The sequence below is a fragment of the Rhipicephalus microplus genome, chromosome 6 (assembly GCF_043290135.1).
Source record: "Rhipicephalus microplus isolate Deutch F79 chromosome 6, USDA_Rmic, whole genome shotgun sequence".
Classification (NCBI taxonomy): Eukaryota; Metazoa; Arthropoda; class Arachnida; order Ixodida; family Ixodidae; genus Rhipicephalus; species Rhipicephalus microplus.
In genome coordinates, this window is record NC_134705.1 from 18867127 (window position 1) to 18939215 (window position 72089).

The 72089-nt window shown below is 41.8% G+C and overlaps 4 non-coding genes across 4 annotated transcripts; all 4 read left to right on the plus strand.

The window, feature by feature from the left end:
• Positions 1 to 11121: 11121 nt before the first annotated feature.
• Positions 11122 to 11194, plus strand: TRNAT-UGU (transfer RNA threonine (anticodon UGU)). Its single transcript has one exon. It is a non-coding gene; the product is annotated as a tRNA-Thr (tRNA).
• A 2188-nt stretch (positions 11195 to 13382) lies between these two features.
• On the plus strand, positions 13383 to 13458 carry TRNAT-UGU (transfer RNA threonine (anticodon UGU)). Its single transcript has one exon. It is a non-coding gene; the product is annotated as a tRNA-Thr (tRNA).
• A 39802-nt stretch (positions 13459 to 53260) lies between these two features.
• Positions 53261 to 53333, plus strand: TRNAT-UGU (transfer RNA threonine (anticodon UGU)). Its single transcript has one exon. It is a non-coding gene; the product is annotated as a tRNA-Thr (tRNA).
• A 3996-nt stretch (positions 53334 to 57329) lies between these two features.
• On the plus strand, positions 57330 to 57402 carry TRNAT-UGU (transfer RNA threonine (anticodon UGU)). The gene has a single exon. It is a non-coding gene; the product is annotated as a tRNA-Thr (tRNA).
• Positions 57403 to 72089: the final 14687 nt, after the last annotated feature.

The window sequence follows — 72089 nt, forward strand, 5'->3', positions numbered from 1 at the left end:
TATAGATGGCGCTGACCGACACTCCTACTTCTAAATTTACATGTAAACCCTAAAAAGTGGGGTGATGGAAGGCCGGTATGTTAGCTCAGTGGATAGAGCATCGAACGCGTTATTCGAAGGTCGTAGGTTTGATTCCTGCTCACGGCTAGTTATTCTTTCACACACTTTTCTTTCTCTTTATACATTACATTTGTTTAAAAGCTTCACCTATACAATCTTTGGCATTACTGTGTGCCGATTCTCAATATTAGTGTTTCAAAACACGAAACAACGAGTCCTTAGGTGTGCACTTCTTTCCCTTATTCATTAACGAGGGTCTCGTACTGGCAGACTTAGTGTCATTAGGTTGTATACGAGGGACTAGTAGTCAGCCGCCCGCTCGTACTGAGTACACGTGCTACGTGACGCCACACATGCGCATGAAAGCGTGTTCCACACTCGCTGCTTGGTTTATAAATGGCGCTGACCGACACTCACATTTCTAAATTCACATATAAACGCAAAAACGGTGAGTGTGAGAAGGCCGCTGTGATGTCTCAGTGGTTAGAGCATCGAACGCGTTATTCGGAATTCGTAGGTTCGATTCCTGCTCACGGCTGGTTATTTTTTCACCCACTTTCTCCTTATTGACAATTCATTTGTTCTAATAACTTCCCCTATACATTCCTTGGCATTACTCTCGGTTAGATTACATTAATATTGTTGACATGAAAAAACGAGCTCTTAGGTATACACTTCTTTCCCTTATTCATTAACGAGGGTCTCGTACTGGCGTACTTGGTGTCATTAGCTTATATACGAGGGACTATTAGTCAGCTGCCTGCTCGTAATAAGTTCACGTGCTACGTGACGCCACAAATGCGCATAAAAGAGTGTTTCACACTTTCTGTTTGGCTTATAGATGGCGCTGACTGACACTCCTATTTCTAAATTTACATATAAACCCCCAAAAGTGGGGTGAGGGAAGGCCGCTGCAATACTTCAGTGGTTAGAGCATCGAACGCGGTAGTGAAGGTCGTAGGTTCGATTCCTGCACACGGTTGGTTATTTTTTCACCCACTTCTTTCTTCTTATTGACATTCCATTTGTTTTAATAACTTCACCTATACATTCCTTTACATTACTGTCTGTTAGATCTCATTATTATTGTGTCAAAAAACCAAAAAAACGAGATCTTGGGTATACACCTCTTTCCCTTATTCATTAACGAGGGTCTCGTACTGTCAGACTTGGTGTCATTAGGTTGCATTCGAAGAGCTATTAGTCAGCTGCCCGCTCATATTAAGTTCACGTGCTACGTTACGCAACACATGCGCGAGAAAAGGTGTTTCACACTCGCTGCTTTGCTTATATATGGCGCTTACCGACACTCCTACTTTTAAATTTACATATAAACCCCAAAAAAAGGGGTGAGGGAAGGCTGCTGTAATACCTCAGTGGTTAGAGCATCGAACGCGGTAGTCGAAGGTCGTAGGTTCGATTTCTGCACACGGCTGGTTATTTTTTCGCACACTTCTTTTTTCTCATCGACATTCCCTTTGTTCTAATACCTTCCCTTTTACATTCCTTGGTATTACTGTCTGCTTGATCTCTGTATTATTGTGTCAAAACACGAAAAAACGAGCCCTTAGGTATACACTTTTTTCCATTATTCATTTACAAGGGTCTCGTACTGGCAGACTTAGTGTCATTAGGTTGTATACGAGGGACTATTAGTCAGCTGCCCGCTCGTAATAAGTTCACGTGCTACGTGACGCCACACTTGCGCATAAAAGAGTGTTTCACACTCGCTGCTTGGCTTATAGATGGCGCTGACCAACACTCCTACTTCTAAATTCACATATAAACCCAAAAAAGTGGGGTGAGGGAAGGCCGGTGTGTTAGCTCGGAGGTTAGAGCAGCGAATGCATTTCTGGATGGTTGTAGGTTCGACTTCTGCTCATGGCTGGTTATTTTTTCACCCACGTTTTTTTCTTTTTATTGACATTCCATTTGTTCTAATAACATCCCTTATACAATCCTTGGCATTACTGTCTGTTAGATGTCAATAATAGTTTGTCAAAACACGAAAAAACAAGCCCTTCGGTATACACTTCTTTCCCTTATTCATTAACGAGTGTCTCGTACTGGCAAACGTGGTATCATTAGTTGTATACGAGGGACTATTAGTCAACTGCCCGCTCGTAATAAGTTCACTGCTACGTGACGCCACACATGCGCATAATAGAGTGCGTTACCCTCGCTGCTTGGCTTATAAAAGGCGCTGACCGACACTCCTACTTCTAAATTTACATATAAACTCAAAAAAGGTGGAGTGAGGGAAGGCCGCTGTGATCGCTCAGTGAATAGAGCATCGAGCGCGTTATTCAAAGGTCGTAGGTTCGATTTCTGCTCACGGCTGGTTATTTTTTTCACACACTTTTCTTTCTTTTAATACATAACATTTGTTCTAAAAGCTTCACCTATACATTCTTTGGCATTACTGTGTGTTAATTCTCAATTTTATTGTGTCAAAACACGAAAAAACGAGTTCTTAGATGTACACTTCTTTCCCTTATTCATTAACGAGGGTCTCGTACTGGCAGACTGGGTGTCATTAGGTTGTATACGAGGGACTATTAGTCAGCTGCCCCCTCGTAGTAAGTTCACGTGCCACTTGACGCCAAACATGCGCATAAACGAGTGTTTCACACTCGCTGCTTGGCTCATAGGTGAAGCTGACCGACACTCCGAATTCTAAATTTACATATAAACACAAAAAGTGGGGTGAAGAAAGGCCGCTGTGATAGCTCAGTGGTTAAACCATCGCAGGCGTTATTCGAAGGTCGTAGGTTTGATTCCTGCTCACGGCTGGTTATTTTTTCACCCACTTTTCTTTCTTCTTAATGACATACCATTTGTTCTAATAACTCACCCTATACAATCCTTGGCATTACTGTCTGTTAGATCTCAATAGTATTTTCTCAAAACACGAAAAACAAGCCCTTGGGTATACACTTCTTTTCCTTATTCATTAACGAGTGTCTCCTACTGGCAAACATGGTATCATTAGTTGTATACGAGGGACTATTAGTCAGCGGCCCGCTCGTAATAAGTTCACTGCTACGTGACGCCAAACATGCGCATAAAAGAGTGTGTTACCCTCGCTGCTTGGCTTATAAATGGCGCTGACCGACACTCCTACTTCTAAATTTACATATAAACTCAAAAAAAGGTGGGGTGTGGGAAGGCCGCTGTGATCGCCCAGTGAATAGAGCATCCAACGCGTTATTCGAAGGTCGTAGGTTCGATTCATGCTCACGGCTGGTTCTTTTTTCACACACTTTTCTTTCTCTTGGTACATTACAATTGTTCTAAAAGTTTCACCTATACATTCTTTGGCATTACTGTGTGTTAATTCTCAATATTGTTGTGTCAAAATACAGAAAAAACGAGTCCTTAGGTGTACACTTCTTTCCCTTATTCATTAACCAGGGTCTCGTACTGGCAGACTTGGTGTCATTAGGTTGTATACGAGGGACTATTATTCAGCTGCCCGCTCGTAATAGGTTCACGTGCTACGTGACGCCACACTTGCGCATGAAAGAGTGTTTCACACTCGCTGCTTGGCTTTTAGATGGCGCTGACCGACACTCCTATTTCTAGATATACATATAAACCCAAAAAAGTGGGGTGAGGGAAGGCCGCTGTGATAGCTCAGTGGTTAGAGCATCGAATGCATTACTGGAAGGTTGTGTGTTCGACTTCTGCTCATGGCTGGTTATTTTTTCACACACGTTTCTTTCTTTTTATTGACATTCGATTTGTTCTAATAACTTCCCCTATACAATCCTTGGCATTACTGTCTGTTAGATCTCAAAAATATTTTGTCAAAACACAAAAAAACAAGCTCTTCGCTATACACTTCTTTCCCTTATTCATTAACGAGTGTCTCCTACTGGCAAACATGGTATCATTAGTTGTATACGAGGGACTATTAGTCAGCTGCCCGCTCGTAATAAGTTCACTGCTACGTGACGCCAAACATGCGCATAAAAGAGTGTGTTACCCTCGCTGCTTGGCTTATAAATGGCGCTGACCGACACTCCTACTTCTAAATTTACATATAAACTCAAAAAAAGGTGGGATGTGGGAAGGCCGCTGTGATCGCCCAGTGAATAGAGCATCCAACGCGTTATTCGAAGGTCGTAGGTTTGATTCATGCTCACGGCTGGTTCTTTTTTCACACACTTTTCTTTCTCTTGGTACATTACAATTGTTCTAAAAGTTTGACTTATACATTCTTTGGCATTACTGTGTGTTAATTCTCAATATTGTTGTGTCAAAATACAGAAAAAACGAGTCCTAAGGTGTACACTTCTTTCCCTTATTCATTAACGAGGGTCTCGTACTGGCAGACTTGGTGTCATTAGGTTGTATACGAGGGACTATTATTCAGCCGCCCGCTCGTAATAAGTTGACGTGCTACGTGACGCCACACATGCGCATGAAAGAGTGTTTCACACTCGCTGCTTGGCTTTTAGATGGCGCTGACCGACACTCCTATTTCTAGATATACATATAAACCCAAAAAAGTGGGGTGAGGAAAGGCTGCTGTGATAGCTCAGTGGTTAAACCATCGCAGGCGTTATTCGAAGGTCGTAGGTTTGATTCCTGCTCACGGCTGGTTATTTTTCACCCACTTTTCTTTCTTCCTAATGACATACTGTTTGTTCTAATAACTCACCCTATACATTCCTTGGCATTACTCTCGGTTAGATCTCATGAATATTGTAGAAACAAAAAAACGAGCCCTCATGTATACACTTGTTTCTCTTATTCATTACCGAGGGTCTCGTACTGGCAGACCTGATGTCTTTAGGTATTATACGAGGGACTATTAGTCAGCTTCCCGCTCTTATTAAGTTCACGTGCTACGTGACGCCACACATGCGCATAAAAGAGTGTTTCACACTCGCTGCTTGGCTTATAGATGGCGCTGACCAACACTCCTACTTCTAAATTTACATATAAACCCACAAAAGTGGGGTGAGGAAAGGCTGCTGTGATAGCTCAGTGGTTAAAGCATCGCACGCGTTATTCTAAGGTCGTTGGTTTTATTTCTGCCCATGTCTGGTTATTTTTTACGCACTTTTCTTTCTTTTATACATTACATTTGTTTTAATAACTTCCCCTATACATTCCTTGACATTACTGTTTGTTAGATCTCGTTATTATTGTGTCAACCCACCAAAAAACGAGATCTTAAGTATACACCTCTTTCTCTTATTCATTAACGAGAGTCTCGTACTGGCAGAATTGGTGTCATTAGGTTGCATTCGAGGAACCATTAGTCAGTGCCCGCTCGTAATAAGTTCACGTGCTGCGTGACGCCACACATGCACATAAAAGAAGGTTCCACACTCGCTGCTTGGTTTATAAATGGCGCTGACCGACACTCCTATTTCAAAATTTACATATAAACGCAAAAACGTTGGGTGTGGGAAGGCCCCTGTGATATCTCAGTGGTTAGAGCATCGAACGCGTTATTCGGAATTCGTAGGTTCGATTTCTGCCCACGGCTGGTTATTTTTACGCACTTTTCTTTCTTCTTATTGACCTTCCATTTGTTTTATATTTCCCCCTATACATTCCTTGGCATCACTGTCTGTTTGATCTCACTATTATTGTGTCAAAACACGAAAAAACGAGCCTTTAGGTGTACACTTCTTTCCCTTATTCATAAATGAGGGTCTCGTACTGGCAGACTTGGTGGCATTGGGTTGTATACGAGGGACTATTAGTCAGCTGCCCACTCGTAGTAAGTTCACGTGCTACGTGACGCAATACATGCGCATGAAAGAGTGTTTCACGCTCGCTGCTTGGCTTATAGATGGCGCTGACCGACACTCCTACTTCTAAATTTACATATAAACCCCAAATAGTGGGGTGAGGGAAGGCCGCTGTAATACCTCAGTAGTTAGAGCATTGAACGCGGTAGTCGAAGGTCGTAGGTTTGATTCCTGCACACGGTTGGTTATTTTTTCACCCACTTCTTTCTTCTTACTGACATTCCATTTGTTCTAATAACTTCCCCTATACATTCCTTGACATTACTGTTTGTTAGATCTTATTATTAATGTGTCAAAACACCAAAAAACGAGATCTTAGGTATACACCTCTTTCCCTTATTCATTAACGAGGGTCTCATACTGTCAGGCTTGGTGTCATTAGGTTGCATTCGAGGAACTATTAGTCAGCTGCCCGCTCATATTAAGTTCACGCGCTACGTGACGCAACACATGCGCATGAAAGAGTGTTTCACACTCGCTGCTTGGTTTATAGATGGCGCTGACCGACACTCCTACTTCTAAATTTACATATAAACCCAAAAAAGTGGGGTGACGGAATGCCGGTGTGTTAGCTCGGAGGTTAGAGCATCGATTGCATTACTGGGAGGTTGTAGGTTCGACTTCTGCTCACGGCTGGTTATTTTTTCACCCACGCTTCTTTCTTTTTATTGACATTCCATTTGTTCTAATAACATCCCTTATACAATCCTTGGTATTACTTTCTGTTATATCTCGCTATTTTAAAACGCTGCTGCCCAACTTCATAAAAACTGACCCGACTAAATTCTGGAACTACATTGGTGACAGAAAGAAACCTCTCACTGAAATGGCAATTGATAGCGTGATTGTAACCGATCAAAGAAAGATTGCTGATCATCTTAATGCGTATTTTCAAAGTGTGTTTTCCGGCTCTAGTGTTTATGTTCCAAACAATAGAGTGTTTGACCCATGCTAAGTCTCTTTCGTGTCTTATTCTGGTGTTTTTTCGATGGTTCTGAATCTTAATTCTAAAAAGTCCTGTACACCTGATAATCTCCGAAATGTGTTCCTAAGAAGGTATGCCGAACATTTCGTTAAATTCCTGCATGAAATCTTCCGTGTTTCATTGTTGTCATCAAAGCTACCATGCGACTGGAAAGCCGCACGCATAAGTCCTGTGTTTAAGAAAGGTGATCGCTTGTCGCCTCAAAATTACCGACCCATATCCTTGACCTCACCCTGCTGCAAATAATAGAACACATAATTTCTACACAAATTGGTAATTTTTTGACTCAACATTCAATCCTGACCAATTTTCAACACGGCTTTAGAAAGGGATATTCGACAGTGACGCAACTAGCTACAATAATCCACTCATTTGCACTTGACCTGGATAACAATAGGCAAACTGACATAATATTTTTGGATTTCAGTAAGGCATTCGACAGGGTTCCACTCGACAAATTGATCTTGAAACTTAAACGTATTGGCCTTCCCGAAATCCTTGTAAACTGGATTGCTGACTATCTAACTAACCGTGAACAGTTTGTTGCTATTAATGACCAGCGTTCGCAGTCTCTACAGCTCACATCAGGTGTACCCCAAGGAAGCGTCCTAGGGCCATTGCTTTTTCTTTTATACATAAATGATATTGTAAATGTCATCACCTCTTCTGTACAAACTAGATTATTTGCAGACGATTGTGTTTTGTTCCGAGATATTAACTCTTTAGATGATCAAAATGAACTTAACTCAAACCTTCATAATATTCATCTGTGGCTCAATAAGTGTGAAATGATCCTTAACGCAGAAAAGAGTGTCTGCATGCGTTTGACACGTAAGAAAGTTCCACTTAATAATACGTACATGCTTGGGTCTTCAACTCTTAGAGAGGTTAAAAGCTACAAATATTTGGGCCTAACTATAACTAGTAATTTGTCTTGGAACATGCATGTAGACAACATATGTTCAGCTGCCTTTCGGAAACTTGGTTTTCTAAGACATAAACTGCGTACCTGTCCTTCCAATGTAAAGCTTCTTCGTTATTATTCTTTTATACGACCTAAACTGGATTACGCCAGCATTGTATGGGACCCTTACACAAAGCTTAATATTAACAAACTTGAGTGGGTTCAAAGGAAAGCTGTTCAGTTTATATATTCAAAATACTTACCGTCGGATTCACCTTCCGCGCTGATGTCTGCAAATGACATTCAGACCCTTGAATCCCGCAGACGCGAACAACGGCTGGATTTCCTTCAATTATTACTTAATCAAAAACTCGCAATCGATTCATCGCCTTACTTATCTTTTCTGTCAACAAGGAACACACGACATCATCATCCCAATTTGCTAACCCCATTTTTTGCGAGAACCGATGCCTTTATGTATTCTTTTTTTCCGCGAACAGTGTCGGACTGGAACAAGTTATGCGAACCTCATTCATTGTAACGTATGTGTTACGAATTGGTAAAGTATGAGGTATGCCATGTATTGTCGTTGTTTGGCGCAGGTTACTACTTGTGTTGTGGAACATAGTGTAATGTAGTGTTGTAGAACCGGGTGTGTTGTTGCTTTGCAAATTGAAGTTTGTTGTAGTATATACAGCCAAGTGTGATGTTGTTCCATAGCGAAGTGTATTCTAGCGTGTAAAACAAAGTGTGTTTTCCGTATGAAGTACGTCATAACGCCTGTGGTATGCGTGACGTGCCCTTCCTGCTTGGACCACTTAGTGTCCGCAGTAGGTATTAATTAAATAAATAAATAAATAATTAAATAATATTCTGTCAAAACACAAAAAACAAGCCCTTCGGTATACACTTCTTTTCCTTGTTCATTAACGAGTGTCTCGTACTGGCAAACATGGTATCATTGGTTGTATACGAGGGACTACTAGTCAGCTGCCCGCTCGTAATGATTTCACGTGCTACGTGACGCCACACATGCGCATAAAAGAGTGTGTTACCCTCGCTGCTTGGCTTTTAAATGGCGCTGACCAACACTCCTACTTCTAAATTTACATATAAACTCAAAAAAAGGTGGGGTGAAGGAAGGCCGCTGTGATCGCTCAGTGGATAGAGCATCGAACGCGTTATTCGAAGGTCGTAGGTTCAATTCCTGCTCACGGCTGGTTATTTTTTCACACTCTTTTCTTTCTCTTTATACATTACATTTGTTCAAAAAGATTCACCTATACATTCTTCGGCATTACTGTGTGTTCATTCTCAATATTATTGTGTCAAAACACGAAAAAACGAGTCCTTAGGTGTACACGTCTTTCCCTTATTCATAAACGACGGTCTCGTACTGGCAGACTTGGTGTCATTAGGTTGTATGCGAAGGACTATTAGTCAGCTGCCCACTCATATCAAGTTCACGTGCTACGTGACGCCACACTTGCGCATAAAAGTGTGTTTGACACTTGCTGCTTGGTTTATAAATGGCGCTGACCGACATTCGTATTCTTAAATTTACATATAAACGCAAAAACGTTGGGTGTGGGAAGGCCGCTGTGATATCTCAGTGGTTAAAGCATCGAACGCGTTATTCGGAATTCGTAGGTTCGATTCCTGCTCACGGCTGGTTATTTTTTCACCCACTTTTCTTTCTTCTTATTGACAATCCATTTGTTTTAATAACTTCCCCTATACATTCCTTGTCATTACTCTCGGTTAGATCTCATTAATATTGTTGAGACGAAAAAACGAGCGTTTAGGTATACACTTATTTCCCTTATTCATTAATGAGGGTCTCGTACTGGCGAACTTGGTGTCATTAGCTTATATACGACGGACTATTAGTCAGCTGCCCGCTCATAATAACTTCACGTGCTACGTGACGCGACACATGCGCATAAAATAGTTTTTCACACTCGCTGCTTGGCTTATAGATAGCGCTGACTGACACTCCTACTTCTAAATTTACTTATAAACCCAAAAAAGTGGGGTGAGGGAAGGCCGCAGTGATATCTCAGTGGTTAGAGCATCGAACGTGTTATTCGAAGGTCGTAGGTTCAATTCCTGCTCATGGCTTGTTATTTTTCACCCACTTTTCTTTCTTCCTTATGACATTCCATTTGTTCTAATAACTTCCCCTATACATTCCTTGGCATTACTGTTCGTTAGATCTCAATATTATTGTGTCAAGACACGAAAAAACGAGCCCTTAGGTATACACTTCTTTCCCTTATTCATTACCGAGGGTCTCGTACTGGCGAACTTGGTGTCATTAGCTTATATACGACGAACTATTAGTCAGCTGCCCGCTCGTAATAAGTTCACGTGCTACGTGACACGACACATGCGCATAAAAGAGTTTTTCACACTCGCTGCTTGGCTTATAGATAGCGCTGACTGACACTCCTACTTCTAAATTTACATATGAACCCAAAAACGTGGGGTGAGGGAAGGCCGCAGTGATATCTCAGTGGTTAGAGCATCGAACGTATTATTCGAAGGTCGTAGGTTCAATTCCTGCTAGTGGCTTGTTATTTCTCACCCACTTTTCTTTGTTCCTTATGACATTCCATTTGTTCTAATAACTTCCCCTATATATTCCTTGGCATTGTTTGTTAGATCTCATTATTATTGTGTCAAAACACGAAAAAACGAGCCCTTAGGTATACACTTCTTTCCCTTATTCATGAACGAGTGTCTCGTACTGGCGAACTTGGTGTCATTAGCTTATATACGACGAACTATTAGTCAGCTGCCCGCTCGTAATAAGTTCACGTGCTACGTGACACGACACATGCGCATAAAAGAGTTTTTCACACTCGCTGCTTGGCTTATAGATAGCGCTGACTGACACTCCTACTTCTAAATTTACATATGAACCCAAAAAAGTGGGGTGAGGGAAGGCCGTAGTGATATCTCAGTGGTTAGAGCATCGAACGTATTATTCGAAGGTCGTAGGTTCAATTCCTGCTAGTGGCTTGTTATTTCTCACCCACTTTTCTTTGTTCCTTATGACATTCCATTTGTTCTAATAACTTCCCCTATAAATTCCTTGGCATTGTTTGTTAGATCTCATTATTATTGTGTCAAAACACGAAAAAACGAGCCCTTAGGTATACACTTCTTTCCCTTATTCATGAACGAGTGTCTCGTACTGGCGAACTTGGTGTCATTAGCCTATATACGACGGACTATTAGTCAGCTGCCCGCTCGTAATAAGTTCACGTGCTACGTGACGCCACACATGCGCATAAAAGAGAGTTTCACACTTTCTGCTTTGCTTATAGATGGCGCTGACTGACACTCCTATTTCTAAAATTACATATACACCCAAAAAAGTGGGGTGAGGAAAGGCTGCTGTGATAGCTCAGTGGTTAAAGCATTGAACGTGTTATTCAAAGGTCGTAGGTTCAATTCCTGCTCATGGCTTTTTATTTTTTCACCCACTTTTTTTTCTTCCTGATGACATTCCATTTGTTCTAATAACTTTCCCTATACATTCCTTGGCATTACTGTTTGTTAGATCTCATTACTATTGTGTCAAAACAGGAAAAAATGAGCCCTTGGGTATACACTTTTTTCCCTTATTCATTAACGAGACCCTCGAACTGGCAGACTTGGTGTCATTAGGTTGTATACAAGGGTTAATTGCCAGCCGCCCGCTCGTATTATGTTGACGTGCTACGTGACGCCACACATGCGCATGAAAGAGTGTTCCACACTCGCTGCTTGGTTTATAGATGGCGCTGACCGACACTCCTGATTCTAAATTTACATATAAACCCCCAAAAAGAAGTGAGGTAAGGCCGCTGTAATACCTCAGTGGTTAGAGCATCGAACGTGGTAGTCGAAGGTCGTAGGTTCGATTCCTGCACACGGCTGGTTATTTTTTCGCCCACTTCTTTTTTCTCATCGACATTCAATTTGTTCTAATCACTTCCCCTTTACAATCCTTGGTATTACTGTCAGTTAGATCTCATTATTATTGTGTCAAAACACGAAAAAACAAGCCGTTAGGTATACACTTTTTTCCATTATTCATTAAGAAGGGTCTCGTACTGGATCACTTAGTGTCATTAGGTTGTATACGAGGGACTATTAGTCAGCCGCCCGCTCGTACTAAGTACACGTGCTACGTGACGCCACACTTGCGCATAAAAGAGTGTTTCACACTCGCTGCTTGGCTTATAGAGGGCGCTGACCGACACTTCTACTTCTAAATTTACATATAAACCCAAAAAAGTGGGGTGAGGGAAGGCCGGTGTGTTAGCTCGGAGGTTAGAGCATCGAATGCATTACTTGAAGGTTGTAGGTTCGACTTCTGCTCATGGCTGGTTATTTTTTCCCCCACGTTTCTTTCTTTTTATTGACATTCCATTTGTTCTAATAACTTCCCCTGTACAATCCTTGGCATTACTGTCTGTTAGATCTCAATAGTATTTTGTCAAAACACGAAAAAACAAGCCCTTCGGTATACACTTCTTTCCATTATTCATTAACGAGTGTCTCCTACTGGCAAACATGGTATCATTAGTTTTATACGAGGGACTATTAGTCAGCTGCCCGTTCGTAATAAGTCCACTGCTACGTGACCCCACGCATGTGCATAAAAGAGTGTGTTACCCTCGCTGCTTGGCCTATAAATGGCGCTGACCGACACTCCTACTTCTAAATTTATATATGAACTCAAAATAGGTGGGGTGAGGGAAGGCCGCTGTGATCGCCCAGTGAATAGAGCATTGAACGCGTTATTCAAAGGTCGTAGGCTCGATTCCTGCTCACGGCTGGTTATTTTTTCACCCACATTTCTTTGTTCATATTGACATTCCATTTGTTTTAATAACTTTCCCTATACATTCTTGGGCATTACTGTCTGTTAGATCTCATTATTATTGTGTCAAAACACGAAAAAACAAGCCCGTAGTATACACATCTTTCCCCTAATTATTAACAAAGGTCTCGTACTGGCAGACTTAGTGTCATTAGGTTGTATAGAAGGAACTATTAGTCAGCCGCCCGGTCGTAATAAGTTGACGTGCTACGTGACGCCACACATGCGCATGAAAGGGTGTTCCACACTCGCTGCTTGATTTATAGATGGCGCTGACCGACACTCCTATTTCTAAGTTTACATATAAACCCAAAAAAGTGGGATGAGGGAAGGATGCTGTGATATCTCGGTGGTTAGAGCATCGAACGCGTTATTTGGAAATCGTAGGTTTGATTCCTGCTCAGGGCTGGCTATTTTTTCACCCACTTTTCTTTCTTCCTTATGACATTCCATTTGTTCTAATAACTTCCCCTATACATTCCGTGGCATTACTGTTTGTTGGATCTTATTATTATTGTGTGAAAACACGAAAAAACGAGCCCTTAGGTATACACTTCTTTCCCTTATTCAATAACGAGGGTCTCGTACTGGCGAACTTGGTGTCATTAGCTTATATGCGACGGACTATTATTCAGCTGCCCGCTCGTAATTAGTTCACGTGCTACGTGACGCGACACATGCGCATAAAAGAGTTTTTCACACTCGCTGCTTGGCTTATAGACAGCGCTGTCCGAAACTCCTACTTCTAAATTTACATATAAAACCAAAAAAGTGGGGTGAGGGAAGGCCGCAGTGATAGCTCAGTGGTTAGAGCATTGAACGTGTTATTCAAAGGTCGTAGGTTCAATTCCTGCTCATGGCTTGTTATTTTTTCACCCACTTTTTTTTCTTCCTGATGACATTCCATTTGTTCTAATAACTTTCCCTATACATTCCTTGGCATTACTGTTTGTTAGATCTCATTACTATTGTGTCAAAACAGGAAAAAATGAGCCCTTGGGTATACACTTTTTTCCCTTATTCATTAACGAGACCCTCGAACTGGCAGACTTGGTGTCATTAGGTTGTATACAAGGGACAATTGCCAGCCGCCCGCTCGTATTATTTTGACGTGCTACGTGACGCCACACATGCGCATGAAAGAGTGTTCCACACTCGCTGCTTGGTTTATAGATGGCGCTGATTCTAAATTTACATATAAACCCCCAAAAAGGGGTGAGGTAAGGCCGCTGTAATACCTCAGTGGTTAGAGCATCGAACGCGGTAGTCGAAGGTCGTAGGTTCGATTCCTGCACACGGCTGGTTATTTTTTCGCCCACTTCTTTTTTCTCATCGACATTCAATTTGTTCTAATCACTTCCCCTTTACAATCCTTGGTATTACTGTCAGTTAGATCTCATTATTATTGTGTCAAAACACGAAAAAACAAGCCGTTAGGTATACACTTTTTTCCATTATTCTTTAAGAAGGGTCTCGTACTGGATCACTTAGTGTCATTAGGTTGTATACGAGGGACTATTAGTCAGCCGCCCGCTCGTACTAAGTACACGTGCTACGTGAGGCCACACCCGCATAAAAGAGTGTTTCACACTTTCTGCTGGGCTTATAGATGGCGCTGACTGACACTCCTACTTTTAAAATTACACATACACCCAAAAAAGTGGGGTGAGGAAAGGCTGCTGTGATAGCTCAGTGGTTAAAGCATCGCATGCGTTATTCGAAAGTCGTAGGTTTGATTTCTGCCCACGGCTGGTTATCTTTTACGCTTTTTTTTCTTCTTATTGACCTTCCATTTGTTTTATAATTCCCCCTATACATTCCTTGGCATTACTGTCTGTTGGATCTCATTATTATTGTGTCAAAACACGAAAAAACTAGCCCTTAGGTGTACTGTTCTTTTCCTTATTCATTAATGAGGGTCTCTTACTGGCAGACTTGGTGTCATTAGGTTGTATAAAAAGACAATTAGTAAGCTGCCAGTTCATAATAGGATCACGTGCTACGTGACGCCACACATGCGCATGAAAGAGTGTTTCACACTCGCTGCTTGCCCCGGCGCGGTGGCTTAGTGGCTAAGGTACTCGGCTGCTGAACCGCAGGTCGTGATTTCGTATCCCGGCTGCGGTGGCTGCATTTCTGATGGAGGCAAAATTGTTGTACGCCCGTGTTCTCAGATTTGGGTGCACGTTAAAGAACCGCAGGTGGTCGAAATTCACGGAGCCCTCCACAACGGCGTCTCTCATAGTCATACGGTGGTTTTGGGTCGTTAAACCCCACAAATATTCATTACACTCGCTGCTTGGCTTATAGATGGCACTGACCGACACTTCTACTTCTAAATTTACATATACACCCAAAACAGTGGGGTGAGGGAAGGCCGCTGTTATAGCTCAATGGTTAGAGCATCGAACGCCTTATTCGAAGGTCGTTGGTTCGATTCCTGCTCAAAGCTGGTTATTTTTTCACCCACCTTTTTTTCTTCTTATTTACATTCCGTTTGTTCTAATAACTTCCCCCATACATTCCTTGGCATTACTGTCCGTTACATTTCATTATTATTGTGCCAAAACACGAAAAAACGAGCCCTTAGGTATACACCTCTTTTCCTTAATCATTAACGAGGGTCTAGTACTGGCAGACGTGGTGTCATTAGGTTGTATACGAGGGACTATTAGTCAGCTGCCCGCTCGTAATAAGTTCACGTGCTACGTGACGCCACACTTGCGCATAAAAGAGTGTTTTACACTCGCTGCTTGGCTTATAGAGGGCGCTGACCGACACTCCTACGTCTAAATTTACATATAAACCTAAGAAAGTGGGGTGAGGGAATGCCGGTGTGTTAGCTCGGAGGTTAGAGCATCGATTGTATTACTGGAAGGTCGTAGGTTCGACTTCTGCTCACGGCTGGTTATTTTTTCACCCACGTTTCTTTCTTTTTATTGACATTCCATTTGTTCTAATAACATCCCCTATACAATCCTTGGCATTACTTTCTGTTATTTCTCGCTATTTTAAGACGCTGCTGCCCAACTTCATAAAAAATGACCCGACTAAATACTGGAACTACATTGGTGACAGAAAGAAACCTCTCACCGAAATGGCAATTGATAGCGTGATTGTAACCGATCAAAGAAAGATTGCTGATCATCTTAATGCGTATTTTCAAAGTGTGTTTTCCGGCTCTAGTGTTTATGTTCCAAACGGTAGAGTGTTCGACCCATGCGAAGTCTCTTTCGTGTCTTATTCTGGTGTTTTTTCGATGCTTCCGAATCTTAATTCTAAAGAGTCCTGTGGACCCGATAATCTCCGAAGTGTGTTCCTAAGAACATATGCGGAACATGTCGTTAAATTCCTGCATGAAATCTTCCGTGTTTCATTGTTGTCATCAAAGCTACCATGTGACTGGAAAGCCGCACGCATATGTCCTGTGTTTAAGAAAGGTGATCGCTTGTCGCCTCAAAATTACCGAACCATATCCTTGACCTCACCCTGCTGCAAATTAATAGAACACATAATTGCTACACAAATTGGCAATTTTTTGACTCAACATTCAATCCTGACCAATTTTCAACACGGCTTTAGAAAGGGATATTCGACAGTGACGCAACTAGTTACAATAATCCACTCATTTGCACTTAGCCTGGATAACAATAGGCAAACTGACATAATATTTTTGGATTTCAGCAAGGCATTCGACAGGGTTCCACACGACGAATTGATCTTGAAACTTAAACGTATTGGCCTTCCCGAAATCCTGGTAAACTGGATTGCTGACTATCTAAATAATCGTGAACAGTTTGTTGCTATTATGACCAGCGTTCGCAGTCCCTACAGGTCACATCAGGTGTTCCCCAAGGAAGCGTCCTAGGGCCATTGCTTTTTCTTTTATACATAAATGATATTGTAAATGTCATCACCCCTTCTGTACAAATTAGATTATTTGCAGACGATTGTGTTTTGTTCCGGGATATTAACTCTTTAGGTGATCAAAATGAACTCAACTCAAACCTTCATAATATTCATCTGTGGTGCAATGAGTGGGGAATGATCCTTAATGCAGAAAAGAGTGTCTGCATGCATTTGACACTTAAGAAAGTTCCACTAAATAATACGTACCAGCTTGGGTCTTCAACTTTTAGAGAGGTTAAAAGCTACAAATATTTGGGCCTAACTATAACTAGTAATTTGTCTTGGAACATGCATGTAGATAACATATGTTCAGCTGCCTTTCGGAAACTTGGTTTTCTAAGACATAAACTGCGTACCTGTCCTTCCAATGTAAAGCTTCTTCGTTATTATTCTTTTATACGACCTAAACTGGATTACGCCAGCATTGTATGTGACCCTTACACAAAGCTTAATATTATCAAACTTGAGCGGGTTCAAAGGAAAGCTGTTCAGTTTATATATTCAAAATACTTACCGTCGGATTCACCTTCCGCGCTGATGTCTGCAAACGACATTCAGACCCTTGAATCCCGCAGACGCGAACAACGGCTGGATTTCCTTCAATTATTACTTAATCAAAAACTCGCAATCGATTCATCACCTTACTTATCTTTTCTGTCAACAAGGAACACACGACGTCATCATCCCAATTTGCTAACCCCATTTTTTGCGAGAACCGATGCCTTTATGTATTCTTTTTTTCCGCGAAGAGTGTCGGACTGGAACAAGTTATGCGAACCTCATTCATTGTAACGTATGTGTAACGAATTGGTAAAGTATGAGGTATGCAATGTATTGTCGTTGTTTGGCGCAGGTTACTACTTGTGTTGTGGAACATAGTGTAATGTAGTGTTTTAGAACCGGGTGTGTTGTTGCTTTGCATATTGAAGTTTGTTGTAGTATATAGAGCGAAGCGTGATGTTGTTCCATAGCGAAGTGTATTCTAGCGTGTAAAACAAAGTGTGTTTTCCGTATGATGTACGTCATTACGCCTGTGGTATGCGTGACGTGCCCTTCCTGCTTGGACCACTTAGTGTCCACAGTATGTATTAATTAAATAAATAAATAAATAAATAAATAATATTCTGTCAAAACACAAAAAACAAGCCCTTCGGTATACACTTCTTTTCCTTGTTCATTAACGAGTGTCTCGTACTGGCAAACATGGTATCATTGGTTGTATACGTGGGACGATTAGTCAGCTGCCCGCTCGTAATAAGTTCACGTGCTACGTGACGCCACACATGCCCATAAAATAGTGTGTTACACTTGCTGCTTGGTTTATAAATGGCGCTGACCGACATTCGTATTTTTAAATTTACATATAAACGCAAAAACGTTGGGTGTGGGAAGGCCGCTGTGATATCTCAGTGGTTAAAGCATCGAACGCGTTATTCGGAATTCGTAGGTTCGATTCCTGCTCACGGCTGGTTATTTTTTCACCCACTTTTCTTTCTTCTTATTGAAAATCCATTTGTTTTAATAACTTCCCCTATACATTCCTTGTCATTACTCTCGGTTAGATCTCATTATTATTGTTGAGACGAAAGACGAGCCTTTAGGTATACACGTATTTCCCTTATTCATAATTGAGGGTCTCGTACTGGCGAACTTGGTGTCATTAGCTTATATACGACGGACTATTAGTCAGCTGCCCGCTCATAATAACTTCACGTGCTACGTGACGCGACACATGCGCTTAAAATAGTTTTTCACACTCGTTGCTTCGCTTATAGATAGCGCTGACTGACACTCCTACTTCTAAATTTACATATAAACCCAAAAAAGTGGGGTGAGGGAAGGCCGTAGTGATATCTCAGTGGTTAGAGCATCGAACGTGTTATTCGAAGGTCGTAGGTTCAATTCCTGCTCATGGCTTGTTATTTTTCACCCACTTTTTTTTCTTCCTTATGACATTCCATTTGTTCTAATAACTTCCCATATACATTCCTTGGCATTACTGTTCGTTAGATCTCAATATTATTGTGTCAAAACACGAAAAAACGAGCCCTTAGGTATACACTTCTTTCCCTTATTCATTACCGAGGGTCTCGTACTGGCGAACTTGGTGTCATTAGCTTATATACGACGAACTATTAGTCAGCTGCCCGCTCGTAATAAGTTCACGTGCTACGTGACGCGACACATGCGCATAAAAGAGTTTTTCACACTCGCTGCTTGGCTTATAGATAGCGCTGACCGACACTCCTACTTCTAAATTTATATATGAACTCAAAAAAGGTGGGGTGAGGCAAGGCCGCTGTGAACGCCCAGTGAATAGAGCATCGAACGCGTTATTCAAAGGTCGTAGGCTCGATTCCTGCTCACGGCTGGTTATTTTTTCACCCACATTTCTTTGTCCATATTGACATTCCATTTGTCTTAATAACTTCCCCTTTACCATCTTGGGCATTACTGTCTGTTAGATCTCATTATTATTGTGTCAAAACACGAAAAAACGAGCCCGTAGTTTACACATCTTTCCCTTATTTATTAACAAAGGTCTCGTACAGGCAGACTTGGTGTCATTAGGTTGTATACAAGGGACTATTAGTCAGCCGCCCGCTCGTAATAAGTTGACGTGCTACGTGACGCCACACATGCGCATGAAAGAGTGTTCCACGCTCGCTGCTTGATTTATAGATGGCGCTGACCGACACTCCTAATTCTAAATTTACATATACACTCAAAAAAGTGGGGTGAGGGAAGGCTGCTGTGATATCTCGGTGGTTAGAGCATCGAACGCGTTATTTGGAAATCGTAGGTGTGATTCCTGCTCACGGCTGGCTATTTTTTCACCCACTTTTCTTTCTTCCTTATGACATTCCATTTGTTTTAATAACTTCCCCTATACATTCCGTGGCATTACTGTTTGTTAGATCTCATTACTATTGTGTGAAAACACCCAAAAAACGAGATCTTAGCTATACACCTCTTTCCCTTATTCATTAACGAGGGTCTCGTACGTCAGACTTGGTGCCATTAGGTTGCATTCGAGGAAATATTAGTCAGCTGCCCGCTCATATTAAGTTCACGTGCTACGTGACGCAACACATGGGCATCAAAGAGTGTTTCACACTCGCTTCTTGGATTATAGATGGCGCTGACCGACACTCCTACTTCTAAATTTACATATAAACCCCCAAAATTGGGGTGAGGGAAGGCCGCTGTAATACCTCAGTGGTTAGAGCATTCAACGCGGTAGTCGAAGGCCGTAGGTTCGATTCCTGCACACGGCTGGTTATTTTTTCACCCACTTCTTTTTTCTCATCGACATTCCATTTGTTTTAATACCTTCCCTTTTACATTGCTAGGTATTACTGTCTGTTAGATCTCAATTTTATTGTGTCAAAATACGAAAAAACGAGCTCTTAGGTATACACTTTTTTCCGTTATTCATTAATAAGGGTCTCGTACTGGCAGACTTAGTGTCATTAGGTTCTATACGAGGGACGATTAGTCAGCCGCCCGCTCGTACTAATTACACGTGCTACGTGAGGCCACACATGCACATAAAAGTGTGTTTCACACTTTCTGCTTCGCTTATAGATGGCGCTGACTGACACTCCTACTTCTAGATTTACATATAAACCCAAAAAAGTGGGGTGAGGGAAGGCCGCTGAGATATCTCATTGGTTAGAGCATCGAACGCGTTATTCGAAGGTCATAGGTCTGATTTCTGCCCACGGCTGGTTATTTTTTCACCCACGTTTCTTTCTTTCTATTGACATTCCAATTGTTCTAATAACTTCTCCTATACAATCCTTGGCATTACTGTCTGCTAGATCTCAATAATAATTTGTCAAAATACAATAAACAAGCCCTTCTGTATACACTTTTTCCCCTCATTCATTAACGAGTGTCTCGTACTGGCAAACATGGTATCTTTGGTTGTATACGAGGGACTATTAGTCAGCTGCCCGCTCATATTAAGTTCACGTGCTACGTGAGGCCACACATGCACGTAAAAGTGTGTTTCACACTTTCTGCTTGGTTTATAGATGGTGCTGACTGACACTCCTACATCTAAGTTTACATATAAACCCAAAAAAGTGGGGTGAGGGAAGGCTGGTGTGTTAGCTCGGAGGTTAGAGCATCGAATGCATTACTGGAAGGTCGTATGTTCGATTCCTGCTCACGGCTGGTTATTTTTTCACACACTTTTCTTTCTCTTTATACATTACATTTGTTGTAAAAGCTTCACCTATACATTCTTTGGCATTACTGTGTGTTAATTCTCAATATTATTGTGTCAAAACACGAAAAAACGAGTCCTTAGGTGTACACTTCTTTCCTTTATTCATTAACGAGGGTCTCGTACTGGCAGGCTTGGTGTCATTAGGTTGTATACGAGGGACAATTAATCAGCTGCCCCCTCGTAATAAGTTCACGTGCTACGTGACGCCACACATGCGTGTGAAAGAGTGTTCCACACTCGCTGCTTGGTTTATAAATGGCGCTGACCAACACTCCTATTTCTAAATATACATATAAACCCAAAAAAGTGGGGTGAGGGAAGGCCGCTGTGATAGCTCAGTTGTTAGAGCATCGAAGCGTTATTCGACAGTCGTAGGCTCGATTCCAGCTTTCGCTGGTTATTTTTTCACACACTTTTATTTCTCTTTAAACATTACATTTGTTCTAAAAGCTTCACCTATACATTCTTTGGCATTACTGTGTGTTAATTCTCAATATTATTCTGTCAAAACACGAAAAAACGAGTCCTTAGGTGTACATTTCTTTCCCTTATTCATTAACGAGGGTCTCGTACTGGCAGACTTCGTGTCAATAGGTTGCATTCGAGGAACTATTAGTCAGCTGCCCGCTCGTAGTAAGTTCACGTGCTACGTGACGCCACACATCCGCATCAAAGAGTGTTCCACACTCGCTGCTTGGTTTATAAATGGCACCGACCGACACTCCTATTTATAAATTTACATATAAACGCAAAAACATTGGGTGTGGGAAGGCCGCTGTGATATCTCGGAGGTTAGAGCATCGGACGCGTTGTTCGGAATTCGTAGGTTCAATTTCTGCCCAAGGCTGGTTATTTTTACGCACTTTTCTTTCTTCTTATTGACCTTCCATTTGTTTTAAAATTCCCCCTATACATTCCTTGGCATTACTGTCTGTTTGATCGCAATATTATTGTGTCCAAATACGAAAAAACGAGCCCTTTGGTATACACTTCATACCTTATTCATTAATGAGGGTCTCGTACTGGCAGACTTGGTGGCATTAGGTTGTATACGAGGGACTATTAGTCAGCTGCCCGCCCTAATAAGTTCACGTGCTACGTGACGCCACACTTGCGCATAAAAGAGTGTTTCACACTCGCTGCTTGGCTTATTGATGGCGCTGACCGACACTCCTACCTCTAAATTTACATATAAACCCAAAATAGTGGGGTGAGGAAAGGCTGTTGTGATAGCTCAGTGGTTAAAGCATCGCACGCGTTATTCGAAGGTCATAGGTCTGATTTCTGCCCACGGCTGGTTATTTTTTCACCCACGTTTCTTTCTTTCTATTGACATTCCAATTGTTCTAATAACTTCCCCTATACAATCCTTGGCATTACTGTCTGCTAGATCTCAATAATAATTTGTCAAAATACGATAAACAAGCCCTTCGGTATACACTTTTTCCCCTCATTCATTAACGAGTGTCTCGTACTGGCAAACATGGTATCATTGGTTGTATACGAGGGACTATTAGTCAGCTGCCCGCTCATATTAAGTTCACGTGCTACGTGAGGCCACACATGCACGTAAAAGTGTGTTTCACACTTTCTGCTTGGTTTATAGATGGTGCTGACTGACACTCCTACTTCTAAAATTACATATACATCCAAAAAAGTGGGGTGAGGAAAGGCCGCTGTGATCGCTCAGTTGATAGAGCATCGAACGCGTATTTGAAGGTCGTAGGTTCGATTCCTGCTCACGGCTGGTTATTTTTTCACCCACGTTTCTTTCTTATCATTGACATTCCATTTCTTCTAATAACTTCCCCTATATGTTCCTTGACATTACTGTTTGTTAGATCTCAATATTATTGTGTCAAAACACCAAAAAACGAGATCTTAGGTATACACCTCTTTCCCTTATTGATTAACGAGGGTCTCGTACTGGCAGACTTGGTGTCATTGGGTTGCATTCGAGGAACTATTAGTTAGCTGCCCGCTCATATTAAGTTCACGTGCTACGTGAGGCCACACATGCGCTTAAAAGAGTGTGTTACACTCGCTGCTTGGCCTATAAATGGCGCTGACCAACACTCCTACTTCTAAATTTACATATAAAAAAAAGGTGAGGCGAGGGAAGGCTGCTGTGATCGCTCAGTGGATAGAGCATCGAACGCGTTATTCGAAGGTCGTAGGTTCGATTCCTACTCACGGCTAGTTATTTTTTCACACACTTTTCTTTCTCTTTATACATTACATTTGTTCTAAAAGCTTCACCTATACAATCTTTGGCATTACTGTGTGTCGATTCTCAATATTAGTGTGTCAAAACACGAAAAAACGAGTCCTAGGTGTACACTTTTTTTCCTTATCCAATAACGAGGGTCTGATACTGGCAGACTTTGTGTCATTAGGTTGTATACGAGGGACTATTAGTCAGCTGCCTCCTCGTAATAAGTTCACGTGCTACTTGACGCCAAACATGCGCATGAAAGAGTGTTCCACACTCGCTGCTTGGTTTATAAATGGCGCTGACTGGCACTCCTATTTCTAGATATACATATAAACCCAAAAAAGTGGGGTGAGGGAAGGCCGCTGTGATAGCTCAGTGGTTAGAGCATCGAACGCGTTATTCGACAGTCGTAAGCTGGATTCCGGCTCACGGCTGGTTATTTTTTCACACACTTTTCTTTCTCTTTATACATTACATTTGTTCTAAAAGCTTCACCTATACATTCTTTGGTATTACTGTGTGTTAGATCTCAATAATATTTTGTCAAAACACGGAAAAACAAGCCCTTCGGTATAGATTTCTTTTCCTTATTCATTAACTAGTGTCTCGTACTGGCAAACATGGTATCATTGGTTGTATACGAGGGACGATTAGTCAGCTGCCCGCTCGTAATAAGTTCACGTGCTACGTGACGCCACACATGTGCATAAAAAAGTGTGTTACACTTGCTGCTTGGCCCATAGATGGCGCTGACTGACACTCCTACTTCTAAAATTACATATATACCCAAAAAAAGTGGGGTGAGGAAAGGCCGCTGTGATCACGCGTTATTTGAAGGTCGTAGGTTCAATTCCTGTTCACGGCTGGTTATTTTTTCACAGACTTTTCTTTCACTGTATACATTACATTTGTTCTAAAAGCTTCACCTATACAATCTTTGGCATTACTGTGTGGTAATTCTCAATATTATTGTGTCAAAACACGAAAAAACGAGTCCTTAGGTGTACACTTCTTTCCCTTATTCATAAACGAGGGTCTCGCACTGGCAGACTTGGTGTCATTAGGTTGTATACGAAGGACTATTAGTCATCTGCCCACTCATATTATGTTCACGTGCTACGTGACGCCACACTTGCGCATAAAAGTGTGTTTCACACTTGCTGCTTGGTTTATAAATGGCGCTGACCGACATTCGTATCTTTAAATTTACATATGAACGCAAAAACGTTGGGTGTGGGAAGGCCGCTGTGATATCTCAGAGGTTAGAGCATCGAAAGCGTTGTTCGGAAATCGTAGGTTCGATTTCTGCCCACGGCTGGTTATTTTTACGCACTCTTCTTTCTTCTTATTGACCTTCCATTTGTTTTAAAATTCCCCCTAAACATTCCTTGGCATTACTGTCTGTTTGATCTCATTATTATTGTGTCAAAACACGAAAAAACGAGCCCTTAGGTGTACACTTCTTTCCCTTATTCATTAATGAGGATCTCGTACTGGCAGACTTGGTGTCATTAGGTTGTATACGAAGGACTATTAGTCAGCTGCCCGCTCGTAATAAGTTCATGTGCTACGTGACGCCACAGTTGCGCATAAAAGAGTGTGTTACACTCGCTGCTTGGTCTATAAATGGCGCTGACCGACACGCTTACTTCCAAATTTACATATAAACACAAAAAAGGTGGAATGAGGGAAGGTCGCTGTGATCGCTCAGTGGATAGAGCATCAAAGGCGTTATTTGAAGGTCGTAGGTTCAACTCCTGCTCACGGCTGGTTAATTTTTCACACACTTTTCTTTCTTTTTATACATTACATTTGTTCTAAAAGCTTCACCTATACATTCTTTGGCATTACTGTCTGCCAATTCTCAATATTATTGTATCAAAACACGAAAAATTGAGTCCTTAGGTGTACACCTCTTTCCCTTATTCATTACTGAGGGTCTCGTACTGGCAGACTTGGTGGCATTAGGTTGTATACGAGGGACTATTAGTCAGCTGCCCGCTTTAATAAGTTCACGTGCTACGTGACGCCACACTTGCGCATAAACGAGTGTTTCACACTAGCTGCTTGGCTTATAGATGGCGCTGACCAACACTCCAACCTCTAAATTTAGATATAAACCCAAAATAGTTGTGTGAGGGAAGGCCGGTGTGTTACCTCGGAGGTTAGAGCATCTAATGCATTACTGGAAGGTCGTAGGTTCGAATTCTGCTCACGGCTGGTTATTTTTTCACCAACGTTTCTTTCTTTCTATTGACATTCCAATTGTTCTAATAACTTCCCCTATACAATCCTTGGCATTACTGTCTGTTAGATCTCAATAATATTTTGTCAAAACACGAAAAAACAAGCCCTTCGGTATATACTTTTTCCCCTCATTCATTAACGAGTGCCTCGTACTGGCAAATATGGTATCATTGGTTGTATACGTGGGACTATTAGTCAGCTGCCCGCTCATATTAAGTTCACGTGCTACGTGAGGCCACACATGCCCATAAAAGAGTGTGTTACACTCGCTGCTTGGCTTATAGATGACGCTGATTGACACTCCTACTTCTAAGTTTATATATAAACCCCAAAAAGTGGGATGAGGAAAGGCCGCTGAGGTAGCTCAGTGGTTAGAGCATCGAACGCATTATTCGAAGGTCGTAGGTTCAATTCCTGCTCATGGCTTGTTATTTTGTCACGCACTTTTCTTTGTTCTTATTGACATTCCATTTGTTCTAATAACTACCCCTATACATTCCTTGACATTACTGTTTGTTAGATCTCACTATTATTGTGTCAAAACACCAAAAAACGAGATCTTAGGTATACACACCTTTCCCTTATTCATTAACGAGGGTCTCGTACTGGCAGACTTGGTGTCATTAGGTTGTATACGAGGGACTATTAGTCAGCTGCCCACTCGTAATAAGTTAACGTGCTACATGACGCCACACGTGCGCATAAAAGAGTGTTTCACACTTGCTTCTTGGCTTATAGATGGCGCTGACCGACACTCCTACTTCTAAATTTACATGTAAACCCTAAAAAGTGGGGTGATGGAAGGCCGGTGTGTTAGCTCAGTGGATAGAGCATCGAACGCGTTATTCGAAGGTCGTAGGTTTGATTCTTGCTCACGGCTAGTTATTCTTTCACACACTTTTCTTTCTCTTTATACATTACATTTGTTTAAAAGCTTCACCTATACAATCTTTGGCATTACTGTGTGTAGATTCTCAATATTAGTGTGTCAAAACACGAAACAACGAGTCCTTAGGTGTACACTTCTTTCCCTTATTCATTAACGAGGGTCTCGTACTGGCAGACTTAGTGTCATTAGGTTGTATACGAGGGACTAGTAGTCAGCCGCCCGCTCGTACTGAGTAAACGTGCTACGTGACGCCACACATGCGCATGAAAGCGTGTTCCGCACTCGCTGCTTGGTTTATAAATGGCGCTGACCAACACTCACATTTCTAAATTTACTTATAAACGCAAAAACGTTGGGTGTGGGAAGGCCCCTGTGATATCTCAGTGGTTAGAGCATCGAACGCGTTATTCGGAATTCGTAGGTTCGATTTCTGCCCACGGCTGGTTATTTTTTACAAAAGCACTTTTCTTTGTTCTTATTGACCTTCCATTTGTTTTATATTTCCCCCTATACATTCCTTGGCATCACTGTCTGTTTGATCTCACTATTATTGTGTCAAAACACGAAAAAACGAGCCCTTAGGTGTACACTTCTTTCCCTTATTCATTAATGAGGGTCTCGTACTGGCAGACTTGGTGGCATTGGGTTGTATACGAGGGACTATTAGTCAGCTGCCCACTCGTAATACGTTCACGTGCTACGCGACGCAATGCATGCGCATGAAAGAGTGTTTCACACTCGCTGCTTGGCTTATAGATGGCGCTGACCGACACTCCTACTTCTAAATTTACATATAAACCCCAAAAAGTGGGGTGAGGGAAGGCCGCTGCAATACTTCAGTGGTTAGAGCATCGAACGCGGTAGTGAAGGTCGTAGGTTCGATTCCTGCACACGGTTGGTTATTTTTTCACCCACTTCTTTCTTCTTATTGACATTCCATTTGTTTTAATAACTTCACCTATACATTCCTTGACATTACTGTCTGTTAGATCTCATTATTATTGTGTCAAAAAACCAAAAAAACGAGATCTTGGGTATACACCTCTTTCCCTTATTGATTAACGAGGGTCTCGTACTGGCAGACTTGGTGTCATTAGGTTGCATTCGAGGAACTATTAGTTAGCTGCCCGCTCATATTAAGTTCACGTGCTACGTGAGGCCACACATGCGCTTAAAAGAGTGTGTTACACTCGCTGCTTGGCCTATAAATGGCGCTGACCAACACTCCTACTTCTAAATTTACATATAAAAAAAACGTGAGGCGAGGGAAGGCTGCTGTGATCGCTCAGTGGATAGAGCATCGAACGCGTTATTCTAAGGTCGTAGGTTCGATTCCTACTCACGGCTAGTTATTTTTTCACACACTTTTCTTTCTCTTTATACATTACATTTGTTCTAAAAGCTTCACCTATACAATCTTTGGCATTACTGTGTGTCGATTCTCAATATTAGTGTGTCAAAACACGAAAAAACGAGTCCTTAGGTGTACACTTTTTTTCCTTATCCAATAACGAGGGTCTGATACTGGCAGACTTTGTGTCATTAGGTTGTATACGAGGGACTATTAGTCAGCTGCCTCCTCGTAATAAGTTCACGTGCTTCTTGACGCCAAACATGCGCATGAAAGAGTGTTCCACACTCGCTGCTTGGTTTATAAATGGCGCTGACTGGCACTCCTATTTCTAGATATACATATAAACCCAAAAAAGTGGGGTGAGGGAAGGCCGCTGTGATAGCTCAGTGGTTAGAGCATCGAACGCGTTATTCGACAGTCGTAAGCTGGATTCCGGCTCACGGCTGGTTATTTTTTCACACACTTTTCTTTCTCTTTATACATTACATTTGTTCTAAAAGCTTCACCCATACATTCTTTGGTATTACTGTGTGTTAGATCTCAATAATATTTTGTCAAAACACGGAAAAACAAGCCCTTCGGTATAGATTTCTTTTCCTTATTCATTAACTAGTGTCTCGTACTGGCAAACATGGTATCATTGGTTGTACACGAGGGACGATTAGTCAGCTGCCCGCTCGTAATAAGTTCACGTGCTACGTGACGCCACACATGTGCATAAAAAAGTGTGTTACACTTGCTGCTTGGCCCATAGATGGCGCTGACTGACACTCCTACTTCTAAAATTACATATACACCCAAAAAAAGTGGGGTGAGGAAAGGCCGCTGTGATCACGCGTTATTTGAAGGTCGTAGGTTCAATTCCTGTTCACGGCTGGTTATTTTTTCACAGACTTTTCTTTCACTGTATACATTACATTTGTTCTAAAAGCTTCACCGATACATTCTTTGGCATTACTGTGTGGTAATTCTCAATATTATTGTGTCAAAACACGAAAAAACGAGTCCTTAGGTGTACACTTCTTTCCCTTATTCATAAACGAGGGTCTCGCACTGGCAGACTTGGTGTCATTAGGTTGTATACGAAGGACTATTAGTCATCTGCCCACTCAGATTATGTTCACGTGCTACGTGACGCCACACTTGCGCATAAAAGTGTGTTTCACACTTGCTGCTTGGTTTATAAATGGCGCTGACCGACATTCGTATTTTTAAATTTACATATGAACGCAAAAACGTTGGGTGTAGGAAGGCCGCTGTGATATCTCAGAGGTTAGAGCATCGAAAGCGTTGTTCAGAAATCGTAGGTTCGATTTCTGCCCACGGCTGGTTATTTTTACGCACTCTTCTTTCTTCTTATTGACCTTCCATTTGTTTTAAAATTCCCCCTAAACATTCCTTGGCATTACTGTCTGTTTGATCTCATTATTTTTGTGTCAAAACACGAAAAAACGAGCCCTTAGGTGTACACTTCTTTCCCTTATTCATTAATGAGGATCTCGTACTGGCAGACTTGAGGTCATTAGGTTGTATACGAAGGACTATTAGTCAGCTGCCCGCTTGTAATAAGTTCATGTGCTACGTGACGCCACAGTTGCGCATAAAAGAGTGTGTTACACTCGCTGCTTGGTCTATAAATGGCGCTGACCGACACTCTTACTTCCAAATTTACATATAAACACAAAAAAAGGTGGAATGAGGGAAGGTCGCTGTGATCGCTTAGTGGATAGAGCATCAAAGGCGTTATTTGAAGGTCGTAGGTTCAACTCCTGCTCACGGCTGGTTAATTTTTCACACACTTTTCTTTCTTTTTATACATTACATTTGTTCTAAAAGCTTCACCTATACATTCTTTGGCATTACTGTCTGCCAATTCTCAATATTATTGTATGAAAACACGAAAAATTGAGTCCTTAGGTGTACACCTCTTTCCCTTATTCATTACTGAGGGTCTCGTACTGGCAGACTTGGTGGCATTAGGTTGTATACGAGGGACTATTAGTCAGCTGCCCGCTTTAATAAGTTCACGTGCTACGTGACGCCACACTTGCGCATAAACGAGTGTTTCACACTAGCTGCTTGGCTTATAGATGGCGCTGACCAACACTCCAACCTCTAAATTTAGATATAAACCCAAAATAGTTGTGTGAGGGAAGGCCGGTGTGTTACCTCGGAGGTTAGAGCATCTAATGCATTACTGGAAGGTCGTAGGTTCGAATTCTGCTCACGGCTGGTTATTTTTTCACCCACGTTTCTTTCTTTCTATTGACATTCCAATTGTTCTAATAACTTCCCCTATACAATCCTTGGCATTACTGTCTGTCAGATCTCAATAATATTTTGTCAAAACACGAAAAAACAAGCCCTTCGGTATACACTTTTTCCCCTCATTCATTAACGAGTGCCTCGTACTGGCAAATATGGTATCATTGGTTGTATACGTGGGACTATTAGTCAGCTGCCCGCTCATATTAAGTTCACGTGCTACGTGAGGCCACACATGCCCATAAAAGAGTGTGTTACACTCGCTGCTTGGCTTATAGATGACGCTGATTGACACTCCTACTTCTAAGTTTATATATAAACCCCAAAAAGTGGGATGAGGAAAGGCCGCTGAGGTAGCTCAGTGGTTAGAGCATCGAACGCATCATTCGAAGGTCGTAGGTTCAATTCCTGCTCATGGCTTGTTATTTTGTCACGCACTTTTCTTTCTTCTTATTGACATTCCATTTGTTCTAATAACTTCCCCTATACATTCCTTGACATTACTGTTTGTTAGATCTCATTATTATTGTGTCAAAACACCAAAAAACGAGATCTTAGGTATACACACCTTTCCCTTATTCATTAACGAGGGTCTCGTACTGGCAGACTTGGTGTCATTAGGTTGTATACGAGGGACTATTAGTCAGCTGCCCACTCGTAATAAGTTAACGTGCTACATGACGCCACACTTGCGCAGAAAAGAGTGTTTCACACTTGCTTCTTGGCTTATAGATGGCGCTGACCGACACTCCTACTTCTAAATTTACATGTAAACCCTAAAAAGTGGGGTGATGGAAGGCCGGTATGTTAGCTCAGTGGATAGAGCATCGAACGCGTTATTCGAAGGTCGTAGGTTTGATTCCTGCTCACGGCTAGTTATTCTTTCACACACTTTTCTTTCTCTTTATACATTACATTTGTTTAAAAGCTTCACCTATACAATCTTTGGCATTACTGTGTGCCGATTCTCAATATTAGTGTTTCAAAACACGAAACAACGAGTCCTTAGGTGTGCACTTCTTTCCCTTATTCATTAACGAGGGTCTCGTACTGGCAGACTTAGTGTCATTAGGTTGTATACGAGGGACTAGTAGTCAGCCGCCCGCTCGTACTGAGTACACGTGCTACGTGACGCCACACATGCGCATGAAAGCGTGTTCCACACTCGCTGCTTGGTTTATAAATGGCGCTGACCGACACTCACATTTCTAAATTCACATATAAACGCAAAAACGGTGAGTGTGAGAAGGCCGCTGTGATGTCTCAGTGGTTAGAGCATCGAACGCGTTATTCGGAATTCGTAGGTTCGATTCCTGCTCACGGCTGGTTATTTTTTCACCCACTTTCTCCTTATTGACAATCCATTTGTTCTAATAACTTCCCCTATACATTCCTTGGCATTACTCTCGGTTAGATTACATTAATATCGTTGACATGAAAAAACGAGCTCTTAGGTATACACTTCTTTCCCTTATTCATTAACGAGGGTCTCGTACTGGCGTACTTGGTGTCATTAGCTTATATACGAGGGACTATTAGTCAGCTGCCTGCTCGTAATAAGTTCACGTGCTACGTGACGCCACAAATGCGCATAAAAGAGTGTTTCACACTTTCTGTTTGGCTTATAGATGGCGCTGACTGACACTCCTATTTCTAAATTTACATATAAACCCCAAAAAGTGGGGTGAGGGAAGGCCGCTGCAATACTTCAGTGGTTAGAGCATCGAACGCGGTAGTGAAGGTCGTAGGTTCGATTCCTGCACACGGTTGGTTATTTTTTCACCCACTTCTTTCTTCTTATTGACATTCCATTTGTTTTAATAACTTCACCTATACATTCCTTTACATTACTGTCTGTTAGATCTCATTATTATTGTGTCAAAAAACCAAAAAAACGAGATCTTGGGTATACACCTCTTTCCCTTATTCATTAACGAGGGTCTCGTACTGTCAGACTTGGTGTCATTAGGTTGCATTCGAAGAGCTATTAGTCAGCTGCCCGCTCATATTAAGTTCACGTGCTACGTTACGCAACACATGCGCGAGAAAAGGTGTTTCACACTCGCTGCTTTGCTTATATATGGCGCTTACCGACACTCCTACTTTTAAATTTACATATAAACCCCAAAAAAAGGGGTGAGGGAAGGCTGCTGTAATACCTCAGTGGTTAGAGCATCGAACGCGGTAGTCGAAGGTCGTAGGTTCGATTTCTGCACACGGCTGGTTATTTTTTCGCACACTTCTTTTTTCTCATCGACATTCCCTTTGTTCTAATACCTTCCCTTTTACATTCCTTGGTATTACTGTCTGCTTGATCTCTGTATTATTGTGTCAAAACACGAAAAAACGAGCCCTTAGGTATACACTTTTTTCCATTATTCATTTACAAGGGTCTCGTACTGGCAGACTTAGTGTCATTAGGTTGTATACGAGGGACTATTAGTCAGCTGCCCGCTCGTAATAAGTTCACGTGCTACGTGACGCCACACTTGCGCATAAAAGAGTGTTTCACACTCGCTGCTTGGCTTATAGATGGCGCTGACCAACACTCCTACTTCTAAATTCACATATAAACCCAAAAAAGTGGGGTGAAGAAAGGCCGCTGTGATAGCTCAGTGGTTAAACCATCGCAGGCGTTATTCGAAGGTCGTAGGTTTGATTCCTGCTCACGGCTGGTTATTGTTTCACCCACTTTTCTTTCTTCTTAATGACATACCATTTGTTCTAATAACTCACCCTATACAATCCTTGGCATTACTGTCTGTTAGATCTCAATAGTATTTTCTCAAAACACGAAAAACAAGCCCTTCGGTATACACTTCTTTTCCTTATTCATTAACGAGTGTCTCCTACTGGCAAACATGGTATCATTAGTTGTATACGAGGGACTATTAGTCAGCGGCCCGCTCGTAATAAGTTCACTGCTACGTGACGCCAAACATGCGCATAAAAGAGTGTGTTACCCTCGCTGCTTGGCTTATAAATGGCGCTGACCGACACTCCTACTTCTAAATTTACATATAAACTCAAAAAAAGGTGGGGTGTGGGAAGGCCGCTGTGATCGCCCAGTGAATAGAGCATCCAACGCGTTATTCGAAGGTCGTAGGTTCGATTCATGCTCACGGCTGGTTCTTTTTTCACACACTTTTCTTTCTCTTGGTACATTACAATTGTTCTAAAAGTTTCACCTATACATTCTTTGGCATTACTGTGTGTTAATTCTCAATATTGTTGTGTCAAAATACAGAAAAAACGAGTCCTTAGGTGTACACTTCTTTCCCTTATTCATTAACCAGGGTCTCGTACTGGCAGACTTGGTGTCATTAGGTTGTATACGAGGGACTATTATTCAGCTGCCCGCTCGTAATAGGTTCACGTGCTACGTGACGCCACACTTGCGCATGAAAGAGTGTTTCACACTCGCTGCTTGGCTTTTAGATGGCGCTGACCGACACTCCTATTTCTAGATATACATATAAACCCAAAAAAGTGGGGTGAGGGAAGGCCGCTGTGATAGCTCAGTGGTTAGAGCATCGAATGCATTACTGGAAGGTTGTATGTTAGACTTCTGCTCATGGCTGGTTATTTTTTCACACACGTTTCTTTCTTTTTATTGACATTCGATTTGTTCTAATAACTTCCCCTATACAATCCTTGGCATTACTGTCTGTTAGATCTCAAAAATATTTTGTCAAAACACGAAAAAACAAGCTCTTCGCTATACACTTCTTTCCCTTATTCATTAACGAGTGTCTCCTACTGGCAAACATGGTATCATTAGTTGTATTCGAGGGACTATTAGTCAGCTGCCCGCTCGTAATAAGTTCACTGCTACGTGACGCCAAACATGCGCATAAAAGAGTGTTTCACACTCGCTGCTTGGCTTATAGATGGCGCTGACCAACGCTCCTGCTTCTAAATTTACATATACACCCACAAAAGTGGGGTGAGGAAAGGCTGCTGTGATAGCTCAGTGGTTAAACCATCGCAGGCGTTATTCGAAGGTCGTAGGTTGATTTCTGCCCACGGCTGGCTTTTTACGCACTTTTTTTCTACTTATTGACCTTCCATTTGTTTTATAATTCCCTCTAAACATTCCTTGGCATTACAGTTTTTAGATCTTATTATTATTGTGTCAAAACACAAAAAAGAGCCCTTAGGTATACAGTTTTTTCCCTTATTCATTAACGAGGGTCTCGTACTGACAGACTTGGTGTCATTAGGTTGTATACGAGGGATTAATAGCCAGCTGCCTGCTCATATTAAAATCACGTGCTACGTGAGGCCACACATGCACATAAAAGAGTGTTTCTCACTTTCTGCTTGGCTTATAGATGGCGCTCACTGAAACTCCTTCTTCTAAAATTACATATACACCCAAAACAGTGGGGTGAGGAAAGGCTGCTGTGATAGCTCAGTGGTTAAAGCATCGCACGCGTTATTCTAAGGTCGTAGGTTTGATTTCTGCCCATGTCTGGTTATTTTTACGCACTTTTCTTTCTTTTATACATTACATTTGTTTTAATAACTTCCCCTATACATTCCTTGACATTACTGTTTGTTAGATCTCGTTATTATTGTGTCAATACACCAAAAAACGAGATCTTAGGTATACACCTCTTTCTCTTATTCATTAACGAGAGTCTCGTACTGGCAGAATTGGTGTCATTAGGTTGCATTCGAGGAACCATTAGTCAGTGCCCGCTCGTAATAAGTTCACGTGCTGCGTGACGCCACACATGCGCATAAAAGAAGGTTCCACACTCGCTGCTTGGTTTATAAATGGCGCTGACCGACACTCCTATTTCAAAATTTACATATAAACGCAAAAACGTTGGGTGTGGGAAGGCCCCTGTGATATCTCAGTGGTTAGAGCATCGAACGCGTTATTCGGAATTCGTAGGTTCGATTTCTGCCCACGGCTGGTTATTTTAACACACTTTTCTTTCTTCTTATTGACCTTCCATTTGTTTTATATTTCCCCCTATACATTCCTTGGCATCACTGTCTGTTTGATCTCACTATTATTGTGTCAAAACACGAAAAAACGTGCCCTTAGGTGTACACTTCTTTCCCTTATTCATAAATGAGGGTCTCGTACTGGCAGACTTGGTGGCATTGGGTTGTATACGAGGGACTATTAGTCAGCTGCCCACTCGTAGTAAGTTCACGTGCTACGTGACGCAATACATGCGCATGAAAGAGTGTTTCACGCTCGCTGCTTGGCTTATAGATGGCGCTGACCGACACTCCTACTTCTAAATTTACATATAAACCCCAAAAATTGGGGTGAGGGAAGGCCGCTGTAATACCTCAGTAGTTAGAGCATCGAACGCGGTAGTCGAAGGTCGTAGGTTCGATTCCTGCACACGGTTGGTTATTTTTTCACCCACTTCTTTCTTCTTACTGACATTCCATTTGTTCTAATAACTTCCCCTATATATTCCTTGACATTACTGTTTGTTAGATCTCATTATTAATGTGTCAAAACACCAAAAAACGAGATCTTAGGTATACACCTCTTTCCCTTATTCATTAACGAGGGTCTCATACTGTCAGACTTGGTGTCATTAGGTTGCATTCGAGGAACTATTAGTCAGCTGCCCGCTCATATTAAGTTCACGTGCTACGTGACGCAACACATGCGCATGAAAGAGTGTTTCACACTCCCTGCTTGGTTTATAGATGGCGCTGACCCACACTTCTAGTTCTAAATTTACATATAAACCCCAAAAAGTGGGGTGAGGGAAGGCCGCTGTGATATCTCGGTGGTTAGAGCATCGAACGCGTTCTTTGGAATTCGTAGGTTTGATTCCTGCTCACAGCTGGCTATTTTTTCACCCACTTTTCTTTCTTCTTATTGACATACTATTCGTTCTAATAACTTCCCCTATTCATTCCTTGACATTACTGTTTGTTAGATCTCATTAATATTGTGTCAAAACACCAAAAAACGAGATCTCAGGTATACACCTCTATTCCTTATTCATTAACGAGGGTCTCGTACTGGCAGACTTGGTGTCATTAGGTTGCATTCGAGGAACTATTAGTCAGCTGCCCGCTCATATTAAGTTCACGTCTACGTGACGCAACACATGCGCATGAAAGAGTGTTTCACACTCGCTGCTTGGCTTACAGATGGCGCTGACCGACACTCCTACTTCTAAATTTACATATAAACCAAAAAAAATGGGGTGACGGAATGCCGGTGTGTTGGCTCGGAGGTTAGAGCATCGATTGCATTACTGGGAGGTCGTAGGTTCGACTTCTGCTCACGGCTGGTTATTTTTTCACCCACGTTTCTTTCTTTTTATTGACATTCCTTTTGTTCTAATAACATCCCTTATACAATCCTTGGTATTACTTTCTGTTATATCTCGCTATTTTAAGACGCTGCTGCCCAACTTCATAAAAACTGACCCGACTAAATTCTGGAACTACATTGGTGACAGAAAGAAACCTCTCACTGAAATGGCAATTGATAGCGTGATTGTAACCGATCAAAGAAAGATTGCTGATCATCTTAATGCGTATTTTCAAAGTGTGGTTTCCGGCTCTAGTGTTTATGTTCCAAACAATAGAGCGTTTGACCCATGCGAAGTCTCTTTCGTGTCTTATTCTGGTGTTTTTTCGATGCTTCTGAATCTTAATTCTAAAAAGTCCTGTACACCTGATAATCTCCGAAATGTGTTCCTAAAAAGGTATGCCGAACATGTCGTTAAATTCCTGCATGAAATCTTCCGTGTTTCATTGTTGTCATCAAAGCTACCATGTGACTGGAAAGCCGCACGCATAAGTCCTGTGTTTAAAAAAGGTGATCGCTTGTCGCCTCAAAATTACCGACCCATATCCTTGACCTCACCCTGCTGCAAATAATAGAACACATAATTTCTACACAAATTGGTAATTTTTTGACTCAACATTCAATCCTGACCAATTTTCAACACGGCTTTAGAAAGGGATATTCGACAGTGACGCAACTAGCTACAATAATCCACTCATTTGCACTTGACCTGGATGACAATAGCCAAACTGACATAATATTTTTGGATTTCAGTAAGGCATTCGACAGGGTTCCACTCGGCAAATTGATCTTGAAACTTAAACGTATTGGCCTTCCCGAAATCCTTGTAAACTGGATTGCTGACTATCTAAATAACCGTGAACAGTTTGTTGCTAATAATGACCAGCGTTCGCAGTCTCTACAGGTCACATCAGGTGTACCCCAAGGAAGCGTCCTAGGGCCATTGCTTTTTCTTTTATACATAAATGATATTGTAAATGTCATCACCCCTTCTGTACAAACTAGATTATTTGCAGACGATTGTGTTTTGTTCAGAGATAATAACTCTTTAGATGATCAAAATGAACTTAACTCAAACCTTCATAATATTCATCTGTGGTGCAATAAGTGTGGAATGATCCTTAATGCAGAAAATAGTGTCTGCATGCGTTTGACACGTAAGAAAGTTCCACTTAATAATACGTACATGCTTGGGTCTTCAACTCTTAGAGAGGTTAAAAGCTACAAATATTTGGGCCTAACTATAACTAGTAATTTGTCTTGGAACATGCATGTAGACAACATATGTTCAGCTGCCTTTCGGAAACTTGGTTTTCTAAGACATAAACTGCGTACCTGTCCTTCCAATGTAAAGCTTCTTCGTTATTATTCTTTTATACGACCTAAACTGGATTACGCCAGCATTGTATGGGACCCTTACACAAACCTTAATATTAACAAACTTGAGCGGGGTTCAAAGGAAAGCTGTTCAGTTTATATATTCAAAATACTTACCGTCGGATTCACCTTCCGCGCTGATGTCTGCAAACGACATTCAGACCCTTGAATCCCGCAGACGCGAACAACGGCTGGATTTCCTTCAATTATTACTTAATCAAAAACTCGCAATCGATTCATCGCCTTACTTATCCTTTCTGTCAACAAGGAACACACGACATCATCATCCCCATTTGCTAACCCCATTTTTTGCGAGAACCGGAGCCTTTATGTATTCTTTTTTTCCGCGAACAGTGTCGGACTGGAACAAGTTATGCGAACCTCATTCATTGTAACGTATGTGTAACGAATTGGTAAAGTATGATGTATGCAATGTATTGTCGTTGTTTGGCGCAGGTTACTACTTGTGTTGTGGAACATAGTGTAATGTAGTGTTGTAGAACCGGGTGTGTTGTTGCTTTGCATATTGAAGTTTGTTGAAGTATATAGAGCGAAGCGTGATGTTGTTCCATAGCGAAGTGTATTCTAGCGTGTAAAACAAAGTGTGTTTTTCGTATGATGTACGTCATTACGCCTGTGGTATGCGTGACGTGCCCTTCCTGCTTGGACCACTTAGTGTCCGCAGTATGTATAAATAATTCAATAAATAAATAAATAAATAATATTCTGTCAAAACACAAAAAACAAGCCCTTCGGTATACACTTCTTTTCCTTGTTCATTAACGAGTGTCTCGTACTGGCAAACATGGTATCATTGGTTGTATACGAGGGACTACTAGTCAGCTGCCCGCTCGTAATGATTTCACGTGCTACGTGACGCCACACATGCGCATAAAAGAGTGTGTTACCCTCGCTGCTTGGCTTATAAATGGCGCTGACCAACACTCCTACTTCTAAATTTACATATAAACTCAAAAAAAAAGGTGGGGTGAGGGAAGGCCGCTGTGATCACTCAGTGGATAGAGCATCGAACGCGTTATTCGAAGGTCATAGGTTCAATTCCTGCTCACGGCTGGTTATTTTTTCACACTCTTTTCTTTTTCTTTATACAATACATTTGTTCAAAAAGCTTCACCTATACATTCTTCGGCATTAGTGTGTGGTAATTCTCAATATTATTGTGTCAAAACACGAAAAAACGAGCTCTTAGGTATACACTTTTTTCCGTTATTCATTAACAAGGGTCTCGTACTGGCAGACTTAGTGTCATTAGGTTCTATACGAGGAACGATTAGTCAGCCGGCCGCTCGTACTAATTACACGTGCTACGTGAGGCCACACATGCACATAAAAGAGTGTTTCACACTTTCTGCTTGGCTTATAGATGGCGCTGACTGACAGTCCTACTTCTAGATTTACATATAAACCCAAAAAAGTGGGGTGAGGGAAGGCCGCTGTGATATCTCAGTGGTTAGAGCATCGAACGCGTTATTCGGAATTCGTAGGTTCGATTCCTGCTCACGCCTGGTTATTTTTCTCCCACTTTTCTTTCTTCTTATTGACATACTATTTGTTCTAATAACTTCCGCCATACATTCCTTGGCATTACTGTCTGTTCGATCTCATTATTATTGTGTCAAAACACGAAAAAACGAGTCCTTAGATATACACTTTTTCCCTTATTCATTAACGAAGATCTCGTACTGGCAGACGTGGTGTCATTAGGTTTTATACGAGGGACTATTAGTCAGCCGCCCTCTCGTAATAAGTTCACGTGCTACGTGACGCCACACATGCGTTTGAAAGAGTGTTTCTCACTCGCTGCTTGGTTTATAGATGCGGCTGAACGACACTGCTATTTCTAGATTTACATATTAACCGAAAAAAGTGGGGTGAGGAAGGACCGCTGTGATAGCTCAGTGGTTAGAGCATGCGAACGTGTTATTTGAAGTTCGTAGGTTAAATTCCTGCTCATGGATTGTTATTTTTTCACCCACTTTTCTTTCTTCGTATTGACATTCCATTTGTTGTAATAACTTCCCCTATACATTTTTTGGCAATACTGATTGTTAGATCTGAATATTATTGTGTCAAAAGACCAAAAAACGAGCCCTTAGGTATACAGCTCTTTCCCTTATTCATTACCGAGGGTCTCGTACTGGCAGCCTTGGTGTCATTAGGTTGCATAGGAGGGACTATCAGTCAGCTGCCCGCTCATATTAAGTTCACGTGCTACGTGACGCAAGACATGCGCATGAAAGAATGTTTCACACTCGCTGCTTGGCTTATAGATGGCGCTGACCAACACTCCTACTTCTAAATTTACATATAAACCCCAAAAATTGGGGTGAGGGAAGGCCGCTGTAATACCTCAGAGGTTAGAGCATTGAACGCGGTAGCCGTAGGTCGCAGGTTCGATTCCTGCACACGGCTGGTTAATTTTTCACCCACTTTCTTTTTTTCTCGTCGACATTCCATTTGTTCTAATAACTTCCCCTTTACATATCTTGGTATTACTGTCTCTTAGATCTCATTAATATTGTTGACATGAAAAAACGAGCCCTTGGTATACACTTCTTTCCCTTATTCATTAACGAGGGTCTCGTACTGGCGTACTTGGTGTCATTAGCTCATATACAAGGGACTATTAGTCAGCTTCCAGCTCGTAATAAGTTCACTGCTACGTGACGCCACACATGCGCATAATAGAGTGTGTTACCCTCGCTGCTTGGCTTATAAAAGGCGCTGACCGACACTCCTACTTCTAAATTTACATATAAACTCAAAAAAGGTGGAGTGAGGGAAGGCCGCTGTGATCGCTCAGTGAATAGAGCATCGAGCGCGTTATTCAAAGGTCGTAGGTTCAATTTCTGCTCACGGCTGGTTATTTTTTTTCACACACTTTTCTTTCTCTTCATACATAACATTTGTTCTAAAAGCTTCACCTATACATTCTTTGGCATTAATGTGTGTTAATTCTCAATTTTATTGTGTCAAAACACGAAAAAACGAGTTCTTAGATGTACACTTCTTTCCCTTATTCATTAACGAGGGTCTCGTACTGGCAGACTTGGTGTCATTAGGTTGTATACGAGGGACTATTAGTCAGCTGCCCCCTCGTAGTAAGTTCACGTGCCACTTGACGCCAAACATGCGCATATACGAGTGTTTCACACTCGCTGCTTGGCTCATAGATGAAGCTGACCGACACTCCGAATTCTAAATTTACATATAAACACAAAAAGTGGGGTGAAGAAAGGCCGCTGTGATAGCTCAGTGGTTAAACCATCGCAGGCGTTATTCGAAGGTCGTAGGTTTGATTCGTGCTCACGGCTGGTTATTTTTTCACCCACTTTTCTTTCTTCTTAATGACATACTATTTGTTCTAATAACTCACCCTATACAATCCTTGGCATTACTGTCTGTTACATCTCAATAGTATTTTGTCAAAACACGAAAAAACAAGCCCTTCGGTATACACTTCTTTCCCTTATTCATTAACGAGTGTCTCCTACTGGCAAACATGGTATCATTAGTTGTATACAAGGGACTATTAGTCAGCTGCCCGCTCGTAATAAGTTCACTGTTACGTGACGCCAAACATGCGCATAAAAGAGTGTGTTACCCTCGCTGCTTGGCTTATAAATGGCGCTGACCGACACTCCTACTTCTAAATTTACATATAAACTCAAAAAAAAGGTGGGGTGTGGGAAGGCTGCTGTGATCGCCCAGTGAATAGAGCATCCAACGCGTTATTCGAAGGTCGTAGGTTCGATTCATGCTCACGGCTGGTTCTTTTTTCACACACTTTTCTTTCTCTTGGTACATTACAATTGTTCTAAAAGTTTCACCTATACATTCTTTGGCATTACTGTGTGTTAATTCTCAATATTGTTGTGTCAAAATACAGAAAAAACGAGTCCTTAGGTGTACACTTCTTTCCCTTATTCATTAACGAGGGTCTCGTACTGGCAGACTTGGTGTCATTAGGTTGTATACGAGGGACTATTATTCAGCTGCCCCGCTCGTAATAAGTTCACGTGCTACGTTACGCCACACTTGCGCATGAAAGAGTGTTTCACACTCGCTGCTTGGCTTATAGATGGCGGTGACCGACACTCCTATTTCTAGATATACATATAAACCCAAAAAAGTGGGGTGAGGGAAGGCCGCTGTGATAGCTCAGTGGTTAGAGCATCGAATGCATTACTGGAAGGTTGTGTGTTCGACTTCTGCTCATGGCTGGTTATTTTTTCACACACGTTTCTTTCTTTTTATTGACATTCGATTTGTTCTAATAACTTCCCCTATACAATCCTTGGCATTACTGTCTGTTAGATCTCAAAAATATTTTGTCAAAACACAAAAAAACAAGCTCTTCGCTATACACTTCTTTCCCTTATTCATTAACGAGTGTCTCCTACTGGCAAACATGGTATCATTAGTTGTATACGAGGGACTATTAGTCAGCTGCCCGCTCGTAATAAGTTCACTGCTACGTGACGCCAAACATGCGCATAAAAGAGTGTGTTACCCTCGCTGCTTGGCTTATAAATGGCGCTGACCGACACTCCTACTTCTAAATTTACATATAAACTCAAAAAAAGGTGGGATGTGGGAAGGCCGCTGTGATCGCCCAGTGAATAGAGCATCCAACGCGTTATTCGAAGGTCGTAGGTTTGATTCATGCTCACGGCTGGTTCTTTTTTCACACACTTTTCTTTCTCTTGGTACATTACAATTGTTCTAAAAGTTTGACTTATACATTCTTTGGCATTACTGTGTGTTAATTCTCAATATTGTTGTGTCAAAATACAGAAAAAACGAGTCCTAAGGTGTACACTTCTTTCCCTTATTCATTAACGAGGGTCTCGTACTGGCAGACTTGGTGTCATTAGGTTGTATACGAGGGACTATTATTCAGCCGCCCGCTCGTAATAAGTTGACGTGCTACGTGACGCCACACATGCGCATGAAAGAGTGTTCCACACTCGCTGCTTGGTTTATAGATGGCGCTGACCGACACTCCTATTTCTAAATATACATATAAACCCAAAAAAGTGGGGTGAGGAAAGGCTGCTGTGATAGCTCAGTGGTTAAACCATCGCAGGCGTTATTCGAAGGTCGTAGGTTTGATTCCTGCTCACGGCTGGTTATTTTTCACCCACTTTTCTTTCTTCCTAATGACATACTGTTTGTTCTAATAACTCACCCTATACATTCCTTGGCATTACTCTCGGTTAGATCTCATGAATATTGTAGAAACAAAAAAACGAGCCCTCATGTATACACTTGTTTCTCTTATTCATTACCGAGGGTCTCGTACTGGCAGACCTGATGTCTTTAGGTATTATACGAGGGACTATTAGTCAGCTTCCCGCTCTTATTAAGTTCACGTGCTACGTGACGCCACACATGCGCATAAAAGAGTGTTTCACACTCGCTGCTTGGCTTATAGATGGCGCTGACCAACACTCCTACTTCTAAATTTACATATAAACCCACAAAAGTGGGGTGAGGAAAGGCTGCTGTGATAGCTCAGTGGTTAAAGCATCGCACGCGTTATTCTAAGGTCGTTGGTTTTATTTCTGCCCATGTCTGGTTATTTTTTACGCACTTTTCTTTCTTTTATACATTACATTTGTTTTAATAACTTCCCCTATACATTCCTTGACATTACTGTTTGTTAGATCTCGTTATTATTGTGTCAACCCACCAAAAAACGAGATCTTAAGTATACACCTCTTTCTCTTATTCATTAACGAGAGTCTCGTACTGGCAGAATTGGTGTCATTAGGTTGCATTCGAGGAACCATTAGTCAGTGCCCGCTCGTAATAAGTTCACGTGCTGCGTGACGCCACACATGTGCATAAAAGAAGGTTCCACACTCGCTGCTTGGTTTATAAATGGCGCTGACCGACACTCCTATTTCAAAATTTACATATAAACGCAAAAACGTTGGGTGTGGGAAGGCCCCTGTGATATCTCAGTGGTTAGAGCATCGAACGCGTTATTCGGAATTCGTAGGTTCGATTTCTGCCCACGGCTGGTTATTTTTACGCACTTTTCTTTCTTCTTATTGACCTTCCATTTGTTTTATATTTCCCCCTATACATTCCTTGGCATCACTGTCTGTTTGATCTCACTATTATTGTGTCAAAACACGAAAAAACGAGCCTTTAGGTGTACACTTCTTTCCCTTATTCATAAATGAGGGTCTCGTACTGGCAGACTTGGTGGCATTGGGTTGTATACGAGGGACTATTAGTCAGCTGCCCACTCGTAGTAAGTTCACGTGCTACGTGACGCAATACATGCGCATGAAAGAGTGTTTCACGCTCGCTGCTTGGCTTATAGATGGCGCTGACCGACACTCCTACTTCTAAATTTACATATAAACCCCAAATAGTGGGGTGAGGGAAGGCCGCTGTAATACCTCAGTAGTTAGAGCATTGAACGCGGTAGTCGAAGGTCGTAGGTTTGATTCCTGCACACGGTTGGTTATTTTTTCACCCACTTCTTTCTTCTTACTGACATTCCATTTGTTCTAATAACTTCCCCTATACATTCCTTGACATTACTGTTTGTTAGATCTTATTATTAATGTGTCAAAACACCAAAAAACGAGATCTTAGGTATACACCTCTTTCCCTTATTCATTAACGAGGGTCTCATACTGTCAGGCTTGGTGTCATTAGGTTGCATTCGAGGAACTATTAGTCAGCTGCCCGCTCATATTAAGTTCACGCGCTACGTGACGCAACACATGCGCATGAAAGAGTGTTTCACACTCGCTGCTTGGTTTATAGATGGCGCTGACCGACACTCCTACTTCTAAATTTACATATAAACCCAAAAAAGTGGGGTGACGGAATGCCGGTGTGTTAGCTCGGAGGTTAGAGCATCGATTGCATTACTGGGAGGTTGTAGGTTCGACTTCTGCTCACGGCTGGTTATTTTTTCACCCACGCTTCTTTCTTTTTATTGACATTCCATTTGTTCTAATAACATCCCTTATACAATCCTTGGTATTACTTTCTGTTATATCTCGCTATTTTAAAACGCTGCTGCCCAACTTCATAAAAACTGACCCGACTAAATTCTGGAACTACATTGGTGACAGAAAGAAACCTCTCACTGAAATGGCAATTGATAGCGTGATTGTAACCGATCAAAGAAAGATTGCTGATCATCTTAATGCGTATTTTCAAAGTGTGTTTTCCGGCTCTAGTGTTTATGTTCCAAACAATAGAGTGTTTGACCCATGCTAAGTCTCTTTCGTGTCTTATTCTGGTGTTTTTTCGATGGTTCTGAATCTTAATTCTAAAAAGTCCTGTACACCTGATAATCTCCGAAATGTGTTCCTAAGAAGGTATGCCGAACATTTCGTTAAATTCCTGCATGAAATCTTCCGTGTTTCATTGTTGTCATCAAAGCTACCATGCGACTGGAAAGCCGCACGCATAAGTCCTGTGTTTAAGAAAGGTGATCGCTTGTCGCCTCAAAATTACCGACCCATATCCTTGACCTCACCCTGCTGCAAATAATAGAACACATAATTTCTACACAAATTGGTAATTTTTTGACTCAACATTCAATCCTGACCAATTTTCAACACGGCTTTAGAAAGGGATATTCGACAGTGACGCAACTAGCTACAATAATCCACTCATTTGCACTTGACCTGGATAACAATAGGCAAACTGACATAACATTTTTGGATTTCAGTAAGGCATTCGACAGGGTTCCACTCGACAAATTGATCTTGAAACTTAAACGTATTGGCCTTCCCGAAATCCTTGTAAACTGGATTGCTGACTATCTAACTAACCGTGAACAGTTTGTTGCTATTAATGACCAGCGTTCGCAGTCTCTACAGCTCACATCAGGTGTACCCCAAGGAAGCGTCCTAGGGCCATTGCTTTTTCTTTTATACATAAATGATATTGTAAATGTCATCACCTCTTCTGTACAAACTAGATTATTTGCAGACGATTGTGTTTTGTTCCGAGATATTAACTCTTTAGATGATCAAAATGAACTTAACTCAAACCTTCATAATATTCATCTGTGGCTCAATAAGTGTGAAATGATCCTTAACGCAGAAAAGAGTGTCTGCATGCGTTTGACACGTAAGAAAGTTCCACTTAATAATACGTACATGCTTGGGTCTTCAACTCTTAGAGAGGTTAAAAGCTACAAATATTTGGGCCTAACTATAACTAGTAATTTGTCTTGGAACATGCATGTAGACAACATATGTTCAGCTGCCTTTCGGAAACTTGGTTTTCTAAGACATAAACTGCGTACCTGTCCTTCCAATGTAAAGCTTCTTCGTTATTATTCTTTTATACGACCTAAACTGGATTACGCCAGCATTGTATGGGACCCTTACACAAAGCTTAATATTAACAAACTTGAGCGGGTTCAAAGGAAAGCTGTTCAGTTTATATATTCAAAATACTTACCGTCGGATTCACCTTCCGCGCTGATGTCTGCAAATGACATTCAGACCCTTGATTCCCGCAGACGCGAACAACGGCTGGATTTCCTTCAATTATTACTTAATCAAAAACTCGCAATCGATTCATCGCCTTACTTATCTTTTCTGTCAACAAGGAACACACGACATCATCATCCCAATTTGCTAACCCCATTTTTTGCGAGAACCGATGCCTTTATGTATTCTTTTTTTCCGCGAACAGTGTCGGACTGGAACAAGTTATGCGAACCTCATTCATTGTAACGTATGTGTTACGAATTGGTAAAGTATGAGGTATGCCATGTATTGTCGTTGTTTGGCGCAGGTTACTACTTGTGTTGTGGAACATAGTGTAATGTAGTGTTGTAGAACCGGGTGTGTTGTTGCTTTGCAAATTGAAGTTTGTTGTAGTATATACAGCCAAGTGTGATGTTGTTCCATAGCGAAGTGTATTCTAGCGTGTAAAACAAAGTGTGTTTTCCGTATGAAGTACGTCATTACGCCTGTGGTATGCGTGACGTGCCCTTCCTGCTTGGACCACTTAGTGTCCGCAGTAGGTATTAATTAAATAAATAAATAAATAATTAAATAATATTCTGTCAAAACACAAAAAACAAGCCCTTCGGTATACACTTCTTTTCCTTGTTCATTAACGAGTGTCTCGTACTGGCAAACATGGTATCATTGGTTGTATACGAGGGACTACTAGTCAGCTGCCCGCTCGTAATGATTTCACGTGCTACGTGACGCCACACATGCGCATAAAAGAGTGTGTTACCCTCGCTGCTTGGCTTTTAAATGGCGCTGACCAACACTCCTACTTCTAAATTTACATATAAACTCAAAAAAAGGTGGGGTGAAGGAAGGCCGCTGTGATCGCTCAGTGGATAGAGCATCGAACGCGTTATTCGAAGGTCGTAGGTTCAATTCCTGCTCACGGCTGGTTATTTTTTCACACTCTTTTCTTTCTCTTTATACATTACATTTGTTCAAAAAGATTCACCTATACATTCTTCGGCATTACTGTGTGTTCATTCTCAATATTATTGTGTCAAAACACGAAAAAACGAGTCCTTAGGTGTACACGTCTTTCCCTTATTCATAAACGACGGTCTCGTACTGGCAGACTTGGTGTCATTACGTTGTATGCGAAGGACTATTAGTCAGCTGCCCACTCATATCAAGTTCACGTGCTACGTGACGCCACACTTGCGCATAAAAGTGTGTTTGACACTTGCTGCTTGGTTTATAAATGGCGCTGACCGACATTCGTATTCTTAAATTTACATATAAACGCAAAAACGTTGGGTGTGGGAAGGCCGCTGTGATATCTCAGTGGTTAAAGCATCGAACGCGTTATTCGGAATTCGTAGGTTCGATTCCTGCTCACGGCTGGTTATTTTTTCACCCACTTTTCTTTCTTCTTATTGACAATCCATTTGTTTTAATAACTTCCCCTATACATTCCTTGTCATTACTCTCGGTTAGATCTCATTAATATTGTTGAGACGAAAAAACGAGCGTTTAGGTATACACTTATTTCCCTTATTCATTAATGAGGGTCTCGTACTGGCGAACTTGGTGTCATTAGCTTATATACGACGGACTATTAGTCAGCTGCCCGCTCATAATAACTTCACGTGCTACGTGACGCGACACATGCGCATAAAATAGTTTTTCACACTCGCTGCTTGGCTTATAGATAGCGCTGACTGACACTCCTACTTCTAAATTTACTTATAAACCCAAAAAAGTGGGGTGAGGGAAGGCCGCAGTGATATCTCAGTAGTTAGAGCATCGAACGTGTTATTCGAAGGTCGTAGGTTCAATTCCTGCTCATGGCTTGTTATTTTTCACCCACTTTTCTTTCTTCCTTATGACATTCCATTTGTTCTAATAACTTCCCCTCTACATTCCTTGGCATTACTGTTCGTTAGATCTCAATATTATTGTGTCAAGACACGAAAAAACGAGCCCTTAGGTATACACTTCTTTCCCTTATTCATTACCGAGGGTCTCGTACTGGCGAACTTGGTGTCATTAGCTTATATACGACGAACTATTAGTCAGCTGCCCGCTCGTAATAAGTTCACGTGCTACGTGACACGACACATGCGCATAAAAGAGTTTTTCACACTCGCTGCTTGGCTTATAGATAGCGCTGACTGACACTCCTACTTCTAAATTTACATATGAACCCAAAAACGTGGGGTGAGGGAAGGCCGCAGTGATATCTCAGTGGTTAGAGCATCGAACGTATTATTCGAAGGTCGTAGGTTCAATTCCTGCTAGTGGCTTGTTATTTCTCACCCACTTTTCTTTGTTCCTTATGACATTCCATTTGTTCTAATAACTTCCCCTATACATTCCTTGGCATTGTTTGTTAGATCTCATTATTATTGTGTCAAAACACGAAAAAACGAGCCCTTAGGTATACACTTCTTTCCCTTATTCATGAACGAGTGTCTCGTACTGGCGAACTTGGTGTCATTAGCTTATATACGACGAACTATTAGTCAGCTGCCCGCTCGTAATAAGTTCACGTGCTACGTGACACGACACATGCGCATAAAAGAGTTTTTCACACTCGCTGCTTGGCTTATAGATAGCGCTGACTGACACTCCTACTTCTAAATTTACATATGAACCCAAAAAAGTGGGGTGAGGGAAGGCCGTAGTGATATCTCAGTGGTTAGAGCATCGAACGTATTATTCGAAGGTCGTAGGTTCAATTCCTGCTAGTGGCTTGTTATTTCTCACCCACTTTTCTTTGTTCCTTATGACATTCCATTTGTTCTAATAACTTCCCCTATAAATTCCTTGGCATTGTTTGTTAGATCTCATTATTATTGTGTCAAAACACGAAAAAACGAGCCCTTAGGTATACACTTCTTTCCCTTATTCATGAACGAGTGTCTCGTACTGGCGAACTTGGTGTCATTAGCCTATATACGACGGACTATTAGTCAGCTGCCCGCTCGTAATAAGTTCACGTGCTACGTGACGCCACACATGCGCATAAAAGAGAGTTTCACACTTTCTGCTTTGCTTATAGATGGCGCTGACTGACACTCCTATTTCTAAAATTACATATACACCCAAAAACGTGGGGTGAGGAAAGGCTGCTGTGATAGCTCAGTGGTTAAAGCATCGCACGCGTTATTCGAAGTTCGTAGCTTTGATTTATGCCCACAGCTGGTTATTTTATACGAACTTTTCTTTCTTTTTATTGACCTTCCATTTGTTTTCATAATTCCCCCTATACATTCCTTGGCAATACATTCTGTTTGATCTCATTATTATTGTGTCAAATCATGAAAAAACGAGCCCTTAGGTGTACACTTTTTTCCCTTATTCATTAATGAGGGTCTCGTACTGGTAGACTTGGTGGCATTAGGTTGTATACGAGAGACTATTAGTCAGCTGCCCGCTTGTAATGAGTTCACGTGCTACGTGACGCCACACTTGCGCATAAAAGAGTGTTTCACTCTCGCTGCTTGGCTTATAGATGGCGCTGACCGACACTCCTACTTCTAAATTTACATATAAACCCAAAAAAGTGGGGTGAGGGAAGGCCGGTGTGTTAGCTCGGAGGTTAGAGCATCGAATGCTTTACTGGAAGGTCGTATGTTCGATTCCTGCTCACGGCTGGTTATTTTTTCACACACTTTTCTTTCTCTTTATACATTACATTTGTTTTAAAAGCTTCACCTATACATTCTTTGGCATTACAGTGTGTTAATTCTCAATAATATTGTGTCAAAACAAGAAAAAACGAGTCCTTAGGTGTACACTTCTTTCCCTTATTCATTAATGAGGGTCTCGTACTGGCAGGCTTGGTGTCATTAGGTTGTATACGAGGGACAATTAATCAGCTGCCCCCTCGTAATAGGTTCACGTCCTACGTGACGCCAAACATGCGCATGAAAGAGTGTTTCACACTCGCTGCTTGGTTTATAAATGGCGCTGACCAACACTCCTATTTCTAAATATATATATAAACCCAAAAAAGTGGGGTGAGGGAAGGCCGCTGTGATAGCTCAGTGGTTAGAGCATCGAACGCGTTATTCGACAGTCGTAGGCTCGATTCCGGCTCACGGCTGGTTATTTTTTCACACACTTCTCTTTCTCTTTATACACAACATTTGTTCTAAAAGCTTCACCTATACAATTTTTGGCATTACTGTGTGTTAGATCTCAATAATATTTTGTCAAAAGACGGAAAAACAAGCCCTTCGGTATACATCTCTTTCCCTTATTCATTAACGAGTGTCTCGTACTGGCAAACATGGTATCATTGGTTGTATACGAGGGACGATTAGTCAGCTGCCCGCTCGTAATAAGTTCACGTGCTACGTGACGCCACACATGCGCATAAAAGAGTGTGTTACCCTCGCTGCTTGGCTTATAAATGGCGCTGACCGACACTCCTACTTCTAAATTTACATATAAACCAAAAAAAGTGGGGTGAGGGAAGGCCGCTATGATCGCTCAGTGGATAGAGCATCGAACGCGTTATTCGAAAGTCGTAGGTTCAATTCCTGCTCACGGCTGGTTATTTTTTCACACACTTTTCTTTCTCTTGATACATTAGATTTGTTCTAAAAGCTTCCCCTATACATTCTTTGGCGTTACTGTGTGTTAATTCTCAATATTATTGTGTCAAAACACGAAAAAACGAGCCCTTAGGTGTACACTTCTTTCCCTTATTCATTAACGAGGGTCTCGTACTTGCAGACTTGGTGTCATTAGGTTGTATACGAAGGACTATTAGTCAGCTGCCCGCTCATAATAAGTTCACGTGATGCGTGACGCGACACATGCGAATAAAAGAGTTTTTCACACTCGCTGCTTGGCTTATAGATAGCGCTGACTGACACTCCTACTTCTAAATTTACATATAAACCCAAAAAAGTGGGGTGAGCGAAAGCCACAGTGATATCTCAGTGGTTAGAGCATCGAACGTGTTATTCGAAGGTCGTAGGTTCAATTCCTGCTCATGGCTTGTTATTTTAGATGCGGAAGCACTTATACACTCGCCTTGTAGTGCGCCGTCCGCGCTGTCCGCGCCGTCCGCACCGCTTCTCGAACATTCGACAGCTGACGCGCGCGCATGCGCCGTGGCGCCGTCGCCCACCATCTGTGCCGCGCGCGCTTCTCCTTCGAGAACATTCGACAGCTGACAGCGCATGCGCCGTCGCGCCGTCGCCATCTGTGCCGCGCGCGCGCTTCTCCTTCGAGAACATTCAACAGCTGACAGTGCATGCGCCGTAGCGCTGTATATATACTCAAGGTCGGCGCTCGCTCGCTCAGTTGCCGCTTGTCGGTTGGTTTGTAAGGCGCGTCGACGTCCAAGGTCGCGGTGAAATGAATTCCAACGAATCCACAAACACAATGATCGACGTCCCTTCGACCAGCGCCGTCCTTTCGCATACGTGTGTACGTGTTCACTCATTTAACACTCCCTCCTACAACCACGTTAACCAATTTAGCCATCGACCCAAGTAAGTCGCAATTTAACACCCCACTTCACAACCACGTTAACCAATTTAGCCATCGACCCAAGTTAGTCGCACTTTAACACCCCGTTAACCAATTATATGCTCCGCATCCTCCTCAGTGTTCCCCCGAGGGAAGCTACGGGCAATTTTTTTCACCCACTTTTTTTTCTTGCTTATGACATTCCATTTGTTCTAATAACTTCCCCTATACATTCCTTGGCATTACTGTTTGTTAGATCTCATTATTATTGTGTCAAAACGCGAAAAAACGAGCCCTTAGGTATACACTTCTTTCCCTTATTCATTAACGAGGGTCTCGTACTGGCGAACTTGGTGTCATTAGCTTATATACGACGGACTATTAGTCAGCTGCCCGCTCGTAACAAGTTCACGTGCTACGTGACGCGACCCATGCGCATAAAAGAGTTTTTCACACTCGCTGCTTGGCTTATAGATAGCGCTGACTGACACTCCTACTTCTAAATTTACATATAAACCCAAAAAAGTGGGGTGAGGGAAGGCCGCAGTGATATCTCAGTGGTTAGAGCATCGAACGTGTTATTCGAAGGTCGTAGGTTGAATTCCTGCTCATGGCTTGTTATTTTTCACCCACTTTTCTTTTGTTCCTTATGACATTCCATTTGTTCTAACAACTTCCCCTATACATTCCTTGGCATTACTGTGTGTTAACTCTCAATATTATTGTGTCAAAACACGAAAAAACGAGTCCTTAGGTGTACACTTCTTTCCCTTATTCATTAACGAGGGTCTCGTTCTGGCGAACTTGGTTTCATTAGCTTATATACGACGGACTATTAGTCAGCTGCCCGCTCGTAATAAGTTCACGTGCTACATGACGCGACACATGCGCATAAAAGAGTGTTTCACACTCGCTGCTTAGTTTATAAATGGCGCTGACCGACACTCCCTTTCTAAATTTACATATAAACGCGAAAACGTTGGGTGTGGGAAGGCCGCTGTGATATCTCAGTAGTTAAAGCATCGAACGCGTTATTCGGAATTCGTAAGTTCGATTCCTGCTCACGGCTTGTTATTTTTTCACCCACTTTTCTTTCTTCCTGATGAAATTCCATTTGTTCTAATAACTTCCCCTATACATTCCTTGGCATTACTGTTTGTTAGATCTCATTATTACTTTGTCAAAACACGAAAAAACGAGCCCTTAGGTATACACTGATTTTCTTATTCATTAACGAGGGTCTCGTACTGGCAGACTTAGTGCCATTAGGTTGTATACGAGAGACTATTAGTCAGCCGCTCGCTCATTTTAAGTTCACGTGCTACGTGAGGCCACACTTGCACATAATAGAGTGTTTCACACTTTCTGCTTGGCTTATAGATGGTGCTGACTGACACTTCCACTTCTAAATTTACATATACAACCCAAAAATTGGGGTGAGGAAAGGCTGCTGTGATAGCTCAGTGGTTAGAGCATCGATCGCGTTATTTGACAGTCGTAGGGTCGATACCTGCTCACGGCTGGTTATTTTTTCACCCATTTTTCTTTCTTCTTATTGACATACTATTTGTTCTAATCACTTCCCCTATACATTCCTTGGCATTACTGTTTGTTAGATCTCATTATTATTGTTTCAAAACACGAAAAAACGAGCCCTCAGGTATACACTTCTTTCGCTCATTCATTAACGAGGGTCTCGTACTGGCGAACTTGGTGTCATTAGCTTATATACGACGGACTATTAGTCAGCTGCCCGCTCGTAATAAGTTCACGTGCTACGTGACGCGACACATGCGCATAAAAGAGTTTTTCACACTCGCTGCTTGGCTTATGGATAGCGCTGGCTGACACTCCTACTTCTATATTTACATATGAACCCAAAAAAGTGGGGTGAGGGAAGGCCGCCGTGATATCTCAGTGGTTAGAGCATCGAACTTGTTATTCGAAGGTCGTAGGTTCAATTCCTGCTCATGGCTTGTTATTTTTCACCAACTTTTCTTTCTTCCTTATGACATTCCTATTGTTCTAATAACTTCCCCTATACATTCCTTGGCAGTACTCTTTGTTAGATCTCATTATTATTGTGTCAAAACACGAAAAAACGAGCCCTTAGGTATACACTTCTTTCCCTTATTCATTAACGAGGGTCTCGTACTGGCGAACTTGGTGTCATTAGCTTATATACGACGGACTATTAGTCAGCTGCCCGCTCGTAATAAGTTCACGTGCTACATGACGCGACACATGCGCATAAAAGAGTTTTTCACACTCGCTGCTTGGCTTATAAATAGCGGTAACTGACACTCCTACTTCCAAATTTACATATAAACCAAAAAAAGTGGGGTGAGGGAAGGCCGCTATGATCGCTCAGTGGATAGAGCATCGAACGCGTTATTCGAAGGTCGTAGGTTCAATTCCTGCTCACGGCTGGTTATTTTTTCACACACTTTTCTTTCTCTTGATACATTACATTTGTTCTAAAAGCTTCACCTATACATTCTTTGGCGTTACTGTGTGTTAATTCTCAATATTATTGTGTCAAAACACGAAAAAGCGAGCCCTTAGGTGAACACTTCTTTCCCTTATTCATTAACGAGGGTCTCGTACTTGCAGACTTGGTGTCATTAGGTTGTATACGAAGGACTATTAGTCAGCTGCCCGCTCGTAATAAGTTGACGTGCTACATGACGCCACACATGCGCATGAAAGAGCGTTCCACACTCGCTGCTTGGTTTATAAATGGCGCTGACCGACACTCCCTTTCTAAATTTACATATAAACGCAAAAACGTTGGGTGTGGGAAGGCCGCTGTGATATCTCAGTGGTTAAAGCATCGAACGCGTTATTCGGAATTCGTAAGTTCGATTCCTGCTCACGGCTGGTTATTTTTTCACCCACATTTCTTTCTTTTTATTGACAATCCATTTGTTCTAATAACTTCCCCTATACATTCCTTGTCATTACTCTCGGTTAGATCTCATTATTATTGTTGAGACGAAAAAACGAGCCCTTAGGTATACACATCTTTTCCTTATTCATTAACGAGGGTCTCGTACTGGCGATTTTGGTGTCATTAGCTTATATACGACGGACTATTAGTCAGCTGCCCGCTCATAATAAGTTCACGTGATGCGTGACGCGACACGTGCGAATAAAAGAGTTTTTCACACTCGCTGCTTGGCTTATAGATAGCGCTGACTGACACTCCTACTTCTAAATTTACATATAAACCCAAAAAAGTGGGGTGAGCGAAGGCCACAGTGATATCTCAGTGGTTAGAGCATCGAGCGTGTTATTCGAAGGTCGTAGGTTCAATCCCTGCTCATGGCTTGTTATTTTTCACGCACTTTTTTTTCTTGCTTATGACATTCGATTTGTTCTAATAACTTTCCCTATACATTCCTTGGCATTACTGTTTGTTAGATCTCATTATTATTGTGTCAAAACACGAAAAAACGAGCCCTTAGGTATACACTTCTTTCCCTTATTCATTAACGAGGGTCTCGTACTGGCGAACTTGGTGTCATTAGCTTATATATGACGGACTACTAGTCAGCTGCCCGCTCGTAATAAGTTCACGTGATGCGTGACGCGACACATGCGAATAAAAAAGTTTTTCACACTCGCTGCTTGGCTTATAGGTAGCGCTGACTGACACTCCAACTTCTAAATTTACATATAAACCCAAAAAAGTGGGGTGAGCGAAGGCCACAGTGATATCTCAGTGGTTAGAGCATCGAACGTGTTATTCGAAGGTCGTAGGTTCAATTCCTGCTCATGGCTTGTTATTTTTCACCCACTTTTTTTTCTTGCTTATGACATTCGATTTGTTCTAATAACTTTCCCTATACATTCCTTGGCATTACTGTTTGTTAGATCTCATTATTATTGTGTCAAAACACGAAAAAACGAGCCCTTAGGTATACACTTCTTTCCCTTATTCATTAACGAGGGTCCGTACTGGCGAACTTGGTGTCATTAGCTTATATACGACGGACTATTAGTCAGCTGCCCGCTCGTAACAAGTTCACGTGCTACGTGACGCGACCCATGCGCATAAAAGAGTTTTTCACACTCGCTGCTTGGCCTATAGATAGCGCTGACTGACACTCCTACTTCTAAATTTACATATAAACCCAAAAAGTGGGGTGAGGGAAGGCCGCAGTGATATCTCAGTGGTTAGAGCATCAAACGTGTTATTCGAAGGTCGTAGGTGCAATTCCTGCTCATGGTTTGTTATTTTTCACCCACTTTTCTTTCTTCCTTATGACATTCCATTTGTTCTAACAACTTCCCCTATACATTCCTTGGCATTACTGTGTGTTAATTCTAAATTTTATTGTGTCAAAACACGAAAAAACGAGTCCTTAGGTGTACACTTCTTTCCCTTATTCATTAACGAGGGTCTCGTACTTGCAGACTTGGTGTCATTAGGTTGTATACGAAGGACTATTAGTCAGCTGCCCGCTCGTAATAAGTTGACGTGCTACATGACGCCGCACATGCGCATGAAAGAGTGTTCCACACTCGCTGCTTAGTTTATAAATGGCGCTGACCGACACTCCCTTTCTAAATTTACATATAATCGCGAAAACGTTGGGTGTGGGAAGGCCGCTGTGATATCTCAGTGGTTAAAGCATCGAACACGTTATTCGGAATTCGTAAGTTCGATTCCTGCTCACGGCCTGTTATTTTTTCACCCACTTTTCTTTCTTCCTGATGACATTCCATTTGTTCTAATAACTTCTCCTATACATTCCTTGGCATTACTGTTTGTTAGATCTCATTATTACTGTGTCAAAACACGAAAAAACGAGCCCTTAGGTATACACTGTTTTCTTATTCATTAACGAGGGTCTCGTACTGGCAGACTTAGTGCCATTAGGTTGTATACGAGGGACTATTAGTCAGCCGCTCGCTCGTACTAAGTACACGTGCTACGTGAGGCCATACATGCACACAAAAGAGTGTTTCACACTTTCTGCTTGGCTTATAGATGGTGCTGAATGACACTTCCACTTCTAAATTTACATATACACCCAAAAAATTGGGGTGAGGAAAGGCTGCTGTGATAGCTCAGTGGTTAGAGCATCGATCGCGTTATTTGACAGTCGTAGGGTAGATACCTGCTCACGGCTGGTTATTTTTTCACCCACTTTTCTTTCTTCTTATTGACATACTATTTGTTCTAATCACTTCCCCTATACATTCCTTGGCATTACTGTTTGTTAGATCTCATTATTATTGTTTCAAAACACGAAAAAACGAGCCCTTAGGTATACACTTCTTTCCCTCATTCATTAACGAGGGTCTCGTAGTGGCAGACTTGGTGTCATTAGGTTGTATACGAGGGACTATTAGTCAGCCGCTCGCTCGTACTAAGTACACCTGCTACGTGAGGCCATACATGCACACAAAAGAGTGTTTCACACTTTCTTCTTGGCTTATAGATGGTGCTGACTGACACTTCCACTTCTAAATTTACATATACACCCAAAACATTGGGGTGAGGAAAGGCTGCTGTGATAGCTCTGTGGTTAGAGCATCGATCGCGTTATTTGACAGTCGTAGGGTCGATACCTGCTCACGGCTGGTTATTTTTTCACCCACTTTTCTTTCTTCTTATTGACATACTATTTGTTCTAATCACTTCCCCTATACATTCTTTGGCATTACTGTTTGTTAGATCTCATTATTATTGTTTCAAAACACGAAAAAACGAGCCCTTAGGTATACACTCCTTTCCCTCATTCATTAACGAGGGTCTCGTACTGGCGAACTTGGTGTCATTAGCTTATATACGACGGTCTATTAGTCAGCTGCCCGCTCGTAATAAGTTCACGTGCTACGTGACGCGACACATGCGCATAAAAGAGTTTTTCACACTCGCTGCTTGGCTTATAGATAGCGCTGGCTGACACTCCTACTTCTAAATTTACATATGAACCCAAAAAGTGGGGTGAGGGAAGGCCGCCGTGATATCTCAGTGGTTAGAGCATCGAACGTGTTATTCGAAGGTCGTAGGTTCAATTCCTGCTCATGGCTTGTTATTTTTCACCAACTTTTCTTTGTTCCTTATGACATTCCTATTGTTCTAATAACTTCCCCTATACATTCCTTGGCATTACTCTTTGTTAGATCTCATTATTATTGTGTCAAAACACGAAAAAACGAGCCCTTAGGTATACACTTCTTTCCCTTATTCATTAACGAGGGTCTCGTACTGGCGAACTTGGTGTCATTAGCTTATATACGACGGACTATTAGTCAGCTGCCCGCTCGTAATAAGTTCACGTGCTACATGACGCGACACATGCGCATAAAAGAGTTTTTCACACTCGCTGCTTGGCTTATAAATAGCGGTGACTGACACTCCTACTTCTAGATTGACATACAAACCAAAAAAAGTGGGGTGAGGGAAGGCCGCAGTGATATCTCAGTGGTTAGAGCATCGAACGTGTTATTCGAAGGTCGTAGGTTCAATTCCTGCTCATGGCTTGTTATTTTTCACCCACTTTTCTTTCTTTCTTATGACATTCTCTTTGTTCTAATAACTTCCCCTATACATTCCTTGGCATTACTGTTTGTTGGATCTCATTATTATTGTGTCAAAACACGAAAGCACGAGCCCCTAGGTATACACTTCTTTCCCTTATTCATTAACGAGGGTCTCGTACTGGCGAACTTGGTGTCATTAGCTTATATACGACGGACTATTAGTCAGCTGTCCGCTCGTAATAAGTTCACGTGCTACGTGACGCGACACATGCGCATAAAAGAGTTTTTCACACTCGCTGCTTGGCTTATAGATAGCGCTGTCCGACACTCCTACTTCTAAATTTACATTTAAACCCAAAAAAGTGGGGTGAGGGAAGGCCGCACTGATAGCTCAGTGGTTAGATCATCGAACGTGTTATTCGAAGGTCGTAGGTTCAAATCCTGATCATGGCTTGTTATTTTTTCACCCACTTTTCTTTCTTCCTGATGACTCACCATTTGTGCTAATAACTTCCCCTATACATTCCTTGGCATTACTGTTTGTTAGATCTCATTATTATTGTGTCAAAACACGAAAAAACGAGATCTTAGGTATACACCTCTTTTCCTTATTCATTAACGAGTGTCTCGTACTGGAAGACTTGGTGTCATTAGGTTGTATACGAGGGACTATTAGTCAGCCGCTCGCTCGTACTAAGTACACGTGCTACGTGAGGCCATACATGCACACAAAAGAGTGTTTCACACTTTCTGCTTGGCTTATAGATGGTGCTGACTGACACTTCCACTTCTAAATTTACATATACACCCAAAAAATCGGGGTGAGGAAAGGCTGCTGTTATAGCTCAGTGGTTAGAGCATCGATCGCGTTATTTGACAGTCGTAGGGTCGATACCTGCTCACGGCTGGTTATTTTTTCACCCACTTTTCTTTCTTCTTTTTGACATACTATTTGTTCTAATCACTTCCCCTATACATTCCTTGGCATTACTGTTTGTTAGATCTCATTATTAATGTTTCAAAACACGAAAAAACAAGCCCTTAGGTATACACTTCTTTCCCTCATTCATTAACGAGGGTCTCGTACTGGCGAACTTGGTGTCATTAGCTTATATACGACGGACTATTAGTCAGCTGCCCGCTCGTAATAAGTTCACGTGCTACATGACGCGACACATGCGCATAAAAGAGTTTTTCACACTCGCTGCTTGGCTTATAGATAGCGCTGGCTGACACTCCTACTTCTAAATTTACATATGAACCCAAAAATGGGGGGTGAGGGAAGGCCGCCTTGATATCTCAGTGGTTAGAGCATCGAACGTGTTATTCAAAGGTCGTAGGTTCCATTCCTGCTCATGGCTTGTTATTTTTCACCAACTTTTCTTTCTTCCTTATGACATTTCTATTGTTCTAATAACTTCCCCTATACATTCCTTGGCATTACTCTTTGTTAGATCTCATTATTATTGTGTCAAAACACGAAAAAACGAGCCCTTAGGTATACACTTCTTTTCCTTATTCATTAACGAGGGTCTCGTACTGGCGAACTTTGTGTCATTAGCTTATATACGACGGACTATTAGTCAGCTGCCCGCTCGTAATAAGTTCACGTGCTACATGACGCGACACGTGCGCATAAAAGAGTTTTTGACACTCGCTGCTTGGTTTATAAATAGCGGTGACTGACACTCCTACTTCTAAATTTACATATAAACCAAAAAAAGTGGGGTGAGGGAAGGCCGCAGTGATATCTCAGTGGTTAGAGCATCGAACGTGTTATTCGAAGGCCGTAGGTTCAATTGCTGCTCATGGCTTGTTATTTTTCACCCACTTTTCTTTCTTTCTTATGACATTCTATTTGTTTTAATAACTTCCCCTATACATTCCTTGGCATTACTGTTTGTTGGATCTCATTATTATTGTGTCAAAACACGCAAGCACGAGCCCCTAGGTTTACACTTCTTTCCCTTATTCATTAACGAGGGTCTCGTACTGGCGAACTTGGTGTCATTAGCTTATATAAGACGGACTATTAGTCAGCTGCCCGCTCGTAATAGGGTTCACGTGCTACGTGACGCCACACTTGCGCATAAAAGAGTGTTTCACACTCGCTGCTTGGCTTATAGATGGCGCTGACCGACACTCCTACTTCTCAATTTACATATAAACTCAAAAACTGGGGTGAGGGAAGGCCGGTGTGTTAGCTCGGAGGTTAGAGCATCAAATGCATTATTGGAAGGTGGTAGGTTCGACTTCTGCTCACGTCTCGTTATTTTTTCACCCACGTTTCTTTCTTCTTATTGACATCCCATTTAATCTAATAACTTCCCCTATACATTCCTTGACATTACTGTTTGTTAGATCTTGTTATTATTGTGTCAAAACACCAAAAAACCAGATCTTAGGTATACACCTCTTTCCCTTATTCATTAACGAGGGTCTCGTACTGGCAGACTTGGTGTCATTAGGTTGCATTCGAGGAACTATTAGTCAGCTGCCCGCTTGTAATAAGTTCACGTGCTGCGTGACGCCACACATGCGCATAAAAGAGTGTGTTACACTCGCTGCTTGGCCTATAAATGGCGCTGACCGACACTCCTACTTCTAAACTTACATATAAACTAAAAAAAAGGTGGGGTTGGGAAGGCCACTGTGATCGCTCAGTGGATAGAGCATCGAACGCGTTATTTGAAGGTCGTAGGTTCGATTCCTGCTCACGGCTGGTTATTTTTTCACACACTTTTCTTTCTCTTTATACATTACATTTGTTCTAAAAGCTTCACCTATACATTCTTTGGCGTTACTGTGTGTTAATTCTCAATATTTTTGTGTCAAAACACGAAAAAACGAGTCCTTAGGTGTACACTTCTTTCCCTTATTCATTAACGAGGGTCTCGTACTTGCAGACTTGGTGTCATTAGGTTGTATACGAAGGACTATTAGTCAGCTGCCCGCTCGTAATAAGTTGACGTGCTACATGACGCCACACATGCGCATGAAAGAGTGTTCCACACTCGCTGCTTAGTTTATAAATGGCGCTGACCGACACTCCCTTTCTAAATTTACATATAAACGCGAAAACGTTGGGTGTGGGAAGGCCGCTGTGATATCTCAGTGGTTAAAGCATCGAACGCGTTATTCGGAATTCGTAAGTTCGATTCCTGCTCACGGCCTGTTATTTTTTCACCCACTTTTCTTTCTTCCTGATGACATTCCATTTGTTCTAATAACTTCTCCTATACATTCCTTGGCATTACTGTTTGTTAGATCTCATTATTACTGTGTCAAAACACGAAAAAACGAGCCCCTAGGTATACACTTCTTTCCCTTATTCATTAACGAGGGTCTCGTACTGGCGAACTTGGTGTCATTAGCTTATATACGACGGACTATTAGTCAGCTGTCCGCTCGTAATAAGTTCACGTGCTACGTGACGCGACACATGCGCATAAAAGAGTTTTTCACACCCGCTGCTTGGCTTATAGATGGCGCTGTCCGACACTCCTACTTCTAAATTTACATTTAAACCCAAAAAAGTGGGGTGAGGGAAGGCCGCACTGATAGCTCAGTGGTTAGATCATCGAACGTGTTATTCGAAGGTCGTAGGTTCAAATCCTGATCATGGCTTGTTATTTTTTCACCCACTTTTCTTTCTTCCTGATGACTCACCATTTGTGCTAATAACTTCCCCTATACATTCCTTGGCATTACTGTTTGTTAGATCTCATTATTATTGTGTCAAAACACGAAAAAACGAGATCTTAGGTATACACCTCTTTTCCTTATTCATTAACGAGTGTCTCGTACTGGAAGACTTGGTGTCATTAGGTTGTATACGAGGGACTATTAGTCAGCCGCTCGCTCGTACTAAGTACACGTGCTACGTGAGGCCATACATGCACACAAAAGAGTGTTTCACACTTTCTGCTTGGCTTATAGATGGTGCTGACTGACACTTCCACTTCTAAATTTACATATACACCCAAAAAATCGGGGTGAGGAAAGGCTGCTGTTATAGCTCAGTGGTTAGAGCATCGATCGCGTTATTTGACAGTCGTAGGGTCGATACCTGCTCACGGCTGGTTATTTTTTCACCCACTTTTCTTTCTTCTTTTTGACATACTATTTGTTCTAATCACTTCCCCTATACATTCCTTGGCATTACTGTTTGTTAGATCTCATTATTAATGTTTCAAAACACGAAAAAACAAGCCCTTAGGTATACACTTCTTTCCCTCATTCATTAACGAGGGTCTCGTACTGGCGAACTTGGTGTCATTAGCTTATATACGACGGACTATTAGTCAGCTGCCCGCTCGTAATAAGTTCACGTGCTACATGACGCGACACATGCGCATAAAAGAGTTTTTCACACTCGCTGCTTGGCTTATAGATAGCGCTGGCTGACACTCCTACTTCTAAATTTACATATGAACCCAAAAATGGGGGGTGAGGGAAGGCCGCCTTGATATCTCAGTGGTTAGAGCATCGAACGTGTTATTCAAAGGTCGTAGGTTCCATTCCTGCTCATGGCTTGTTATTTTTCACCAACTTTTCTTTCTTCCTTATGACATTTCTATTGTTCTAATAACTTCCCCTATACATTCCTTGGCATTACTCTTTGTTAGATCTCATTATTATTGTGTCAAAACACGAAAAAACGAGCCCTTAGGTATACACTTCTTTTCCTTATTCATTAACGAGGGTCTCGTACTGGCGAACTTTGTGTCATTAGCTTATATACGACGGACTATTAGTCAGCTGCCCGCTCGTAATAAGTTCACGTGCTACATGACGCGACACGTGCGCATAAAAGAGTTTTTGACACTCGCTGCTTGGTTTATAAATAGCGGTGACTGACACTCCTACTTCTAAATTTACATATAAACCAAAAAAAGTGGGGTGAGGGAAGGCCGCAGTGATATCTCAGTGGTTAGAGCATCGAACGTGTTATTCGAAGGCCGTAGGTTCAATTGCTGCTCATGGCTTGTTATTTTTCACCCACTTTTCTTTCTTTCTTATGACATTCTATTTGTTTTAATAACTTCCCCTATACATTCCTTGGCATTACTGTTAGTTGGATCTCATTATTATTGTGTCAAAACACGAAAGCACGAGCCCCTAGGTTTACACTTCTTTCCCTTATTCATTAACGAGGGTCTCGTACTGGCGAACTTGGTGTCATTAGCTTATATACGACGGACTATTAGTCAGCTGCCCGCTCGTAATAAGTTCACGTGCTACGTGACGCCACACTTGCGCATAAAAGAGTGTTTCACACTCGCTGTTTGGCTTATAGATGGCGCTGACCGACACTCCTACTTCTCAATTTACATATAAACTCAAAAACTGGGGTGAGGGAAGGCCGGTGTGTTAGCTCGGAGGTTAGAGCATCAAATGCATTATTGGAAGGTGGTAGGTTCGACTTCTGCTCACGTCTCGTTATTTTTTCACCCACGTTTCTTTCTTCTTATTGACATCCCATTTAATCTAATAACTTCCCCTATACATTCCTTGACATTACTGTTTGTTAGATCTTGTTATTATTGTGTCAAAACACCAAAAAACCAGATCTTAGGTATACACCTCTTTCCCTTATTCATTAACGAGGGTCTCGTACTGGCAGACTTGGTGTCATTAGGTTGCATTCGAGGAACTATTAGTCAGCTGCCCGCTTGTAATAAGTTCACGTGCTGCGTGACGCCACACATGCGCATAAAAGAGTGTGTTACACTCGCTGCTTGGCCTATAAATGGCGCTGACCGACACTCCTACTTCTAAACTTACATATAAACTAAAAAAAGGTGGGGTTGGGAAGGCCACTGTGATCGCTCAGTGGATAGAGCATCGAACGCGTTATTTGAAGGTCGTAGGTTCGATTCCTGCTCACGGCTGGTTATTTTTTCACACACTTTTCTTTCTCTTTATACATTACATTTGTTCTAAAAGCTTCACCTATACATTCTTTGGCGTTACTGTGTGTCAATTCTCAATATTTTTGTGTCAAAACACGAAAAAACGAGTCCTTAGGTGTACACTTCTTTCCCTTATTCATTAACGAGGGTCTCGTACTTGCAGACTTGGTGTCATTAGGTTGTATACGAAGGACTATTAGTCAGCTGCCCGCTCGTAATAAGTTGACGTGCTACATGACGCCACACATGCGCATGAAAGAGTGTTCCACACTCGCTGCTTAGTTTATAAATGGCGCTGACCGACACTCCCTTTCTAAATTTACATATAAACGCGAAAACGTTGGGTGTGGGAAGGCCGCTGTGATATCTCAGTGGTTAAAGCATCGAACGCGTTATTCGGAATTCGTTAGTTCGATTCCTGCTCACGGCCTGTTATTTTTTCACCCACTTTTCTTTCTTCCTGATGACATTCCATTTGTTCTAATAACTTCTCCTATACATTCCTTGGCATTACTGTTTGTTAGATCTCATTATTACTGTGTCAAAACACGAAAAAACGAGCCCTTAGGTATACACTGCTTTTCTTATTCATTAACGAGGGTCTCGTACTGGCAGACTTAGTGCCATTAGGTTGTATACGAGGGACTATTAGTCAGCTGCTCGCTCGTACTAAGTACACGTGCTACGTGAGGCCATACATGCACACAAAAGAGTGTTTCACACTTTCTTCTTGGCTTATAGATGGTGCTGACTGACACTTCCACTTCTAAATTTACATATACACCCAAAAAATTGGGGTGAGGAAAGGCTGCTGTGATAGCTCAGTGGTTAGAGCATCGATCGCGTTATTTGACAGTCGTAGGGTCGATACCTGCTCACGGCTGGTTATTTTTTCACCCACTTTTGTTTCTTCTTATTGACATACTATTTGTTCTAATCACTTCCCCTATACATTCTTTGGCATTACTGTTTGTTAGATCTCATCATTATTGTTTCAAAACACGAAAAAACGAGCCCTTAGGTATACACTTCTTTCCCTCATTCATTAACGAGGGTCTCGTAGTGGCAGACTTGGTGTCATTAGGTTGTATACGAGGGACTATTAGTCAGCTGCTCGCTCGTACTAAGTACACGTGCTACGTGAGGCCATACATGCACACAAAAGAGTGTTTCACACTTTCTTCTTGGCTTATAGATGGTGCTGACTGACACTTCCACTTCTAAATTTACATATACACCCAATAAATTGGGGTGAGGAAAGGCTGCTGTGATAGCTCAGTGGTTAGAGCATCGATCGCGTTATTTGACAGTCGTAGGGTCGATACCTGCTCACGGCTGGTTATTTTTTCACCCACTTTTCTTTCTTCCTATTGACATACTATTTGTTCTAATCACTTCCCCTATACATTCTTTGGCATTACTGTTTGTTAGATCTCATCATTATTGTTTCAAAACACGAAAAAACGAGCCCTTAGGTATACACTCCTTTCCCTCATTCATTAACGAGGGTCTCGTACTGGCGAACTTGGTGTCATTAGCTTATATACGACGGACTATTAGTCAGCTGTCCGCTCGTAATAAGTTCACGTGCTACGTGACGCGACACATGCGCATAAAAGAGTTTTTCACACTCGCTGCTTGGCTTATAGATAGCGCTGTCCGACACTCCTACTTCTAAATTTACATATAAACCCAAAAAAGTGGGGTGAGGGAAGGCCGCACTGATAGCTCAGTGGTTAGATCATCGAACGTGTTATTCGAAGGTCGTAGGTTCAATTCCTGATCATGGCTTGTTATTTTTTCACCAACTTTTCTTTCTTCCTGATGACTTTCCATTTGTTCTAATAACTTCCCCTATACATTCCTTGGCATTACTGTTTGTTAGATCTCATTATTATTGTGTCAAAACACGAAAAAACGAGATCTTAGGTATACACCTCTTTTCCTTATTCATTAACGAGGGTCTCGTACTGGCAGACTTGGTGTCATTAGGTTGTATACGAGGGACTATTAGTCAGCCGCTCGCTCGTACTAAGTACACGTGCTACGTGAGGCCATACATGCACACAAAAGAGTGTTTCACACTTTCTGCTTGGCTTATAGATGGTGCTGACTGACACTTCCACTTCTAAATTTACATATACACCCAAAAAATCGGGGTGAGGAAAGGCTGCTGTGATAGCTCAGTGGTTAGAGCATCGATCGCGTTATTTGACAGTCGTAGGGTCGATACCTGCTCACGGCTGGTTATTTTTTCACCCACTTTTCTTTCTTGTTTTTGACATACTATTTGTTCTAATCACTTCCCCTATACAATCCTTGGCATTACTGTTTGTTAGATCTCATTATTAATGTTTCAAAACACGAAAAAACAAGCCCTTAGGTATACACTTCTTTTCCTTATTCATTAACGAGGGTCTCGTACTGGCGAACTTTGTGTCATTAGCTTATATACGACGGACTATTAGTCAGCTGCCCGCTCGTAATAAGTTCACGTGCTACATGACGCGACACGTGCGCATAAAAGAGTTTTTGACACTCGCTGCTTGGCTTATAAATAGCGGTGACTGACACTCCTACTTCTAAATTTACATATAAACCAAAAAAAGTGGGGTGAGGGAAGGCCGCAGTGATATCTCAGTGGTTAGAGCATCGAACGTGTTATTCGAAGGCCGTAGGTTCAATTCCTGCTCATGGCTTGTTATTTTTCACCCACTTTTCTTTCTTTCTTATGACATTCTATTTGTTCTAATAACTTCCCCTATACATTCTTTGGCATTACTGTTTGTTGGATCTCATTATTATTGTGTCAAAACACGAAAGCACGAGCCCCTAGGTTTACACTTCTTTCCCTTATTCATTAACGAGGGTCTCGTACTGGCGAACTTTGTGTCATTAGCTTATATACGACGGACTATTAGTCAGCTGCCCGCTCGTAATAAGTTCACGTGCTACATGACGCGACACGTGCGCATAAAAGAGTTTTTGACACTCGCTGCTTGGTTTATAAATAGCGGTGACTGACACTCCTACTTCTAAATTTACATATAAACCAAAAAAAGTGGGGTGAGGGAAGGCCGCAGTGATATCTCAGTGGTTAGAGCATCGAACGTGTTATTCGAAGGCCGTAGGTTCAATTGCTGCTCATGGCTTGTTATTTTTCACCCACTTTTCTTTCTTTCTTATGACATTCTATTTGTTTTAATAACTTCCCCTATACATTCCTTGGCATTACTGTTTGTTGGATCTCATTATTATTGTGTCAAAACACGAAAGCACGAGCCCCTAGGTTTACACTTCTTTCCCTTATTCATTAACGAGGGTCTCGTACTGGCGAACTTGGTGTCATTAGCTTATATACGACGGACTATTAGTCAGCTGCCCGCTCGTAATAAGTTCACGTGCTACGTGACGCCACACTTGCGCATAAAAGAGTGTTTCACACTCGCTGCTTGGCTTATAGATGGCGCTGACCGACACTCCTACTTCTCAATTTACATATAAACTAAAAAACTGGGGTGAGGGAAGGCCGGTGTGTTAGCTCGGAGGTTAGAGCATCAAATGCATTATTGGAAGGTGGTAGGTTCAACTTCTGCTCACGTCTCGTTATTTTTTCACCCACGTTTCTTTCTTCTTATTGACATCCCATTTAATCTAATAACTTCCCCTATACATTCCTTGACATTACTGTTTGTTAGATCTTGTTATTATTGTGTCAAAACACCAAAAAACCAGATCTTAGGTATACACCTCTTTCCCTTATTCATTAACGAGGGTCTCGTACTGGCAGACTTGGTGTCATTAGGTTGCATTCGAGGAACTATTAGTCAGCTGCCCGCTTGTAATAAGTTCACGTGCTGCGTGACGCCACACATGCGCATAAAAGAGTGTGTTACACTCGCTGCTTGGCCTATAAATGGCGCTGACCGACACTCCTACTTCTAAACTTACATATAAACTAAAAAAGGTGGGGTTGGGAAGGCCACTGTGATCGCTCAGTGGATAGAGCATCGAACGCGTTATTTGAAGGTCGTAGGTTCGATTCCAGCTCACGGCTGGTTATTTTTTCACACACCTTTCTTTCTCTTTATACATTACATTTGTTCTAAAAGCTTCACCTATACATTCTTTGGCGTTACTGTGTGTTATTTCTCAATATTTTTGTGTCAAAACACGAAAAAACGAGTCCTTAGGTGTACACTTCTTTCCCTTACTCATTACCGAGGGTCTCGTACTGGCAGACTTCGTGTCATTAGGTTGTATACGAGGGACTATTAGTCAGCCACCCGCTCGAACTAAGTACACGTGCTACGTGAGGCCACACATGCACATAAAAGAGCGTTTCACACTTTCTGCTTTTCTTATAGATGGCGCTCACTGACACTCCTACTTCTAAATTACATATACACCCAAAAAAGTGGGGTGAGGAAAGGCTGCTGTGATAGCTCAGTGGTTAAAGCATCGCACGCGTTATTCAAAGGTCGTAGCTATGATGTCGGCCCACGGCTGCTTATTTTTTATGCACCTTTCTTTCTTCCTATTGACATTTCATTTTTTATAATTCCCCCTTTATATTCCTTGGCATTACTCTCTCTTTGATCTCATTATTATTGTGTCAAAACACGAAAAAACTAGCCCTTAGGTGTACACTTATTTCCCTTATTCTTAATTGAGGGTCTCGTACTGGCAGACTTGGTGTCATTATGTTGTATACAAACACTATTAGTCAGCTGCCCGCTCGTAAACGGTTCACGTGCTACGTGACGCCACACTTGTGCATGAAAGAGTGTTTCACACTCGCTGCTTGGCTTATAGATGGCGGTGACCGACACTCCTACTTCTAACTTTACATATAAACACAAAAAGTGGGGTGAGGAAAGGCCGCTGAAATAGCTCAGTGGATAGAGCGTCGAACGCGTTATTCGAAGGTCGTAGGTTCGATTCCTTCTCACGAATGTTTTTTTTCACCCACTTTTCTTTCTTCTTATACATTACAATTGTTCTAAAATCTTCCACTATACATTCCTTGGCATTACTGTGTGTTAAATCTCAATATTATTGTGTCAAAACACGAAAAAGCGATTTCTTTGGTATACACTTCTTTCTCTTATTCCTTAACGAGAGTCTCGTACTGGCAGACTTCAAGTCATTAGGTTTAAATGAGGGACTATTAGTCAGCTGCCCGCTCCTAATAAGTTCACGTGCTACGTGACGCCACACATGCGCAGGAAAGAGTGTTTCACACTCGCTGCTTGGCTTATAGTTGGCGCTGACCGACACCCCTACTTCTAAATTTACATATAAACCCCCAAAAAGTGGGGTGAGATAAGGCCGATGTGATAGCTCAGTGGTTAGAGCATCGCACGCGTTATTCGAAGGTCGTATGTTTGATTCCTGCCCACGGCTTGTTATTTTTTCACCCACTTTTCTTTCTTCTTATTGACGTTCCATTTGTTCTAATAACTTCCCCTATACAATTCTTGGCATTACTCTCGGTTAGACCTCATTATTATTGTTGACACGAAAAAACGAGCCCTTAGGTATACACTTCTTTCGCTTAAAAAATAACAAGGGTCTCGTACTGGCGAACTTGGTGTCATTTGCTTATATACGAGGGACTATTAGTCAGCTGCCCGCTCGTAATAAGTTCACGTGCTACGTGACGCCACACATGCGCATAAAAGAGTTTTTCACACTCGCTGCTTGGCTTATAGATAGCGCTGACCGACACTCTTACTTCTAAGTTTACATATACACCCCAAAAAGCGGGGTGAGGAAAGGCTGCTGTGATAGCTCAGTGGTTAGAGCATCAAACGCGTTATTCGACAGTCGTAGGCTCGATTCCTGCTCACGGCTGGTTATTTTTTCATCCACTTTTCTTGCCTTTAATTGACCCACTATTTGTTTTAATAACTTCCCCTATACATTCCTTTGAATTACTGTGTGTTAGATCTCATTATTATTGTGTAAAAACACGGAAAAACGAGCCCTTAAGTTTGCACTTTTTTCCCTTATTCATTAACGAGGGTCTCGCACTGGCACACTTGGTATCATTAGGTTGTACACGAGGGACTATTAGTCAACTGCCCGCTCATATTAAGTTCACTTGCTACGTGACGCAACACATGCGCATGAAAGAGTGTTTCACACTCGCTGCTTGGCTTATAGATGACGCTGCATGACACTCCTACTTCTAAGTTTACATATAAACCCCAAAAAGTGGGGTGAGGAAAGGCCGCTGAGATAGCTCAGTGGCTAGAGCATCGCACGCGTTATTCGAAGGTCGTAGGTTCGATTCCTGCTCACGCCTGGTTATTTTTTCACCCACTTTTCTTTCTTCTTATTGCATTCCATTTGTTCTAATAATTTCCCCTATACATTAATTGGCATTACTGTCTGTTATATCTCATTATTATTATGTCAAAACATGAAAAAACGAGCCCGTAAGTATACACTTCTTTCCCTCATTTATTAACAAAGGTATCGTACTGGCAGACTTGGTGTCATTAGGTTTTATACGAGGGACTATTAGTCAGCCGCCCACTCGTAATAAGTTCACGTGCTACGTGACGCCACACATGCGCATAAGAGTGTGTTTCACACTCGCTGCTTGGTTTATAGATGGCGCTGACCGACACTCCTACTTCTAGATTTACATATAAACCCAACAAAGTGGGGTGAGGGAAGGCCGCTGTGATATCTCAGTGGTTAGAGCATCGAACGCGTTATTCGGAATTCGTAGGTTCGATTCCTGCTCACGCCTGGTTATTTTTCCCCACTTTTCTTTCTTTTTATTGACATACTCTTTGTTCTGATAACTTCCTTTATACATTCCTTGGCATTACTTTCTGTTCGATCTCATTATTATTGTGTCAAAACACGAAAAAACGAGTCCTTAGGTATACACTTTTTTCCCTTATTCATTAACGAAGATCTCGTATTGGCAGACGTGGTGTCATTAGGTTTTATACGAGGGACTATCAGTCAGCCGCCTGCTCGTAAAAAGTTCACGTGCTACGTGACGCGACACATGCGCATGAAAGAATGTTTCACACTCGCTGCTTGGCTTATAGATGGCGCTGTCCGACACTCCTACCTCTAAATTTACATATAAACCCAAAAAAGTTGGGGTGAGGGAAGGCCGCACTGATAGCTCAGTGGTTAGATCATCGAACGTGTTATTCGAAGGTCGTAGGTTCAATTCCTGATCATGGTTTGTTATTTTTTCACCCACTTTTCTTTCTTCCTGATGACTTTCCATTTGTTCTAATAACTTCCCCTATACATTCCTTGGCATTACTGTTTGTTAGATCTCATTATTATTGTGTCAAAACACGAAAAAACGAGATCTTAGGTATACACCTCTTTTCCTTATTCATTAACGAGGGTCTCGTACTGGCAGACTTGGTGTCATTAGGTTGTATACGAGGGACTATTAGTCAGCCGCTCCCTCGTACTAAGTACACGTGCTACGTGAGGCCATACATGCACACAAAAGAGTGTTTCACACTTTCTGCTTGGCTTATAGATGGTGCTGAGTGACACTTCCACTTCTAAATTTACATATACACCCAAAAAATCGGGGTGAGGAAAGGCTGTTGTGATAGCTCAGTGGTTAGAGCATCGATCGCGTTATTTGACAGTCGTAGGGTCGATACCTGCTCACGGCTGGTTATTTTTTCACCCACTTTTCTTTCTTCTTTTTGACATACTATTTGTTCTAATCACTTCCCCTATACATTCCTTGGCATTACTGTTTGTTAGATCTCATTAATAATGTTTCAAAACACGAAAAAACAAGCCCTTAGGTATACACTTCTTTCCCTCATTCATTAACGAGGGTCTCGTACTGGCGAACTTGGTGTCATTAGCTTATATACGACGGACTATTAGTCAGCTGCCCGCTCGCAATAAGTTCACGTGCTACATGACGCGACACATGCGCATAAAAGAGTTTTTCACACTCGCTGCTTGGCTTATAGATAGCGCAGCTGACAATCCTACTTCTAAATTTACATATGAACCCAAAAAAGTGGGGTGAGGGAAGGCCGCCGTGATATCTCAGTGGTTAGAGCATCGAACGTGTTATTGAAAGGTCGTAGGTTCAATTCCTGCTCATGGCTTGTTATTTTTCACCAACTTTTCTTTCTTCCTTATGACATTTCTATTGTTCTAATAACTTCCCCTATACATTCCTTGGCATTACTCTTTGTTAGATCTCATTATTATTGTGTCAAAACACGAAAAAACGAGTCCTTAGGTGTACACTTCTTTCCCTTACTCATTAACGAGGGTCTCGTACTGGCAGACTTCGTGTCA